This window comes from Coloeus monedula (genome assembly GCF_965178545.1).
Source record: "Coloeus monedula genome assembly, chromosome: 32".
Classification (NCBI taxonomy): Eukaryota; Metazoa; Chordata; class Aves; order Passeriformes; family Corvidae; genus Coloeus; species Coloeus monedula.
Window position 1 is genome coordinate 2,868,060 of NC_138812.1, and position 70,418 is coordinate 2,938,477.

Here is a 70,418-nt window from a genome sequence, read left to right on the forward strand (position 1 = left end):
CCTTGCAGCTGCTGCCCATCCCTCTGCCCTCTGCAGCCCAGGCTGTCCCACGGTGTCCCTGCCCTGCGCCTCTGTCCCTGCAGGCTGTCCTCATCCCCCCGGCTGCCCCACCTGGCTGGCCCCTTCCTTTGCTGGCAGCTCTGCGTCCTGCCTGCCTCTGCCTGGGCACACAAAGCCTTGGGCTGCTCCAGACTCCTTCTGGGGGACGTGTTGCAGCCCAGCCCTGCCTGGGAGGGAAATTCCTTTCTCCTGGTGTCCACTCTGGGCCTCCCCAGCTGCCCTGTCACAAAGGCCCCTTGGTTCTTTGGGGCCAGCAGTGCCACAGTGGCCCCTTGGTTCCATGGAACGCCACAGGGTCACAATGGTCCCCTTGGTGCCACCAGCCCTGCAGGGTCACAACGGCCCCTGGGTTCCACGAGGCCACGCAGGGTCACAGTGGTCTCCAGAGGAAGGGCAGCACCGAGCCCCAGGGTTTCAGGGGCAGATGAGACACAGCCACCAGAGGCCAAGGCCAGCCACATCTGTCTGTCCTGGCAGGTTTGTCTGGGAGCAGCCCTTGGATATTGGGAATTTGGGAGGTGGAATCCCAATTTTGGCCATGGACACCTTGTTGAGAAGGATGGGTTTATTCCACATGAAAGAAAAGCACAAAGTCCAAGAGTTTGGAAAGAAGATGAGAGGTGGCCACCATGGGCGAGGGCAGCCAGACCTGTCTCTCATGGCAGCTTTTGTCTGGGAGCAATCCTTGGATAGACAGAATTTGGGAGGTAGAATCTCAGTTTTGGCCATGGGAGCCTGGATGGGAAGGATGGTTCTCTTCTTCAGGAAGGAAAGCATGGAGCCCCAGGAGCCCCAGGGCTCCTGAGCCAGCCCCTGCTGCCCCGGGAGGGAATTTGGGGAGGGGGCAGAGGGGGTGCGCAGCCCCCGCCGGGGGATGACCCCGGCCCAGCGCCCTTCGTTCAGCACCGAGCTGGGCTTGGGGCCGCAGGAGGAAGAGGCCGATGGGAAGCAGATCCTGCAGGGGGGACAGGGCTTGGGCTCAGGGCAAGGTCCTGCCCTGCACACCTGGCTCAGGTGTGAGCCTGCCCCGGGAAGGGAGCGGGACATTGCCATCCCCACGGATCAGGGCTGGGAGCAGTGCTGGGAGCACGGACATGGAAATCCTGGGATCCACTGGGACTGCCCTGGGGGGTGAATGATCCCCCCCAGCACCTTTCCAGGCCGCCCTGCGAGCTGAGAAATGCTCGCTGGGCCTCGGCCTTGGCCAAGAGCCCCCGGGCTCAGCTGCTCTGAGCTCAGGCGCTGCCGGCTCCCGCAGCCCGCCCAGGGCCGCCCTGCCCGTGCCGGGGCTGTGCTGGAATTCTCTGCTGCTGCTGGGCCACTCGGGGGCTCTGGCCCAGCAGGAAAGGTGACCCTGAGCCAGGAGCTTTCCTTGGCCGCAGCAAAGCCTCGGCACGGAAAGACCTTCCCAGCGCTGGGCCCTGGGCCGGGAGGGATTGTGCCACCACAGCTGTCCCTCCATTTCTTCTGCCAGGCAGTTTTAGCACAGGAGAAGTGGAGAAGCCAGAGCTGCCTCTCAGCTTTCCGCAGTCCTGCAGAGCAATCCTGTGTGGGAAGCAGCCTGGGAACAGGGTTGAGGTGCCAGGGCAGGGGAATTGAGAGCCCTTTCCTCCGCCGTGGGCCCAGGCTCTGGCCCTTGCCCTTTGCAATGGCCCTGCAGCTGCCAGAGGGGCCTTTTTGGCTCAGCTGAGAGCAGTCCTGCTGCAAGGCTGTCCTCGAGCTGCTTGGGCTGCACATGTGCCCAGGGAATGCTCATTGCTTGCAGTCTCAGGCGCTGTGGGTGTGCAGGTGTAACTACTGCAGGAGGGAACAGCTCTGCTGGGGGCAGTTCTCTTTGTCTTGGTGGTTTTTCTGTTGAATGAACGTTCCCTGCCAGCTGTGGGCAGAGCTGTGTAGCTGTATGTGCCACTTGTGTGTGGCACTGTGGCTCAGGAGGTGGCCAAGGGGAGCTTGGCCGAGGTGTGGGCAGAGGAATGGCCATCAGGCCAGGCTGGGGGGTCAGCGGCCGGTCAGTTGCGTTGCGTGGCCGCGGCTCTGGAGGCTTGTGTGGGAGCGTGTGCAGGGCTGGAAGGCTGGGGCTGCCGCCGCTGTGTCCCAGAGCCGGGAAGGCCGGGGCTGGCCCGGCCCTGGCCCGGCCCCGCCAGCTCTGGCAGCTGCCGGCGGGGACACAAAGGGCAGCTCCGAGCTGCGGCCGCTGCGCTGCGGCCGCACAAAGGCAGCGCCCGCAGAGCTCCAGGGCAAGGTCCTGGCCCTGGCTCGGGGCTGGGCCGGGGCCAGCGGCAGAAAATCAACTTGCAGCTTGGGCCCCGCAGCAGGGAGGAGCAGCAATTGCTGGCTGAGAGAGACTCTTGCCAAGGGCCTGCGGGGCCGGGCCCCAGGGAACGGCTTCCCGCTGCCCGAGGGCAGGCTGAGATGGGATGTGGGGCAGCAATGGTTCCCTGGCAGGGCGCTCAGGGCCTGGCCCAGGCTGGCCCCAGAAGCTGCGGCTGCCCCCGCATCCCTGCAAGTGTCCCAGGCCGGCTCGGCCATTGGGGCTTCCTGCCCAGGAGGGCTGGGCTGGGCTGGGCTGGGGCTGCTGAGGGCGGGATGGGCTCTGCCTGAGACAGCTGAAGGCTGCGCATGATGAGGCCGGGGGGACCCCGTTCCTCAGTGGGTTCTGGGGTATCCCACATTCCTGAAGGGATCTCAGGGTATGTCCCGTTCCTGAGGCAGTTTTGGGGTCCCCCCAATGTTTTGGGAGAGGTTGTGAGAGGGGGGCTCTGTTCCTTGGAAGAGGGACCTATGGTCAGGGATGCAGGGAGCCCATTTTGGGAAGGATGCTGCTGTTTGTGGCAATGTTGAGAGGTTCTGAATGGGCTGTGGGGCCCTGGCTCTCATTTTGGGACTTGAGGTGAGCCCATGGGCACAGCAAGGCCTGAGGAGAGGTTCCAAGCTCCCATTTGGGATGGAGGGATTGAGCGGGTGCCTCCAATCAACTCAATGCCAGCCCCAGTGTGTCGATGGCAGCCCCAAATGGCTCGATCCGTCAGCCCCAAGGCCCGGCTGTGGGGAGTCAGGAAGCACAGAAGGGGAACTGGTGTCCAGGAGGGGTGGGATGGGATGGGATGGGATGGGATGGGATGGGGTGGGATGGGGTGGGGTGGGGATGGGGTGGGGTGGGGATGGGGTGGGGATGGGGTGGGGATGGGGGTGGCATTGTGGGGGTGGGATGAAGTTTGGGATTGATGGGGTGGTTTGGGCACTTGGAGTGGGGCATTTCAGGAAGGGAAAGAAGGAGCTGCTTTTGGGGAGGCTCCTGCTGCTTTTTGACAATTTTGGGGCCTCTAGGTGGCTTCTGGGAGGTTGCAGTGAATTTGGGGAAGGTGCCGAAACCACCTGCAATTTGGGGGGCTGAGGTGAAGTCCCCACATTTTGGGAGGGTGAGGGGATCCCAATTGGGAGGGGGTCCTGCTGCTTTGCACCCCTTAAGTGGGGTGAGAATTGGGCAAGGAAGGAAGGAAGGAACAAGGAAAGGAAGGAAGAAAAGAAAAATAGAAGAAAGAAAAAAAGAAAGAAGGAAAGAGAGCAACAAGAAATAATCAAAAAGAAAAAAAAAGAAAAAAATTAAAAATGAAGGAAGGAAGCAAGAAAGATATAATAAAAATGAAAAAAAAGAAAAGAAGAAAGGAAGAAGATCAAAAGACATATAAAAAAGGAAATGAAAGTGATTAAAAATGAAAAGAATTAGAAAGAAAGCAAGACTAAATAACATGAAACCAACAAGGAAAAATTATTTAAAAAGAAAAGAAAAATCATTAAAAAATGAAGCAAGGAAGCAAAAAGATAATAAAAATGAAAGAAAGGAAGAAAAGAGGAAAGAAAGAAAGTGAAAGAAAAGAAAAATGAACAAGAAAATGAAAAAAGTGAAGAAATTAGAAAAGAAGAAAGAAACAAAGAAATAAACAAAGAAAGCAAGAGTACATAACATGAAACCAACAGAAAAATAAAAGGAAAAGAAAAAAAAAGAAGAAAGAAAGAAGCAAGGAAGAAAGAAAAAAAGAACAGAAAGACACAAGAAAAAAACAAAAGAAGAACAGAAAGAAAGCCAAAAGAGAATGAAGGAAAACACAAAGCAACAAAAAAAAATTTAAAAGAAAGAAAAAAAGATAAAAGAGTGAAGAATGAAGAAAGCAAGCTAAAAGAAATCAACACGAAAATTTAAAAAGCAAAGGAAAGTAAAAGATAAAGGAAAGACTCAATAATGTGAGACCAAGAAGAAAAATGAAAAAATAAGATGAAGAAAGCAGCAAGAAACAATTAAAGAACCAAGAGAAATATTGAAAAATGAAGAAATAAAGAAAAAAGCAAGAAGGTAATAAAAATGAAAGAAGGAAAGGAAGAAAAAAAGAAAGACTGAAAACATGAAACCAGCAATAAAATAAATGTTAAGAAAAGTCAAAAAAAGAAGAAAGAAACAAGGAAGAAAGAAAATGACAGAAAGAAAGACACGAGAAAAAATAAAAGAACAAGAGAACCAAAGAAAGCAGAAGAAGAAAGAAAGATGAAAAACAGAAAGCAACAAAGACAAGAAAAAGAAAAAAGGTAAAAAAATGAAGGAAAGAAAAAAGAAGGAAAGAAAATGAAAAGAAATCCACAAGAAAATTTTAAAAGTGAAGAAAAAGAGAAGAAGAAAGAAAGACTAAGTAATGTGAAACAAAAAAACTTTAAAAAAAAAAGAGGAAAGAACCAAAAAAGAAGGAGAAAAGAAAAAAAAGAAAGACACAAGATAAAATAAAAGAAAGAATGAAGAAAGAAAGAAGAAAGCAACGAAAAAATAGGAAAAAGAAAGAAAAAAGATGAAAGAATGAAGAAAGAAAGCAAGCTAAAAGAAATCCAGGAGAAAATGAAACCCTTGTGCCACTGCGGGACCTTGTGCAGCCAAGGAGAGCATTGTGAGAGTGCGGGGCCATGGAACCAAGGGACCATTGGGACCTTGTGGGGCCTCCTGGACTCAAGGGACCATTGCCACACTGTGGGGCCTCATGGAATGAAGGGTCCATTGTGCCACTGCAGAGCCAAGGACACCATGGTTACACTGCGGGGCCATGGAACCAAGGCACCATTGGGACACCCCGTGGCCTCATCCTCTGGAATTCCAACACATCTGAGGGATGGCAGCACCTGCAGGCAGCACGGAAGGATTCTGGGGAGAGCCTTTGATCCCTGCTCCAAAGGAAATCAGAGAAAGAGCCCTGCTCAGATCAAGGCACCTTTTCCTTTTCCTCTCCCTTTCCCTTTTCCTTTCCTGGTGTAAACTGTTGACCTGCCTGTAAGGTGCAGCAAAAGCTTTGCAGGGTTTGGTTCAAGGTCCCCAAGGTGGGAAGAGGGAAGTGTTGGAGTCCCTTCTAAGAGAAGGCTTGGAGTCTTTGTGCCATGACTGCCTGGGATGCATGGAACAAGTGTGTTCTGGCAGACTCTGGGACCTCGAGAGCAATCCCATGCAGGAGCCAGCACTGGCCCTGCACCCTGGTGGGAGCAGCGTGGTGCGGATGGGAAACGGGCAGCTGGGTGTGCAGTGGGAACCTCGAGCCAGGTCCTAGAAGGCCAGGCTTTAGCTTTGAACAGAGCAGCACAAAAAGCAGAATGAATGACCTTGCCTAGAAATCCCTGAAGGACAAAGGGTGACCATATGGACTGATTTGAACTCTGGGTTTGCAATAATACACGCCCAGGGAGCCACATGGAAGGAAAGGGCACAGAGGTCTCCAGTGAGCACAAAAAGAAATCAGTCCCCTACTGCAGAGTGTGCCAAAGCCAAAAGAAGTGGCCCTGGTGCCCTTGTAAAGCCCATGGGTTTGGAGACTCCCCAGGTAATCCAGGGAATCCATTGGCTGACCAAGCAGCTCAAGAGGGTGCTGCAAAAGCTCTCCTTGCACTAATACCTAGCAAAAACTGGAATGTTCTGCAACAACAACCAGATTCCAGTGATCAGGACAGGCAGTCAGCCCCAGCAGCAGCAGCAGCTACGGAAAATCCCAGCAGGTGATTGGTAACCCCGTGTGGGCAGGTAATTGTAGCTCCACAATTCATGTAGAACGGAACTAAAACATCAGCAAACACAGGAGGAAATGGAGAATCTGGTGGCCAGTTTACAAAGGCATCTAGTAAGCACCAAAATGGCAAAAAATGATAGATCAGTTGTTGAGAAAGATGGGATTGGTTTTGAAGGAAGAAGGCTGCCTCCAGGGCTCGTTAAATGGGAATCACCAGGTGATTTTGGCCAACTGATTTTGCAGAAGTGCCCAGGCAGAAGGGGACTGACACATTTTGGCATTGTTGGATCCTTTTTCTGGATGGCCAGAAGCTTTCCCATGTGGCACCAACAAGACAAGGGAAGGCTCAGAAGTTTTGCAGAAATGAATATTTAATAGCACTGGGACTAACTCTTGTAAGCCTTAAAAGGTGCATGGTTCTCAACAGATCATTGGGGCTGGACTCGCCTGTACATCCTTTCCAACCAGGAGATGCGGTGTGCACCAGAACCTGGAATTCTGGAACAATCCAGCCAAAGTGGAAGGGACCATCTCAAGTCCTCCTGGTAACCTACCCTGCACTCAAGGTAGAAGGAATCCAACTTGGGGTTCATCACATGTGGGTAAAACCAGCGAGCACACATTAAACACAGCAGAAACAAGACTGACTGACACCGTGGGGTTTGGGGTTTTACATAAATCCTATTGTTTGAGGTATTGAATATGATTTTCTAAGGGGATACTATTTATTGGATCTAGATGGAGATGATCAATCATTGTGTATCTAGAATAATAATAGAAACGATGCTCCCGACTTCTGGGAAGGGAAATGCGGTTTTCAAAGTCACTGCAAGATGTTGGCAGATGACAGAATGTAACCCCTGTAACAGCTTGTTTGCCAGCACCAACCTCTGCAGAAAATCCAGTTCCACAGGGAGCTTCAGTCAGCAATTTGACAAAAATCTGGGAACACGTGTGGGAAGGAAATAGCACCCAGGGCACCTGGACAGGGATGGAAGGAGAATATTCCTTACCATGGACACATCAGAACAATAGTGCTAAGAATTGTAACATCTCCAAAGCGGATCTGGAAATTACCTCAGGAAATATTGATCAGCTGACAGATTGCACTGATACCCCCTGGGGCTGTCAAATTCCAGCAGTATGGAATGGCCCTCAGACAGGACACTGGGAATGTTTCCAGCCAGTTCAGGGGTGTCTGGGCTGGGCAGGGAGCCCAGGCCTCCCACAGGACCCCTTAGAGGTGGGTATAAAATATCCAGATTTAACAAGGTCAAGGCCAAAGGATCCCAGGACCAAGGAAAAGTGGGATTGCCCTGGGACAGACACTTGAGCTGTTTGGAATGCTGAGGTCCAGCGGCTCCTGGCTGTGGCCCAGGCTCTGAGGCTGGGCTGTGTTTGTAGAAATGATTCTGCCTTTCTCAGGGACACGTGGGCTGAGCCAACAAACAAGGAGCCTTGGAGAGGCACAGAGTGTCAGCAGGACACGGTCAGATCCTTAGGAGCCCCAGGATGGGTGGGAAGGGATGGAATTTGGAGCACACGTTTGCCCCTGGGAGAATCAGGAGCACCACGGACACTGGGGGTATGAACGTTCCGTCCCTCGTGCAAGGAGTCACCACCGGGAACCCGACTGTGGGGAAAGGTTAAAGGGGATGGAACTGGGAAACATCCCAGTGCGGAAACTCCAGCAGGATGGATTTTAGAATCCATCTCTGCTCCGCAAAGATCTGCCTTTAGGAACAGACCAGCCCCACACCATTGGGCTCTGCAAATGGGAACTTCAGTGAATGCAGCTCCTTTGGGGTTTGCTGAAATAAAGGAACAATTGCCAGCCCCAGCTAAAATGACCTTCCAGAGCAGATTGGCTTTAGCCCCATTGCTGCTACATGGACAGGGAGTGTGTGGATTCTTGAACTGAAACAGTGTACTAGTTTGAAAACAAACTAGTGGGAGACACCAAGTCAGAATAACAATTTAATAGGGAAATAAAAGGAGGAGGAAAGAAAAACAAAAAAACAATAAAAGCAGATAACACTGGGTTAAACTGACAGAGTTAAGATACAACCTGGCACCCTGTTAGTCAGGGTGGTGGTGGTGGTCTGGTAGAATGGTGGCTGCAGTCCTCCTGAAGTGGCAATCCTGTAGAAAAAAAGAAGGGTCTGCTCCTCCTCAGAAGGTCCAGTGGTGGCTGTGTAGCTCCTGTCCTCTGAAAATCCAGTGGAAAGGTCCCCTCTCTGGTGTTCAGCCTCAGCTTATATCCACGCTGGGATGCTTGGTCCCTCCCTCTGGGTGGAGCATCTCACAATGGGGTAATGAGTCATAAGGCCAGGTGTTGATTGGGCTCATTAACAGATGATAGTCCAGAGGGAGTTATCTCTGAGTCATGCGGCAGGACAATGATGGGCCATTAACAGCAAGATAGTCTGGGGGGAGGAGGCAAGGAAACACTGCCCCACCTGATTTCAACGGCTGATGGGGATGGTAATAGAATACACTGCAACCCAGGACAAACAGCAACACTTGTTGTGTGCACATTCCAAATGTGATGCTGGATTGGATGATCAGGTAGAGAGGATAAAATCGGCTGCTGCATCCAGCAGGGAATTAAGTGGAAGGTTAGACTGTAACTGTTTGGATAAAATATTTAGAGGACTTGGATTTTCCCTGACTGATGGTTGGCCTCACTTTTGCAAAGTCTAACTGGGATCACGGCACTACTTGTGCTTATTACACTTGCTTTGAGCTGTGTAAAGAACATGGCTGTGAAAGCAGCTGAGGAACTCGTGGGATGTGAGTAAAGGAGCAGAGTGAGGCTTCTGAAGGCTTGAAGGGAAGAGAAGCTTCACAGCCCTCCAAGGGGGGGAGATTTGCCAGATGAAAAACCGTTTGCACCTGGTGGGTTCATACAATGCTTCTTCTCCAAAAGCCACTGGCCATGGACCCGCCCAAGGCTGATTCTGTGGGCAGCAACCAGCCCAGGTGTGCCAACTTTCACCAGTTCACCGGGCAGTAAGGGCTGGCTTTGGGGTCAGCGACCACCAGGGACCCCCAGGGCAGAAGAAGGGATGTGCAAAGGGGTGGGGGAAATCTGCAATGATTTTGGGGCAATGATGATCGTGTGTGTGTTTCTGGTGGGACAATCTGGGAATGTGTCTGTGAAGCACAGTCTGCAAACAGGAACATTCCTGAACTCAGCACCCACGGCTTTGGGAGGGGCTCTCCCCTCGTGCATCCGGCCCAATAAAGAATGCTGCTGCTTCGTGCTGCGCTGGTGCTGAGGAGGTTTTGTTTCACTGAAGTTTTGGTAACACCTCTGTGCCTGTGTCACAGACCCCCAGAGCAGCTGTGATGTCAGGAAGGGGCTGTGTGACATCACAGAGTGGGCTGCGACATCACAGGGTGGCTGTATGACATCATAGAGTCTACTGTGACATCATGGAACAGCTACGTGACATCACAGAGTGGTGCTGTGACATAACAGCTTGGGCTGTGACATCACTGGGCAGACTATGACATCACAGAGATGGCTGTGACATCACAGGGTGCTGGTGTGACAGCACAGTGCAGAGTTGTGACATCACAGATACGACTGTGACATCACAGGGCGCTTGTGTTACATCACAGAGTGGTCGTGTGACATCACAGGGTGGCTGTGTGACATCGTAGTCAGCTGTGACATCACAGAGCTATCACAGTGATATCACAGAGAGCACTGTGACATCACAGATGGGTGGTGTGACATCACAGAGTGGCTATGACATCATAGGGTGGCTATGTGACATCACAGAGTGGTTGTGACATCCCACTGTGGCTGTGTGACATCCCAGGGGGTTGGATGCCATGGCAACCCTCAGCAGTTCCAGTGCCCTTGGAAACCCCCCCAGGCCCCATTGCTGCAGTCAGGCTCTGTGGCCACTTGCCCGCAGAGCTGTGGCTGCCCTCGGCTGCCATGGCAGCCCTCAGGACAGAGCGGTGCCGGGCTGGTGCCAGCTACAATTGCAGTGACACTCGCTGATGCCCTCAGGTGCCACGGCAGCGGCCACAGGGACCCGTTCCTCACTTTGGTGCCACGGACACCAACGCTTGGCCCCGCTGCCATGGGCATTGGCACGGTCACCTGCACTCAGGGCCCGTGGCCGGGCACTGCTGCCATGGACACGGGCACGCAGCCCTGGGCCACAGGCGGCTGCCGTGGCCACCAGCCCAAGGTCCCGTGGCCAGGGCCGGGGCCATGGAAAGGAACCCGTGGAGCTGTGGTGATGCTGGGTGGCCATGGGGTGCTGCTGTGGGCTGGGCCACAGGGAATTTCCTTGCCAGCCCTTTCTCTGGGGCTGTGTTTGGCTCTGTGCTGAGCACAGTGTTGCTCACACTGAGATGGTTTTGTTCTTGCTCAGCTTGCACAGAGCCAAGGCCTTTCCTGCCCCTCGTCCGGCCATGCTGGCGAGGGGCTGGGGGTGTGGGGCAGCTTGGCAGGGGTCACAGCCAGGACAGCTGACCCCAACTGACCCCAGGCATATCCCAGACCACAGGACATCATGGCCAGTGCCTAAAGTGGGGGGAACAAGGAGGAAGGGGGGACATTTGGAGTGAGGGGTTTTCTCTTCCCAGGTAACACTCAGGCAGGATGGGGCCCTGATTTGCTGGTGGGCAGGGTCAGCACCAAAGACACAGACACCAACTGAAGGGGTTGTGCCATTTATAAAATGCAAATCTGCAAAAAGTCACAAAAGCATAAGCTCAGCAAAGCACATAATCATTAGCAAAGAATCACAGCAGGAGCAGCTCAGCAATGCCCCCAATCATCCCTGCCAAAGATTGCCTGCAGTGATTAACCAAGATGCAGCCCCAGTTCCCCTCAGACTTTAGCATCACCCAGAGCCACCCATCAGCTGGGGGAAGCTGTCCCAGCCAAGGACTGGAGAGCCACTCGCGGACACTGGGAATTCCTGCAGCTGCCTCCAGCCACAGCTGAGGCTCCAACCCCGCTGGGAGAGGGCCCAGCTTTGACAGTGCTGGAGAAACAAACTGACAGCACTTCTAGTGCAGGAACATCTGCTTTCATCCTCCTCTTGCCTTCCTCCTAAGCCTGGCCAGGGCTCAAGGAGGAGCCAAGGCAGCTGCCTTTGACCATACAGCCCCAAACAAGGCCAGATGTGGGATTTCATGTCCGGTTTCTAAATACAGAAAGGTAAATCTGTGTTTCACCAATGCCTGGTTACATAGAACATATTGTTAAAAGTACTTTGTTAATGAGTTAATGAGTGGGATACAAATATAACATTTGGTTCGAATGTTCATCAGGAGGTCAGCTGTGGCCCAGGGCCTGTTGTTCAGGCCTCACTCAGGGCCTGGTGTTCAGGCCTTGGAATTTCAATCAGTGCTTTGACCTAGACATGAACTGCAACCTTCATAACAATTCTTCTAATAATGGAGTCTTAGATTTAGGTGTCAGGCATAAAGGCATCACCTCTTGTTCTCTAATTAAGTGCTGCTCAAGGTCATCACTCAGAGCTATAATTCACATTCCTTTTAAAACATGCCTCATTAGTTGCTATTCTCTGTTCTTTATCAAATCCCCCTTTTTCGTGAGACTGTGTCTCTTTTTAGACAAGTCTCAGTGCTCCATTTCCCAGCACAAAGTGTCACAACAGCTCTAACATGGAATCATAACACACCAAGTGCTCACACTGCAGTGATTACAGTGACTGCCACAAATGCATTTCGCAGCAGCCTCCAGTTTGGCAGCCCCAAAGCCAATCCCAGCAAGGAGAATTTTCTTCTTTCTGCCACTCTTCCACTGCTCTTTCCATCGAGGTGATTCCTGACTGTTGGACTTCAAACCCATCACTGATAACAGTGCAGCATTCCTGTCCTAGAATAGCCCAGGCTCCTCCTTGGCCAGCAGGCAGATAATCCAAGGCCATGCGGGTCTGCAGAGCCCCCGTTCGTGTTTGTTGGCGCTCACAGGATGTGCTGTTGGATATTTTAACAGTATCATTTGCTGCTTCTTCTAATAATCGATTCAGCTCGTTAATGTGAACTCCACAGGACGAGGCAGCGCATGTGGGGCACAGGGTGAACCAGAATCTTTGGCTTTCTGAAATCCAAGGCACTCTTTGGGTGGAAAATGTTCTCTTAACATATAACTCTTCCTTGCAGTTGTTGCTGAAGCACCCTAAAGGGAGGCATCACTCTTTTTCCTCAGTCTCACTGGGGTTAGGAACAATAATTCCATTGTCCATGGAGCTGGCACCTTTTTAATTCCAGAATAATGCCCCCAAGGTCCTTTGCTGTTCAGCTTTACTGCCGTGTCGGGGGTAACAAGGCTTGGTGGGGCCCTTTCCCCTTCGGCTGGAGAGGTGCCGGGTCCCAGTCCCTGAGGGGCACCCAGGCTCCTGGCTGGAATCCGTGTGGAAGTCACTCAGAGTCACATCAGCCTTCACATGGAGCCCCGTGGATCAGAGCATTTTCCAGAGGGGCCGTGGGGGCAAACAGGGAGATTGGGTCTGGCAGGATCTGTGAAACAATATCCTGTAACATCTCCTTGTTCTCACACAGAACACTTGGCTGCAGGGACACATTCCCATCGTTCCTGCCCGGGTTCCAGGGTTCAAACAGTGCTGTCTTTCCCTGGAGCTGTTCCTTCAGCTGCCTCGGGAGGGCCATTGGGCCTCTGGACCCACACTCGGGCTCCATTATTAGGACTGCTGGATCCAAACCCTTTCTCTCCACCAACAGTGGTCATTTGAGGTGGATCTCCTTTTTTCACAATTGTTTATAAACCTGCAGTATCAGTAATTGTGCTGGCCTGTCATGGAGTTAAATAATCCAATCTTGTTCACTATTGTTTACCAGAATTCCTTTGATTTCTCCTTGATAATCTGCATCAATTCCTCCTCCCATGACATGAACACTTGTCAAGGCCAAGCTCCGGCAAGCAGTTATCAAACCAAAGTGTCCCGGAGGAATCTGAATTCCTATTCCTGCATTGATAACTCTCCCTTGCTCCTGATTTATCCCAATTAATCCTAATGCAGGAAGGCCCAGCCCTGCAGCCTCTGGGGTGGCCCTGTCAGGGCCCATCGCACCCAGAACGATTTCCCAGGAAGTCCAAGTCTCCCTGTCCATGGGTGGATTTGCAGACTGGGTGCAGCCGGGCACACCCAGGGGTTTCCATTTCCCCAGCGGGCCCATTGTTAAGGCTATGGAGCACATCTGGGAGATGGGTTCTCCATCAGGACGGGTTCCCATCTCCGCATTTTTTCAGCTGCTCTTTTAACAACCCCTTCATCTGCTCAACCAATCCTGCAGCTTGTGCATAGCCTGGGATATGAAAAACCCAGCAGTCTTCATCACTCTCTTTTTCACAGGAACAGACAAAGCATTCCAGATCACAGTATCAGCAAACCCTATAAAAACAGCCAATTCCATCCCTTCCTCCTTTATTCATTGTATGCAATCTCACAGAGTTTACCAGTAACCTTTGGGTCCTGGCCAACCATTTTCTGGAGGGTATTTAGTGTTACATCTAATTATATAGTAGTATTATATAATAATAATAGTGTTACATCTAAAGAATTCGTATTGTCAGCACTATTTCACATTATTATTTATATACAATATAAATATTCTTTTATATATATATCAACTAGGATATTATTATTAGTTCACTTGCACAAAGACATTTGAGCTCAAGATTAAAAACTTCTTCTATTGCTCCATGTGGGAGCATTCCAACAACAATTGTTCCTTCTGTTGGTGCTGTTTCCAATACGCTGTTAACAAAATCCATCCTCCTCTTCCCAAACCCACAAGCTCTTTTCCTTTTTCCATATCCAATTTTGGGATGCATTTTAAGGCATCCAGCGCTTCAGCTCCTTTTAACCAACTGCCCCACTGCTCGCACGGTGCTCCGACCGCAGCCCACTCCAGAGCCAGCGAACTCCAGGGAAGCTCTTCCCATCTGGGATTTCGGACAGGACTGATTCCTTACATTTACATTTAAAAAGTGACATTTTGGTGCGATCCGGCCAGACTACGCCAGTTTTGTTGTACCAGTGGGCAGGGCCAGCACCAAAGACACAGACACCAACTGAAGGAACTGTGTCATTTGCTACAGCTCAAAGCAGCAAAGAATCACAGCAGGAGCAGCTCAGCAATGCCCCCAATCATCCCTGCCAAAGATTGCCTGCAGTGATTAACCAAGATGCAGCCTCAGTTCCCCTCAGACTTTACCAGCACCCAGAGCCACCCATCAGCTGGGGGAAGCTGTCCCAGCCAAGGACTGGAGAGCCACTCGCGGACACTGGGAATTCGTGCAGCTGCCTCCAGCCACAGCTGAGGCTCCAACCCCGCTGGGAGAGGGCCCAGCTTTGACAGTGCTGGAGAAACAAACTGACAGCACTTCTAGTGCAGGAACATCTGCTTTCATCCTCCTCTTGGCTTCCTCCTAAGCCTGGCCAGGGCTCAAGGAGGAGCCAAGGCAGCTGCCTTTGACCATACAGCCCCAAACAAGGCCAGATGTGGGATTTCATGGCCTTGTCTGGTGTCTAAACACAGAAAGGTCAATACATGTTTCACTAATGAGAGGATACATCAATCACAACGCTAATGATCATGCATATTTCGGTAATGAGCAGATACAAAGATAACCTTTGGTTGGAAGGTTCATCCAGAGGTCACTTTTGGCTCAGGGCCTCTTGTCCAGGCCTTGGCACTTCAGGGATGTGGTTTAGTGCTGGGCTTGACAGTGCTGGGTTAATGGTTGGACTCGATGAGCTCAGAGGTCTTTTCCAACAGGAAGGATTCTGTCATTCCAGGATTCTGTCTGCTGCATTCAGCCAGGTCCATGGCACCAGCATTACTTTGGTCAAAAGTCTCCTCTTGCTCAGCTCTTGTGGCCTAAGGCTTCAGCTCCTTCAGCTCCTGGTGCTGAGCTGCTCATGCTGAACGAGATGACTCGGAGAGAAGAATACAGTTCATCCAATTCCTTCTGGCACACGGAGAGGGGAGGCTGTGAAAACAGGAGCATTGTTTGCTGTGGCCTCCTCTGTGCCCTTCACGCCTTTCAGCGCTTTGAAACAGCCAAGAGCTTTCTCCAAGAGTGCAATGGAGCAGCTGTTCCTGCTCCCAGCTCTCGCCCTTCCCAGTCTCTGCCCTTGGCTGCTTTTGTCCTTCTTGCTGTGCCCTCTGTGCCCCCGGGGCTCGGTGGCTGCTGCCCAGGGCTGTGGCACTGGCACAGATCCAGTGCTCGAGACCCTCCTTTCTCTGCCCTCGGAGCTGCCTGCTCACAGCAGCCTTTTCCACCTGGAAGCTCCACATGGACAGGGAGTGCCCACCTCTGCTCCTTGCACACCCTCCAGGAGCCCAGGGCTGCCATCTGCAGTCCCTGCTGGCACTGAGGGCTCCCAGGTGCCCCAGGCTGCTGTGACACCGCTGCCAACGGGAGGGAACAGCGGCAGGGGCTGTGCTGAAAGTCAGCTCCATTTGCTGCTGCTGCTGCTGCTGTGGGGGTCATTTGTCCAGCCCTGCCCCAGAGTCAGGGATCAGATCCAGGCCCTGCTGCTGCTCCCTCGGGATCAGGCACAGTTTGGGTGTTGCTGTCAGTGCCAGCAGGAGCGGGCGCTGGAGCAGCGGGTGCTGACAGTGCCCCGAGCCCCGGGGCCCGAGGGGTGCCTGGGCTGCGGGGCTGGCAGGGAGCTGCCCCTTGTTCTCCCTGTGCCTCACGCAGAGCTGGGCCGCTCACAAGTGGGGCAGCACAGCAAACAGGGAGCCTGCGAGTCTCTGCCAGCCCTGTCTGCTCAGAGATTGGGCCTTGGAGCTGCAGGGGGACAAAGGCAGCTGCTTCTGCTCCCTCTGCATGTCCCCATGTTCAGCAGTGCTGCTCCATCATTCAGGATATGTTTTCTGTTTAAATAATTAGAAAAACAAAAAAGAAAAAACCCAGAAAATATTATGAAACATAAAACCAAAACCCAAATGTGGAGTGAAAAGTCTTTTGTAACTCTAAATTAAGAGGTAACTGATCTTTTCAAAAAGACAACTCAGGTATTTGTAAATATGCTGAGGGCATTGATCCATCTTACTGACCTCAGCAGTCCTTTGTTAAAGATTTTGGGCTTTGTTTCCAACATTGTTATTTTAAATTGTGGTTGAAGCAATAGGAAATTGCTTGTGCCCTGCCAGCTCTGAGCAGGACTGGCAATCTAAACTCTGTCCCACCCCAACTCATGGAGAAGATGCCCTTCCTTCTCACCCTGCAATGAGCTGCACATTCCCTTGGAAATTGTCAGGGGGTTCTTAAAGACACCAAGTCCCACTCAGGGCTTTTTGCTCTGCTTTGGTTGTGGAGAAGGGCGATTCTTCATCCATCAGCTCCAGACTGCACTGCCTCAGGAACACGGCCCACTCGCCAGGTTGGGCCCACTCGTGGCACTTCCAGAGGAGGAAGAAAGTGCAATGGCACAATTCCAGCCCAAAAGGAAGGAAGAGTGGGACAGACAGAACACCCTGTGCAGATCCAGGCGTTCAGCTGGGACTGTGCAGAGTTTGGGTTCTTGCCAGTGGGATGTGTGTCCCTGACTGCAATCTCTTGGCCTGCACCAGAGTCTCACTCACCTGCAAAAGCAGAAAGCTCCGTCGCTGTGCTCGCAAGGGGCTCGTCTGATGCAAAGCTGTCAGAGCCCTGTGAGGGGAGAGCGGGCCCAGCCGTGCCCGGGGCTGAGCCCCAGCAGAGCCCTGGCAGAGCCCGGAGCAGCCTCAGCATCGGCAGAGCCCGGCTGTGAGGAGAGAAAGCAGAACCCGCCCGTCAGCTGAAGCCTCCTGTCCCCTTGTCCCAGCCGCCCACAGTGCCCAGGCCGTGCTGGCCGTGCTCAGAGCTGGGCCCAAAGCTGCCCAGCATTGCTGCCTTTGGGAGCAGAGCAGCAGGGCAGGACATGTGCCCAGCCTGCAGCCAGCCATGGCACAGCCACCTCCTCAGCAGCTGCCCAGAGCCCAAAAGCAGCTTGGCAGCCACTGAAGAATTCCCTGCAGCCGCCCCAGCAAAGGGGGAACCTTTGGTGCCCGGCCAGGCCGTGCCATGCCCAGCTCTGGCAGCATCCCCCTGGCTCTGGACTCACCTGCACACTGGCCGTGGAGCGTGTCTTTGGAGAAGGTGCCACAATCAAAGGCCATCATCTTCAGCTGCCACTGGCCAGCTCCAGGAAGAGGTTGTCGGCCTTGAGCTCGGCCTTGGTGGCTCCAGCAGCAGCAGCCCCACCTGCTACAGCTTCTCCAGGGGCTCCTTCTCCTTCCCCGGGGCCACACCAGGCTCTCAGCGTTCTGCCCAGGGCCCCAGCAGACAATCAATGAACCAGACAAGCAAAACCAGAGGGGATGGTGGCCACCAGGGCTTGCCAGAGCAGGCCTCCAGCTCAGCTGCAGCCCAAGAGCTGCATGTTCCCTTCTGATGCTCCCTGCTCACAGCTACAGGCAGGACAAAAGAGTCTGCTTTGCTTTGCCACTGATTGCCAAGAGATGGGTGGGGCTGTTCCCTGCCAGGCCCCTGGATCACACTGTGCCCGTGGCTCTCTGCCATCCTCTAGGGCACATGAACACCCTGCAGCCAAGGGTCACGGAAGAGCTCTTCCAAGGACGGCCTGGCCAAGGGCTGCATGGATAAGCACCTCTTCAGAACATCCTGGCACTCTGGGCACAGAAAGCAGAAACCACCAGTCAGCTGCAGAAGGATCCCGCCCGCTTTGCCCCCCGTTCCCGTGCCCAGGCCATGCTGGCTGTGACCAGAGCTGTGCCTAAACTTGCCCATGCATTCTGTGCTTTGGAGGCAGCAGGAGAGCAGGACATGTGCCACCTGCTCAGAGCTGCCAGAGCAGGATGCTCCTGAGCCCGCTGCTGCCTCCCAGCACTGCTATTCCCCCCGTGCCGCAGAGATGAGTTAGCCACCTGGAGAGAGCCGTCGTGGGAACAGGATCCGCCCCCAGATGATCTCCTGGCCCCTCCTGAACGGGTGCTTCCCCACCACCAGGTGGTACAGCAGGAGGCCCAGGGACCAGATCGTCGCTGCCTCGCCGTGGTAGCGTTGGTGGTGGATCCACTCGGGTGGGCTGTACAACAGGGTTCCTGTGGAACACAGACCGAGTCCATCAGGGGATGCTGCTGCTCCCAGAGCCTCGCCCCAGCATCCCTGGGCACGCAGGGGCTGCACCAGTGGCACATGGGGTGACCCGCTGCCCTCCTGCCAGCACCTGTGACTTGTGTACAAACTTGGGGTTGGAAAAGAGGCCGCTGGTGTTGGAAAAGGGCAGTGGAAGCCCTGGGGAGGCCCAACCATGACATGCAAATGAAAAACCCACCCAGTGGTGGCGAAACCCCACTCTCCTCCCTGCCTCCAGCGCCCCAAGAAACATCAAGAAGCCAAGGCAAACCAGGGCAGCAGAATAGTCCAGGCCCTTCCTCGCCTGCACACCAAACCGGCCGGTGCACGGGGTCTGAGCCCCCTCTCTGCTACCCCCACGGGAGATTTTGTTGGGCTGGCTGCCCCCGCTCCAGCCCCAGCCCAGGGCAGAGTGGGTGCTGAAGGCTGGCAGCAGGGCTGGGAACTGCCCCCTCCCAGCCCCACCCAAAAGCAACTTGGCTTAAGAATTAATCCCATCCCGGCAACAATGAGGGGAAGCCCCGGTGCCACACCCAGGCTGGGCCATGAGATGCCCAGGAGCATCCCCTGGGAGGGCTCACCTGCAAACTGAGTGTAGGCTGTGTCCTGGAGGAAGGCGCCGCAGCCAAAGTCGATCAGTTTCACCAGCCCGGTGGCCAGGTCGAGCACGATGTTCTCGGGCTTGATGTCCCGGTGCAGGACCCCGCAGCTGGTGCAGTGCCGCACGGCCTCCAGCACCTGGCCGAACAGCCCCCGCGCCTCCTCCTCGGGCAGGAACCTCCGCTCCGCCAGCAAACCCGACAGGTCCTGACACCGCTCCGGACGCTCCAGCACCAGCAAGAAGCTGCTGGGCAGCTCAACCCACTCCAGGAGCCGGATGACACCACGGAACCCAGTGGACACCTTGTCCAGCAGCACGATCTCCAGGGGCGCACGGGCGCCGTCGGGCTGCGGGAGGAGCACGGTGCCGTCAGCGGGGCTGAGGCCGTGCCAGGGCTCTGGGACCCCTCACCCAGCCCGGGACGCTCTGCGCCCCCCGCTCAGCCCCCGCCCGCTCTCCCTCCGGGGCTCCCGGCGGCTCCCACCCCGCCGGGCCCCGGCTCCTCGCCGCCCGGCACGCCCCGGCTCTGCCGCTGGCCCCGCTCACTCACCAGCTCGCCCCAGTGCCGGACGCGGTCCCGCGGCACGCATTTGATGGCCACCTGCGAGCAAGGGGCAGCAGCGGGCTGAGCTCACCGCCCGCCCCGCCGCACCCCGGCCTTCTCCTCCTCCTCCCTCCTCCTGCACCCTCCTTCTCCTCCTCCTCCGCCCTCCTCCTCCTGCACCCTCCTTCTCCTCCTGCACCCTCCTTCTCCTCCTGCACCCTCCTCCTCCTCCGCCGGCCCCGCCACTCACCGGGGCGCCGTCCGCGAGCCGCGTGCCCGAGAAGACGCTGCCGAAGCCGCCGCTGCCCAGCAGCGAACCCACCCGGTACCGCTCCTGCAGGGCCTCCTGCGCCTTCCCTGCGGGCGACACGCGGCCGTCAGCGCTCGGCCCGGGGCCAGACACGGCTCCCGACCGCCCCCCGACCGCCCCGGCCCGGGCATCCCCATCCGAACGGAACACCGGCGGCTCGGGGCCGGCGGCCGCGCTGCCGAGCGGCGGAGCTCGGGCCGGGGAAGCCGCAGCGGAGGCGGCGGGAGCGGCCGCGCCCCGTGTGTCCTCCGCGGGCCCCGGGAGGAGCCGGGGCCGGCGCCGAGGGCGGAGCCGAGGGCGGAGCCGGACTCCGCGTCGGGGCCGGGGCCGGGGCCGGGCTCGGGACAGGCGGAGCCAAAGGGTGGCGATGCCGCCCCAGCCCCGGGCACCGATGCCCGCCCGGCAGCGCCACAGCCACAGCGAGAGCCGGGCGGAGGCGAGACCGCGGCGGGACGCCCGGGGCCGGGGAGGGGGCGGCCCCGCCCGGGGCCTGGGGCGGGCCTGGGCCATGGCCCGGCCCGGCAGGGGGAGGGGGAGAGACCGGGAGAGGAGGGGGACACCGGGAATGGGACACCGAGAGAGGAGGGGGACACCGGGAACGGGAGGCGCGGGGAAGGTGCGGAACAGAGGGAGAGGAGGAGCAAGAGCAAGAAACGGAGAGAGTGTAGAGTCGCTTGTGATCGCTGCTGCCGCTGCTGCCGCTGCTGCCGCTGCTGCCGCTGCAACTGAAGCGCCGGGGCCGTTTGTCCGAGTGTCCGCGTGTCCGAGTGTCCGCGTGTCCGAGTGTCCGCGTGTCCGTTCCCCGCTCGCCCCACGCTCCCCACGGCCGAGCCCCGCTCGCCCCGGGGGCAGCCCCTGAGTCTGTGCAAACACGGGAACTTTGCCGTGTCCAGCCCGGATCCAGAGTCCTGGCTCCTGCACGGTGGCAGAGGAATCCCCTCGGCTGCTGCTGTGCCTTGTCCCTGCTGAGGGTCAGACACTGCCGGGCCACATTCCCTGCCTGTAGAATTCGTGCCCCACCCAAGCTCTGCACTTTTGTCTCCAGCATTGCTTTCCAATAAAAACAGGGGAAGGCAAACTGTGTGCAGCTCACGGTACTTCAGAGTGTCTAAAACTTGCTAAGGCACAGATCTTAGAGGTGAGATCCATTTGGAATGCATGGGATGGAGAAGCAGTGCAACATGAAAAAGGGGAGCACAGAAATAGAGAGGAAAACACCTCGGATTGTTTCTTTCCATTTTCATTTCACTTCTGGAAAGCTGTTTCAGTTTTCTGGGAATCTTCTCTGCAGTCCTGTCTGCTCTTTTCAAGAATCTTTCTGGGAGAATGAGGTGCAGCTCCTGTCACAAGATGTGCCACCAACTGCAGCTTCTCTTGGCTTCCCACACTGTGAGTGCAGCACGAGTGCTGCAGCAAAGCAGGACAAATGTTGGGAGAAGTTTACAAATTGTCCTTTCTTTTCCCTGTGGGCTGGGCAGTTGTGCCATTGGTGAGGTTTTCATCGTGGCTGTTCTAACCTAAGAAATCAGGAGGTGGAACCAGGAATTGTTAGGCACTGCAACCCTGGCTGAACTCAGAGAAAGAATCCCCAGAGCCTGCAGCCAGAAATGGAGAGCTGTGTGATAATCATTCCCACATCTCCGTGGACATCTGGAAAGTGATCTAGAACATGAAAATGGGCTGACAGAGGTACTTTGTTTCTGTGTTCAGTTTAGATCAGTCTACATCTCTTGCACTGCTATAAATCAAGAGCACAATCAGTTCATGCAAGCTGGACCTCTCAGACACTGAAATAATCTGAAAAGGAGAAATGCAGGGAATGATTTTGTGAACTTTGTCTGGAAGAAGGGTGATTTTTTTCTAATAATTTCTAATCCATTTCCTCTGCTTTTATCCTTCCTAACAAGGCCATTTGCATCCCAGATCAAATGAGAACCCTGAGCTTGTGGAAGTGCCTGAAAGATGCCCTGTTCTTCTGCAGGGACACTCAGGCTGTAACAGGAGCCGAGCCCTTTCTTGGGAAGCCTCCTCCCAGCTGGAATTTGTGCCGTGCTGGGAGAGCAGGAGGGGGAGAGCGATGGGATGGGCGCTGTGTGGGAGGAGCAGGAGGTTTGGGCCGCAGGACGTTCCCTCTGCGCCGCTGCCCCGCAATTGGCGGCCGTGCCCAGGGCTCCAGGCTTCTGAGCATTTCAATCTCTGCTAATCATGATGCCTGTGACAAAAATACTGAGTTCACTGTCACGAAAGCACCGTGGGTAGCGCTGATCGAAAGAGGCAATTGCGGTTTTCTGATAAAATTCAGGTGGCAACCAGAAGAGGGGCAAGAGCAGCCGCGATCTCCAGTTCCCAAGGCAAAGGCAACAACAGCCCCGTGCTGTCAGCTCAGGGGGAGTAAAACCGTGCTGAGAGCAGCGCTGGAAGCCGATCCTTCCTTTTTTCTCTGAAGGCTGGCTCAGGGCAGCACAGCCGGGCCCTGAGGAATCGGGGCTGTTTGGGGGTGATGGTTGCTCTGCTCCAGAACTCCCCTGGAAAAAGCCTTTGGGAAGCCGAGGCGGGAGCGGGCGGGAAGGGCCGGCGCTGCTGCTGCTCGTGCCCGGCAGCCCCGGCCGGGCCGGGCCGGCGCCCGCTGCGCTGCGGCTCCTGCTGCTGCCAGAGCCGGGCGGGACTCGGGGACAGGGAACGGGCCCGGGGGACAGCAAAGGCTCGGGGGCTGCAGGGATGTTCGCGCTCGGGCCAGCGCCGGCACAGAGCTTCGGCCTCGGCATTAACCCCGAGGGAAACGCTGCGGAAAGGCTCCGGTTCAGCCTTTCTGTGCTCGTTGCTGTGAAGTGCCCGAAATAAAAGGAGAACAAGCAGGGCCTGACCCCTTCTCCTTGGGAGGAGCCCCGTGCCTGGGGCTGTGAGGGGCTGAGAGGGGCCGTGAGGGGCTGAGAGGGGCCGTGAGGAGCGTCAGCCCTGGCAGGAGGATGTCCTGCCATGTCCCTCCCTTCCTCCCTCCTTTTCTCTTGTTGCCTTTTTTTTTTTCTTTTCTCTTTCTCTCTCTTTTTCTCTTGTTGGAGAGGATCAAAGTTTGGTAAGAAAGTTTCACAGGTATGTAGGCTTGGCAGAAGGATCTCTGAATGTAGAAACTGAGGATGAGATAGAAATGAAAGCAAGTTTTGATATAGAGTAAAAGATGTTTTGCTGAAACAGTGATCACTGAATAGCTGAGAAGGCAAAGGTTGGAGATGAGTTGGAAGGAGATTTTTAAAAATAGGACAAAGGTATGTGACTACAAACAAAGACATGTTTTTCACCAAGTAAATGAGTCTCAAGAAGAGCATAAGTAAATAGAAAACAGGTTTTTACCAAAAAGAAAGATATGGCAGGCAAACAAGAAATGTTGATGTAGCAAGAAGAGAGGTCTGAGAATTTTCCACTGTAAGCTTAAATTGTAACTTACTTATTCTTGTGATTGGATAATAATGACTATAATATGGTGATGGTAGTAGCTATGATAGGCTATAGGCAAATGTAAAGGTATTGTGTGTGGTGCTTATGGGTTGTTATGTATTAAGATACTCAGCAAAGAAAAGTATCTGGTGCTTTGTAACTTGAGCAGCAAGCGGCTTCAGGTATGCCTACAGCTGGAGCTGGCAGCTGTAGGGCTGGCTCTGGATACCCACTCCCTGAGCTGCTGTAACTTCACCTAGGCAATAAACAGCTTTCAAGAGAGCTGCCTGAAGTCCAGACATCCTTTGTGAACCCTTCTCCTATAGGACAGATTTATTGTAGCACTGTGATTAAGCCTGCAAGCTGTAGCTAAAATTAGCCTTTAGGTTTAGAGGTATATACACTGAGTGCTTCCGAATAAAATCCTAGATTAACCCGCATTTTTGTTGGTGGTGTCCCTGATCTCTTCATGTGTCACAACGAGCAGCCAGCCTGAACAGGTCAGCTGGAGGACAGAATGACAAAGATGAAGATAATGAAGAAGTGAAGAGACTCCCTACACAGAATTACCTGAAAAGGACAGCCCTGCTCCATGAAAGAGTAGCGCTGTGAAGCAAGATATTGACTTCAGAGATGTGACATGTAGGACAGGCTGTTGGGGGGATATGAGAAATTTCTGGATGTTGAAGTGTATATAAACTGTTCCGGTTTGGCCAAATTTAGAAATATATCCTCTGAGAGAAGGCACAACCACTCCTCCCCCACCAGGTTCGGGAAAAAAATAAATTTTCCTTGAAGAAAAGTGAAGAAGATAAAACTATTTATTTAACAAACACACGGGAAAGGAAAACAATGTTAACTGGTAAAATCTTTCGCTGTAGAGGAAAAACCTGGGAAAGTGTTTGAGTCCTCCCTTTGGTCTCCTCGGAGCTGGGGCTTGGGCCGGGGCCAGGCCCTCTGTGCCTGGTGGAAAGTCCTCCTGATGTGCTCTGATGTTAAAGCAATCAAGCAGTCCAGTAGAAAAGGGAGAAAATCCAAAATTCCAGGGAAGGAAAAATTCAACTCTCAGTCTCTCTCCGGAGAACAAAGCAGCTGAACCACTGGCCAAAAAAAACTGTCCTGGGAGCAGCAAGCCGGGTGCTTCCTCCCTCCCCTGCCGCAGTGGGGAAAACCAATTGCTGTCTGTGTGTGACCTTGAACAAGCAAAAACTGCTTTGAGAAAGTTTTGCTCAGTTTTTCCTTCCCCCTCTCAGGCTCAGTTTAGAGGCACAGAAAAGCACAAAAATTAATTTCTGGGCATAGGCAGCGATATGGGATACACATCATAAGGTCACCCCAAGACATTCCACCCCTTATCCCATATCATTGGCTCAATGCCCAAACTAAGATATTCTAACTCTACACACACACATCAATACATATACATATACATATACATATATATATACAGCTATGTACGAACAGTGACAGTGACCCTCAGCAAGCAGGGGTACCCAGGCATTCCACATTACAGATGGTTTTCACCCAACAATCAGATCTCCCTGTGGTACACAACGTGTTCTTCCATCTTTCTGCATTACCCACCATGTGCAACCAGGTCCCTGAGCAAAGACAACCCCACGGATGGGTTGGTCTGTACTCGAGGCAGAATTCATCCCCACAGTCTTTCCTAACAGACCTCTGACATGCACTACTGGGGCCTTATCTCCATCTGCTGTATGCAGGGATTCAGACTGGGCTGGACCAGCTCTATTGGTGGAACCTCAGGTTTTAACTAACCAGGTGGCCTTTGCCAGATTCTGTTCCCAATTTTTGAAAGTTCCTCCACCCAGTGCCTTCAAGGTGGTTTTCAACAATCCATGGCACCGTTCCACTTTGCCTGCAGCTGGTGCATGGTAAGGGATGTGGTACACCCACTCAGTGCCATGTTCTCTAGCCCAGGTGTTTATAAGGCTGTCTTAAAATGAGTCCCATTGTCAGACTCGATTCTCTCAGGGGTGCCATGCCTCCAAAGGACTTGCTTTTCCAGGCCCAGGATGGTGTTCCGGGCAGTAGCGTGAGGCACAGGGTAGGTCTCCAGCCATCCTGTGGTGCCTTCTACCATTGTGAGCACACAGCGCTTGCCTTGGCGGGTTTGAGGCAGTGTGATGTAATCAATCTGCCAGGCCTCCCCATACTTGTATTTGGACCATCGCCCACCGTACCACAGAGGCTTCACCTGCTTGGCCTGCTTGATCGCAGTGCATGTCTCACAGTCATGGATCACCTGGGAGGTACTGTCCATGGTCAGATCCACCCCTCGGTCTCGTGCCCACTTATAGGTGGCATCTCTGCCCTGATGGCCTGAGGCATCATGGGCCCATCGAGCTAGGAACAACTCTCCCTTGTGTTTCCAGTCCAAGTCTACCTGTGACACTTCTATCTTTGCAGCCTGATCTACCTGCTTGTTGTTTTGGTGTTCTTCATTAGCCCTCCTCTTGGGGACATGGGCATCTACATGGCAGACTTTCACAACCAGCTTTCTGACTCGGGCAGCGATGTTTTTCCACTCTTCAGCAGCCCAGATTGGTTTTCCCCTATGCTGCCAATTAGCTTTTTCCCACTTTTCTAACCATCCCCACAGAGCATTGGCTACCATCCATGAATCAGTGTAGAGGTAGAGCTTTGGCCACTTCTCTCTTTCAGCAATGTCCAGGGCTAGTTGAACAGCTTTGAGTTCAGCGAGTTGGCTTGATCCACCTTCTCCTTCAGTAGCTTCTGCAACCCATCGTGTGGGACTCCATATGGCTGCTTTCCACTTTCGTTTCATCCCTACGATGCGACAAGAGCCGTCGGTGAAAAGAGCGTAGCGTGTGTCTTCTGATGGCAGTTGGTTGTACGGTGGAGCTTCTTCAGCATGTATCACTTGTTCTTCTTCATCAGTGAGACCAAAGTTTTCACCTTCAGGCCAGTTTGTAATTATTTCCAAAATCCCAGGGCGATTCAGTTTTCCGATACGGGCACGCTGTGTGATGAGAGCGATCCATTTGCTCCATGTGGCATTGGTGGCGTGGTGGGTAGAGGGAACCTCTGCTTTGAACATCCACCCCAGCACTGGTAGTCGGGGTGCCAGGAGGAGTTGTGCCTCAGTGCCAATTACCTCTGAGACGGCTTGGATTCCTTCATAGGCTGCCAAGATTTCCTTCTCTGTTGGGGTGTAGTTGGCTTCAGACCCTCTGTAGCTTCAGCTCCAAAATCCCAGTGGTCGACCTCGAGTCTCACCAGACATCTTCTGCCAAAGGTTCCAGGACAGGCCATGGCTCCCGGCTGCAGAGTAGAGCACGTTCTTCACTTCGGGTCCTGTCCTAACTGGGCCAAGGGCTACGGCGTGAGCGATTTCCTGCTTGATTTGGGCTAAGGCTTGTTGCTGTTCAGGGCCCCAATGGAAATCGTTCTTCTTGTGGGTAACCAGGTAGAGAGGACTCACGATCTGGCTGTACTCAGGAATATGCATCCTCCAAAAGCCTATGGTGCCTAGGAAAGCTTGTGTTTCCTTCTTGTTGGTTGGTGGAGACATTGCTGTGATCTTATTGATGACCTCAGTGGGAATCTGACACTGTCCATCTTGCCATTTCACTCCCAGGAACTGGATCTCTCGGGCAGGTCCCTTGACTTTGCTCTTCTTGATGGTGAAACCAGCTTCCAGGAGAATCCGGATAACTTTCTCTCCTTTCTCAAACACTTCTGTTGCCATGTTCCCCCACACAATGATGTCATCAATGTACTGCAAATGTTCTGGAGCCTCACCCTTTTCTAGTGCAGTCTGGATCAGTCCATGACAGATGGTGGGACTGTGCTTCCACCCCTGGGGCAGTCGGTTCCAGGTGTACTGCACGCCCCTCCAGGTGAAAGCAAACTGGGGCCTGCACTCTGCTGCCAGAGGGATGGAGAAAAATGCATTGGCAATGTCAATAGTGGCGTAGCACTTCGCTGCTTTGGACTCCAGCTCGTACTGGAGCTCCAACATGTCCGGCACGGCAGCGCTCAGCGGTGGAGTCACTTCATTCAGGGCACGATAGTCCACAGTCAATCTCCATTCTCCTTCAGATTTGCGCACTGGCCAGATGGGGCTGTTGAAGGGTGAGTGGGTCTTGCTGACCACCCCTTGGCTCTCCAGCTCACGGATCATCTTGTGGATGGGAATCACAGCATCTCGAGTTGTCCGGTACTGTCGGCGATGCACTGTCGAGGTGGCAATTGGTCCTCTTTGTTCTTCCACCTTCAGAAGGCCGACTGCAGACGGGTTCTCTGATAGCCCAGGCAAAGTGTTCAATTGCTTAATGCCCTCTGTCCCCACGGCAGCTATTCCAAAAGCCCACCTGAATCCCTTTGGGTCTCTAAAATACCCTTTCCGGAGGAAGTCTATGACCAAAATGCACGGGGCCTCTGGGCCAGTCACAATGAGATGTCTCTTCCACTCATTTCCAGTCAGGCTCACCTCAGCTTCCACCAAGGTCAAATTTTGTGATCCACCTGTTACACCAGAAATAGAAACAGATTCTACCCCCACATGCTGCGATGGGATTATTGTACACTGTGCACCAGTGTCAACCAAGGCATCATATCTTTGTGGTTCTGATGTACCAGGCCAACGAATCCACACAGTCCAAAAAACACGGTTTTCCCTGACCTCTATCTGGTTAGAGGCAGGGCCCCTCTATGCCTGGTTATCCTTCTTTCCCTGGGCCTGTATCTTAGAGGTTCCTTCATGGGAATTGGACATGCCATCGTCTTTTCCATCATTTCCGGCAGTTTGGCTACAGGCAACTGGAGCTACTTCCTTTTTGGTAGATCCTCCTTTCTGAGACTTGCGCTCCTTCAATTCACTCACTCATGCTGCCAGAGCAGAAGTGGGTTGTCCACCCCACTTCCTCATGTTTTCCCCACTGTCACACAGGAAATTCCACAGCTCACTTCGTGGGATGTACCTTCTCTCTGGGGAACGTCCGCAGAGAAGGCACTCTTTAATCTCCTGGTGATTCCTTTCCATCTTATCTTCCATTTTCTGCATATGTGTTTCCACAGCTGCGATTCTTGCATGTGTTGGGCCATGCACAGAGTCTGCATATGCTCGGAGCTTCACTGCCATATCCTGCACGGTCTCATTTGCACCGCAGTCCGGTTTCATTATTGCTAAAGCAGAAGCGTATTCTGGTGGCCCAAGCTGTATGAGTTTTCGCCACATGTATGGAATAACTCTGGCCCGGTCTGGACTTCTCAATCCTGGGTCATTTGTGAAGACAACCTCTACCACCCCTAGTTCTCTCAGGCGCTGGATCCCTTGTTCTATGGTCTTCCACTGGGTTTGCTGCATGTAGAGATCATCTCCGCACATATATCTTTCAGTTACGCCTGTCCAAAGACTGGTAGAGTCAGCCCCCCTTTTCATCACTTGGTCGATCACTGGATCATGTGACAGGGATCCCAAATGCCTCACTTCAGCACCGTCCAGCATCACATCATCACCTGCAGCATCCCAAATACGGACCATCCAACTGATTATGGATTCATCGGACCGTTGGGTGTAATCCTTTCTTAGGCTGTGAAGGTCCTTTATGGACATGGACTCAGTAATGGTTTCTGTGCCTGAGTCCATTGGTGGTTTTGAGGTTCCTTCCCCTGCATCTTTTGAGGTCCCTTCCCCTGCATCATCATCATCTTTCACTGGGCAATCAGTTTTGGTTGTGTGCTTTTTCCTTGTGACAGGAGCCACTGTCATTGGCTTTGACTCTCCATCTAGTTTGGGCTTGCTGTCTGGTTTATCTGCAGCCTGAGTGACTGGGTGTCATAGGTTAGCAAGCATAGTCCCGGAAGGGACGTCCTTGCTAAGGGGTGCTTACAGTTTCCTCTGGGAACTGACAGAACCTATCAGCGGCCAGTTTGAATATGGACAATTCTCTAAACCACTTAAAGTTGTGAACACCTCTGTGATCCACATTTAAGAATAGGCAAACTCCCCCTCCAAGCTCTCTCTTGTTTCCGGCGCTGGGACAGGTGGCTGCGGGCCCCGTGTGGGGGCCAGCGGGCCCAGCCAGGCCCTGCTTGGGCCAGGCTGGGCCGGGCCACGGCCATCCTGAAGCCATGGACCTGTTCCAGCCGTGGAACCCCCCCCACTGCCTTGCCGTGGGCAGCCTGAGCAGCTCGGCTCTCCCCCCTCTCCACTGCGATAAGAAAAATTCAACATTCCAGCTGCAAAGCTGCAAGGCCGAGGTGAGATTAACCCTTTTATTGCTGTGAAGAGCTGAAAACCTGAGGGAAGAGAGAGAGGAGATGCTTAAAGCTGAAATTCTGTTGTGAAGCTATGATATATAAGAGTATCCTGTTGTAATTTCATGAAGATATGGGGGGTGGAGTGTTCAACTCGTAAGCAAAAGCACCTGCGCTGAGATAGGCAGATGCTGACGTGGCTGTAATTTCATGAGAAGTTTGCACAGGGAGAGATGAACCAGATGAGGACTTTTGCTCCAAACGGGAAAGGAGAAACCTCAGTTCCTAGAAATGCTCCCAGAGACAGTCCTAACGATGAAGATGAGGAAGACCCTTTGCTCCCAGGGAAGGAGAAGGGCCTCTGTTTTTTGTTTCTGAATGGCTCAACCTTAAAATTGTACCCCAAAAACTTCAAGAGTGGACCCTTGAAAGCAGTTGCAGGAAAAGCTGCAAGTCAGGGGAAGGGACTCACATGCGAGCAGAGAGACTCCTCTTCCTAAATGGACTGAACAATATTTGGAAGTGGGCGGCTGGCTCGTTGTGATAATGTTTTCATAGCACGAGCAAGAAGAGACTTCTCTTTGTAAATGGACTGAACAAGGTTATTATGGAAGTGGTAACAGACTGAACATCTCAAGGGTTGTCTTTTTACATTGTCAGTGGGAGAAGGGAGGAAGGTGGGGGGAGGAGGAGAGTTCTGAAGGTATGGTGTAATTTTTTTTCCCTCTTTTAGGTCTGTTAATAAACTTCTTTATATTCTTTCAAGTTTGGGGCCTGCTTTGCGTTTCCCCTAATTCTTATCTCACAGCAGATAAACAGTAATGAGTATTTTGGACCAAACCACTACACTAAATTGGTGTTTCCGCCCGGTTACAAACCCAACCAGCGACACCAGGGCTCTGCCAAACGTGGCTCCTCTGATGGGAGATGGAGTTGGAGCAGAGGACAAAGCTCTTGCCACAGTCGGGGCACTCGCAGGGCTTCCCTTAGCGGTGCCTCCGTTAGTGTTGGGTCAAGTGAGAGCTCTGTGAGAAGCTCTTCCCACACTGGGGACACTCGTAGGGCCTCTCCCCGGTGTGGATGCGCTGGTGGGTGACGAGGGTGAAGTTTCGGTTGAAGCCCTTCCTGCAGTCGAGGCAGCGGAAGGGCCTCTCATCCGTGTGAATCCACTGGTGCAGGAGGAGACTGGAGCTGGTCTGAAACCTCTTCCCACACTGGGGACACTCATAGGGCCTCTCCCCGGTGTGGATGCGCTGGTGGATGATCAGGTGGGAGCTCCACCTGAAGCTCTTCCCACATTCCCCACACTTGTGGCGCTTCTCCCCATCGTGAAGCTGCTCATGAACCACCAGCTCTGACCTCTGGCTGCATCTCCGGCCGCCTTCCCCGCACAGGGTGGGTCTTTGCTCCTCAGAGCACCCTGGGCTGCGTTTGCAGCCCCTCCTCCTGCGGGATCTCCGGGGCTTTTCCTCCCCGTTGGATTCCTGCGCCGTGGAGCCGCTCAAAACGGCCTCTTCCACCAGGTTCTCCCGCGGGGATTTGTCCTCCCTGGGCTCCGTGCTCAGCTCCTTGTCTGGGGAGGAAGGACAAGGAGAGGATGGGATTTGCCTCCGGGCCACAGGGAAGGGCAAGGAGATCCCCCCAGTCCGTCCCCGGCAGGACGGCGTCGGCAGCGGGGTTGTCCTGCAGCCGGGGGCGATGCTGGGCTGGGAGATGGAGCAGGAGAGAGGGGAAAGGGGCACTGACTTCCTCCTCACCTGCCTGGGGCTCCCGGGGCATCTTCCTCTTCCTCACAGCCTCCTCCTCCATCTGGCCAAGGGTTGGGAATGGGAAATCCTGGTCTGGGGAGAAACTAGGGATGAGCACTTTGACTTTATAGGTCCTTCTGCCAAGTCCATCTCTAGAAGTCACTGGGCACAGTGTGTCCATAAAAATCTGCTCTGAAAAAGCCTCTCAGGAGTTCCCTGTCTCTGGTCTCTCCCCTTTGTCTTTGGGGGTCCCCTCTGTCCCAGCTGCTGGGGTCCCTCTTTCATTGGGAGTCCTCCTCTCTCCTTGGTCTCCACCCTCCCCAGGCTGCTGGGAGTCCCAGGAATCCAAAAGCTCCCCCCTTTGGTCTTCCCACTTAGGGATGCTGGGGGTTATGGGGTCCCCAGGTCCCTTCTCCCCTTATTCTCTGCTTCGGGGTGCAGGGGGTCCAAGGAGTCCCCCCTGCCCCTCTCCAGGCTGTTGAGGGTCCCGCGAATGGCGGCGCTCCCCCCTCTCTGGGCTCCCCACTTTGGGGCCCTGGGGGTCACAGGGGTTCGCTCCTCCAGACTGCCGGGGCTCCCCTGCTCCCGGTACTGCCCCTCTCTGCTCGTCCCACTCTGGGGCTCCCGAGGTTCCCCCTCCGGCTCTCCCAAGGGGTCCCGCAGCCCCCTGGCTCCGGGCTGGAGGTGGCCGTGCCTGACCCGGGCAGACCCAACCCCCACCACGGGGCGTACCCCACATCCCCCTGCCCGCTGCCAGGGCTCTGCTGGCACCGCCACCGGGACCCCCAGAAACACCTCCTGGGGACCCCCAATGTCCTCACAAGGGGCATTTTCTGCTCACCTTTGGAGTTCTTCATTCTCCAAACATCCCCCCAAAAAACCCAACCCAGGGAACCCCCCGGGATATCTGGGCCGAGCTCCCCCTCCCCGGGCACCTGCGGGATGGGGGGCGATGATCCCACGGGTGGGGGGCTGTGAATTCAGGGAGCGCTCAACCTCATGTGGGGAGTGACTGGGTCTGAACTGGGGCAACTGGGTTCAACTGGAACCACACTGGAAGATAATGGGAGCAGCTGTGCCCATGCTGGGGTCATACTGGGATCCTAGTGGAACTGACTGGGCTCATACTGGGAGTATCTGAGAGGGACTGTGATCATACTGGAATCAGACTGCGAGGGACTGGAAAGGTGCTGGACATGACTGGAACCATACTGGAGGTGACTGGGAGCAACAGAGACCATGCTGGGAGCAAATGGGATCGTATTTGGAGGAACTTGGAGTGACTGGATTCATACTGGGAGCAACTGGGTCCACACTGGGAGTGACAGGGAGGCACTCTGGGCATGACTGGAATAATACTGGGAGTTATCTGGGAGTGACTGGGTGCAGCTGGGATCATACTGGGAATGACTGGAAGCAACTCGGAATCATACTGGCATTGAGAGGGAGCAGTTGGGATCACATTTGGGGACACTGGGACCATACAGGAAGTGACTGAAACCATACTGGCAGTGACTATGGGTCCTACTGGGATCATCCTGGGAGCCACTGGGATTACAGTGGGTGTGAATGGAACCTGACTGGGGGTTACTGGGAGCTGCTGGGCCCATGCTGGGAGGAAAATGTGGACACATTGGGAGCAACTGGGATCAACTGGAAGGTACTGGAACCATGCTGAGGGGACTGAGACTACAACTGGCATCATACTGGGAGCAACTGGGACCACACTTTGGGAAACTGACAGAAATTGGGATCATGCTGGAAGACCCTGGAAGTAACTGGGAAAGACTGGGATCATTCTGCGGTAACTGGAACCTTACTGGAGCAACTGGGAGTGCCTGGGTATGACTACAAGCATGCTGAGGGCAACTGGGATATACTGGGAGTGTCTGTAACCATACTGGGGGTGACTGGAACCACACTGGGAACAGCTGGGATCATGCTGGGGGGAAATGAGACCACGCTGGGGGCACCTGGGAGCAACTGGATCTATGCTGGGGGCAACTGGGCGTGACTGGGACTATTCAAGGGGCAACTGGGATCATACTGGGAGGAACTGGGAACAACTGGAACTATGCTGGGGGCAACTGGGATCATACCGGAATCACAGTGGGTCCATGCTGGTTGAGACTGGCATCATACTGAGGGTGACTGGAATCATACTGGGATTGACTGGGAGTGGCTGTGAGCAACTGGAATCGTGCTGAAAGCAGCTGGGAAGAAGTGGGAAGGAGTGGGAGCATGCTGGGGGTGACTGGGATATACTGGGAGAGACAGGGAGTCACGAGGATCATACTGGAGGCTACTGGGCTCATGCTGGCATTGACGGGGAGCAACTGGGATCACACTGGGGGCCACTGGCATCATACTGGGGGTGACTGGGATCATCCTGGGATTATAGTGGGTGTCAATGGGGGTTACTGGGAGCGACCAGGCCCATGCTGAGAGCCTACTGGGGATGCACTGGGAGGAACTGGGAATGATAGGATGCATGCTGGTGACAACTGGGATGTACTGGCAGTGACTGGGATAAATCTGGGGGCAACTGATCCATGCTGAGGTAACTGGGAGTGCCTGGGAATGACCACAAGAATATTCAGGGCAACTGGGATATACTGGGAGTGCCTGAGACCATGTGGGTGGTCACTGGGACCACACTGGGTGTGACTGGGAATGTGCTGGGGAAAACTGGGACCATGCTGGGGGAAACTGGGGGCAATTGTGAGTGACTGGGGCCCTGCTGGGAGAGACTGGCATCATACTGGGAGTGACTGGGACTATCCTGGGGCAACTGGGAGAACTGAGAACACACTGGACAAAAGTGGGAAGAACTGGGAGCAACTGAGACTGTGCTGGGGGCAAATTGCATCCTAATGGGGAGTGACTGGGAGTGACTGGGTTCATACTGGGAGTAACAGGGATTCTGCAGGGAGTGAGGAGAAGTGACCAGGATCATACTGGGCCTGACTGGGCTCATACTGGGACTGATGAGGAAACTAGAACCACTCGGGGAGGGAACTGGGCTCATACTGGGAGCAGCCATTTCCCAGCCCCGGGACCCCCGAGCCCCTTTCCCAGCCCCGGGACCCCCGAGCCCCTTTCCCGGCCCCGGCACCCCCGAGCCCCTTTCCCGGCCCCGGGACCCCCGAGCCCCTTTCCCGGCCGTGCCGCCCCTGCAGCCCCCAGACCCCCCCGCCGGGGTCCCGCCAATCCCAGGGGTCCCCCCTCTCGGGCTCCCCGCTTTGGCCTTCTGGGGCTCTCCTCTCTCCGGGGTCCCGCTTAGGGAAGCCGCGGCTCTCCCGGGGCTCCCCAAAACCGGTGTCCCCCCGCCCCCGCCGGCCCCGCGCCGTCCCCACGGGGCCCCGGCAGAGCTCGGAGGGCCCGGCCCGGGAAGCCCAACCCCCACCGCGGGGGGACCCGCATCCCCCCGCCCCCGCCGGGGCTCTGCCGCCACCGCCACCCCCAAAAACACCTCCCGGGACCCCCCGATATCCGCCCCCGCCGGGGCATCTGCGGCTCGCCTTTGGAGTCCCGCAAGCTCCAAACATCGCGCCGCCCGCCCCGACAGACAGCATGAAACAGCGAGCCCCAAATCGATTCCCTGCGAGCTCCAAATATCCCTCCCCCCTCCAAAAACACCGCCCGGCATGTTTGGGCCGAGCTCCCCCTCCCCGGGCACCTGCGGGATGCGGGGCGGGCGATGCTCCCGGCCCGAGCGGCTGCGGATCCAGAGAGCGCTGCCCGCACCTGGAGCCTCCTCCGCCTGCTCCGGCTCCTCCTTCTTTCCCCCGTGCCTCCTCTTCCTCCTCCTCTGGCCCGCCTCCTCCTCCTCCTGCCCTTCCTCCGTGCCTGCGGCCGCGGCCCGGGAGCTCTCGGGGCAGCGGGGCCGGGCCGGGCCACGATGGGAAAGGGCTGGGTCACCCCAGAGCGAGCTGGGGCAGCGGAGCTTTGGGGCAACAGCGGCAAAGGGGTGCGAGAGGGGGGATCCGGGCAGGTGGGACAGCGGCAAAGGGCTTCCAGTGGGGTCCCCCAGTTAAGCCCAGCACCCCAAAGCCCGTCCCAGCCCTCCCCGTTCCCTCCCCAGCCCCGGCTGAGTGCGGGGCTCAGCCCAGGAGCCGTCGCCGTTCGGGGCTCCCCCGAGTGCAGCAAACGGGAGAGTGCCCCCCGGGTGAAATGTTGGGGTTCGCTCTACCATCGGCGCTTTAAGATGCCCCGGTAAAGTCGGTGCCCACTGTAACTCCCGTTAAAAGGGCAACACCACTCCCGTTGATTCCGGCAGCGGAGCCCCGGGGGGAGTTGGGGGTCCCGGCAGGGTTTGGGGCCCCGGGAGGGTTTGAGGCTCCTGGGAGGGTTTGGGGGTCCCGGGAGGGTTTGGGGGTCCCGGCAGGGTTTGGGAGTACCTGGGTGGTGCCGATGATGGCGATGGGGACCCCGTGCTGGGTGTGAACATTCGCGAGGGGCTCCTGGGGGGGTTTTGTGGGTCCCGGGGGTTTTTGGCGTCCCGGTGTTTTTTGGGGTTCCCGAGGGGAGTTTTCAGGGGTCTCAAAGTGGGGGTTTGGGCGATCACAAGGGGAATATTTGGGTGTCCCAAGGCTGTTTTGGGGTCCCTGCCGGTGATGGAGATGGGGACCCCGTGCCAGGTATAAACTTTCTCAAGAGGGTCCGGGGGGTGTTGGGAGGTCCCGTGGGAATTTTGGTGTCCTGAGAGGGTTTTGGGGGGTCTGCATGGGGCTTTGCGGTCCTGGGGAGTTTTTGGAGGGTCCCGGGGATATTTTCGGGGTCCCAGGAGAGGTTGGGGTTCCCCGGGAGGGTGTTGGGGATTCCCGGGAGGTTTTGGGGTACCTGGGCGATGCCGGTGACAGAGCTGGGGACCCCGTGCCGGGTATGAACCTTCTCGCTGCGCACGGGCAGCGTCAGCGTGTTCAGGGAGATCCTGGGGGGCCCGGGGGGTTCACCCCAAATCCCAGGGGACCCCAAATGCTGAGGGACCCCTGAACTCCCCTCACCGCTGGATCTGCTGCAGGCAGGGGGGCACCAGCACTCGGCCCCCACCCCCCACTCTGACGGGGGGGCTGCAGAAGAAATCTGGGGGGCACAGACGGGTGAATGGGAACACCTGGGACCATGGTGGGATCATAGTGGGATCATCCTGGGAGTGACTGGGATCATACTGAGTGTAACTGAAAGTGACTGGGATCATACTGGGGGTGACTGGGAGCCCCAGGGCCCATGCTGGGAGTGACCTGGGCCCCACCCTGGGTGGAACTGGGGGAACTGGCCCAGCCGGGGCTCAGGGTTGTTCTCCCCCAGGGCTGCTGCCACCCCCGGCCCCAGAGAGCCGAGGGACAGGGGACAGCCGAGGGACAGGGGACAGCCAGGGAACACGGCCTGGCGCAGGGACACTGTGCTCCAGCACTCTGGGCTGTTGTGCCCGGGGCGTTGCCCTTGGGCTCCCAGGACAGGCAGAGGGGGCAGAATCCCCTCCAGGAGCTGGTGTTGGCTCAAAGCTTTGGTGTTGGACATTCTCAACCACTCAGTGATTTCATAGTCTCCTCTATGATGTCAGACCTCTGCCCAGTGATATCACAGCCTTATCTGCGATGTCACAGCTCACTCTATGATGTCACATAGCAACCCTGTGATGTCATAGCCACTCTGTGATGTCACACCACCTGTGATGTCACAGTCCTCTCTGTGATATCACACAGCTGCTCTGTGATGTCACAGCTGACTCTATGATGTCATACAGCCACCCTGTGATGTCACAGCCTGTTCTGGGATGTCACACGACCACTCTGTGATGTCACACCAGCACCACTCTGTGATGTCACAAAGGTGCTCCATGATGTCACAGTAGACTCTATGATGTCATACAGCCACCCTGTGATGTCACAACCCACTCTGTGATGTCGCAGCCAACTCTGTGATGTCACACAGCCCCTTTCTGACATCACAGCTGCTCTGGGGGTCTGTGACACAGGCACAGAGGTGTTACCAAAACTTCAGTGAAACAAAACCTCCTCAGCACCAGCGCAGCACGAAGCAGCAGCATTCTTTATTGGGCTGGATGCACGAGGGGAGAGCCCCTCCCAAAGCCGTGGGTGCCGAGTTCAGGAATGTTCCTGTTTGCAGACTGTGCTTCACAGACACATTCCCAGATTGTCCCACCAGAAACACACACATGATCATCATTGCCCCAAAATCATTGCAGATTTCCCCCACCCCTTTGCATATCCCTTCTTCTGCCCTGGGGGTCTCTTTGGGGGTCCCTGGTGGTCGCTGACCCCAAAGCCAGCCCTGACTGCCCGGTGAACTGGTGAAAGTTGGCACACCTGGGCTGGTTGCTGCCCACAGAATCAGCCTTGGGCGGGTCCATGGCCAGTGGCTTTTGGAGAAGAAGCATTGTATGAACCCACCAGGTGCAAACGGTTTTTCAGCTGGCAAATTTCCCCTCCTTGGAGGGCTGTGAAGCTTCTCTTCCCTTCAAGCCTTCAGAAGCCTCGCTCTGCTCCTTTATTCACATCCCACGAGTTCCTCAGCTGCTTTCACAACCATGTTCTTTACACAGCTCAAAGCAAGTGTCATAAGCACAAGTAGTGCTGTGATCCCAGTTAGACTTTGCAAAAGTGAGGCCAACCATCAGTCAGGGAAAATCCAAGTCCTTGAAATATTTTATCCAAACAGTTACTCTCTAACCCTCCCCTTAATTCCCTGCTGGATGCAGCAACTGATTTTATCCTCTCTACCTGATCATCCAATCCAGCATCACATTTGGAATGTGCACACAACAAGTGTTGCTGTTTCAGTTCAAGAATCCACACACTCCCTGTCCATGTAGCAGCAATAGGGCTAAAGCCAATCTGCTCTGGAAGGTCATTTTAGCTGGGGCTGCCAATTGTTCCTTTATTTCAGCAAACCCCAAAGGAGCTGCATTCACTGAAGTTGCCATTTGCAGAGCCCAATGGTGTGGGGCTGGTCTGTTCCTAAAGGCAGATCTTTGCGGAGCAGGGATGGATTCTAAAATCCATCCCGCTGGAGTTCCCGCACTGGGATGTTTCCCAGTTCCATCCCCTTTAACCTTTCCCCACAGTCGGGTTCCCAGTGGTGACTCCTTGCACGAGGGACGGAACGTTCATACCCCCAGTGTCCGTGGTGCTCCTGATTCTCCCAGGGGCAAACGTGTGCTCCAAATTCCATCCCTTCCCACCCATCCTGGGGCTCCTAAGGATCTGACCGTGTCCTGCTGACACTCTGTGCCTCTCCAAGGCTCCTTGTTTGTTGGCTCAGCCCACGTGTCCCTGAGAAAGGCAGAATCATTTCTACAAACACAGCCCAGCCTCAGAGCCTGGGCCACAGCCAGGAGCCGCTGGACCTCAGCATTCCAAACAGCTCAAGTGTCTGTCCCAGGGCAATCCCACTTTTCCTTGGTCCTCGGATCCTTTGGCCTTGACCTTGTTAAATCTGGATATTTTATACCCACCTCTAAGGGGTCCTGTGGGAGGCCTGGGCTCCCTGCCCAGCCCAGACACCCCTGAACTGGCTGGAAACATTCCCAGTGTCCTGTCTGAGGGCCATTCCAGACTGCTGGAATTTGACAGCCCCAGGGGGTATCAGTGCAATCTGTCAGCTGATCAATATTTCCTGATGTAATTTCCAGATCCGCTTTGGAATGTTACAATTCTCAGCACTATTGTTCTGATGTGTCCATGGGAAGGAATATTCTCCTTCCATCCCTGTCCAGGTGCCCTGGGTGCTATTTCCTTCCCACACGTGTTCCCAGATTTTTGTCAAATTGTTGACTGAAGCTCCCCATGGCACTGGATTTTCTGCAGAGGTTGGTGTTGGCAAACAAGCTGTTACAGGGGTTACATTCTGTCATCTGCCAACACCTTGAACTGACTTTGAAAACCGCATTTCCCTTCCCAGAAGTCAGGAACATTGTTTCTATTATTATTATAGATACACAATTATTGATCATCTTTATCCAGATCCAATAAATAGTATCCCCTTAGAAAATCATATTCAATACCTAAAACAATAGGATTTATGTAAAACCCCAAACCCCACAGTGTCAGTCAGTCTTGTTTCTGCTGTGTTTAATGTGTGCTCGCTGGTTTTACCCACATGTGATGAACCCCGAGTTGGATTCCTTCTACCTTGAGTGCAGGGTAGGTTACCAGGAGGACTTGAGATGGTCCCTTCCACTTTGGCTGGATTGTTCCAAAATTCCAGGTTCTGGTGCACACTGCATCTCCTGGTTGGAAAGGATGTACAGGCGAGTCCAGCCCCAATGATCTGTTGAGAACCATGCACCTTTTAAGGCTTACAAGAGTTAGTCCCAGGGCTATTAAATATTCATTTCTGCAAAACTTCTGAGCCTTTCCTTGTCTTGTTGGTGCCACATGGGAAAGCTTCTGGCCATCCAGAAAAAGGATCCACCAAATGCCAAAATGTGTCAGTCCCCTTCTGCCTGGGCACTTCTGCAAAATCAGTTGGCCAAAATCACCTGGTGATGCCCATTTAACGAGCCCTGCAGGCAGCCTTCTTCCTTCAAAACCAATCCCATCTTTCTCAACAACTGATCTATCATTTTTTGCCATTTTGGTGCTTACTAGATGCCTTTGTAAACTGGCCACCAGATTCTCCATTTCCTCATGTGGTTCCTGATGTTTTAGTTCCGTTCTACATTAATTGTGGAGCTACAATTACCTGCCCACACGGGGTTACCAATCACCTGCTGGGATTTTCCGTAGCTGCTGCTGCTGCTGGGGCTGACTGCCTGTCCTGATCACTGGAATCTGGTTGTTGTTGCAGAACATTCCAGTTTTTGCTAGGTATTAGTGCAAGGAGAGCTTTTGCAGCCCCCTCTTGAGCTGCTTGGTCAGCCAATGGATTCCCTGGATTACCTGGGGAGTCTCCAAACCCATGGGCTTTACAAGGGCACCAGGGCCACTTCTTTTGGCTTTGGCACACTCTGCAGTAGGTGACTGATTTCTTTTTGTACTCACTGGAGACCTCTGTGCCCTTTCCTTCCATGTGGCTCCCTGGGCGTGTATTATTGCAAACCCAGAGTTCAAATCAGTCCATATGGTCACCCTTTGTCCTTCAGGGATTTCTAGGCAAGGTCATTCATTCTGCTTTTTGTGCTGCTCTGTTCAAAGCTAAAGCCTGGCCTTCTAGGACCTGGCTCGAGGTTCCCACTGCACACCCAGCTGCCCGTTTCCCATCCGCACCACGCTGCTCCCACCAGGGTGCAGGGCCAGTGCTGGCTCCTGCATGGGATTGCTCTCGAGGTCCCAGAGTCTGCCAGAACACACTTGTTCCATGCATCCCAGGCAGTCATGGCACAAAGACTCCAAGCCTTCTCTTAGAAGGGACTCGAACACTTCCCTCTTCCAACCTTGGGGACCTTGAACCAAACCGTGCAAAGCTTTTGCTGCACCTTACAGGCAGGTCAACAGTTTACACCAGGAAAGGAAAAGGAAAAGGAAAAGGGAAAGGAAAAGGAAAAGGGAAAGGGAAAGCGAAAGGGAAAGGAAAAGGGAAAGGGAAAGGGAAAGGGAAAGGGAAAGGGAAAGGGAAAGGAAAAGGAAAAGGAAAAGGAAAAGGAAAAGGAAAAGGAAAAGGAAAAGGAAAAGGAAAAGGAAAAGGTGCCTTGATCTGAGCAGGGCTCTTTCTCTGATGTCCTTTGGAGCAGGGATCAAAGGCTCTCCCCAGAATCCTTCCGTGCTGCCTGCAGGTGCTGCCATCCCTCAGATGTGTTGGAATTCCAGAGGATGAGGCCACGGGGTGTCCCAATGGTGCCTTGGTTCCATGGCCCCGCAGTGTAACCATGGTGTCCTTGGCTCTGCAGTGGCACAATGGACCCTTCATTCCATGAGGCCCCACAGTGTGGCAATGGTCCCTTGAGTCCAGGAGGCCCCACAAGGTCCCAATGGTCCCTTGGTTCCATGGCCCCGCACTCTCACAATGCTCTCCTTGGCTGCACAAGGTCCCGCAGTGGCACAAGGGTTTCATTTTCTCCTGGATTTCTTTTAGCTTGCTTTCTTTCTTCATTTTTCCTCTTTTTTCTTTCTTTTTCCTATTTTTTCATTGCTTTCTTCTTTCTTTCTTTCTTCTTTCTTTTATTTTTTCTTGTGTCTTTCTTTCTTTTTTTTCTTTTCTCCTTCTTTTTTGGTTCTTTCCTCTTTTTTTTTTAAAGTTTTTTTGTTTCACATTACTTAGTCTTTCTTTCTTCTTCTCTTTTTCTTCACTTTTTAAATTTTCTTGTGGATTTCTTTTCGTTTTCTTTCCTTCTTTTTTCTTTCCTTCATTTTTTTACCTTTTTTCTTTTTCTTGTCTTTGTTGCTTTCTGTTTTTCATCTTTCTTTCTTTTTCTGCTTTCTTTGGTTCTCTTGTTCTTTTATTTTTTCTCATGTCTTTCTTTCTGTCATTTTCTTTCTTCCTTGTTTCTTTCTTCTTTTTTTGACTTTTCTTAACATTTATTTTCTTGTTGGTTTCATGTTTTCAGTCTTTCTTTTTTTCTTCCTTTCCTTCTTTCATTTTTATTACCTTCTTGCTTTTTTCTTTATTTCTTCATTTTTCAATATTTCTCTTGGTTCTTTAATTGTTTCTTGCTGCTTTCTTCATTTTATTTTTTCATTTTTCTTCTTGGTCTCACATTATTGAGTCTTTCCTTTATCTTTTACTTTCCTTTGCTTTTTAAATTTTCGTGTTGATTTCTTTTAGCTTGCTTTCTTCATACTTCACTCTTTTATCTTTTTTTCTTTCTTTTAAATTTTTTTTGTTGCTTTGTGTTTTCCTTCATTCTCTTTTGGCTTTCTTTCTGTTCTTCTTTTGTTTTTTTCTTGTGTCTTTCTGTTCTTTTTTTCTTTCTTCCTTGCTTCTTTCTTTCTTCTTTTTTTTTCTTTTCCTTTTATTTTTCTGTTGGTTTCATGTTATGTACTCTTGCTTTCTTTGTTTATTTCTTTGTTTCTTTCTTCTTTTCTAATTTCTTCACTTTTTTCATTTTCTTGTTAGTTTTTCTTTTCTTTCACTTTCTTTCTTTCCTCTTTTCTTCCTTTCTTTCATTTTTATTATCTTTTTGCTTCCTTGCTTCATTTTTTTAATGATTTTTCTTTTCTTTTTAAATAATTTTTCCTTGTTGGTTTCATGTTATTTAGTCTTGCTTTCTTTCTAATTCTTTTCATTTTTAATCACTTTCATTTCCTTTTTTATATGTCTTTTGATCTTCTTCCTTTCTTCTTTTCTTTTTTTTCATTTTTATTATATCTTTCTTGCTTCCTTCCTTCATTTTTAATTTTTTTCTTCTTTTTTCTTTTTTATTATTTCTTGTTGCTCTCTTTCCTTCTTTCTTTTTTTCTTTCTTCTATTTTTCTTTTCTTCCTTCCTTTCCTTGTTCCTTCCTTCCTTCCTTCCTTGCCCAATTCTCACCCCAATTAAGGGGTGCAAAGCAGCAGGACCCCCTCCCAATTGGGATCCCCTCACCCTCCCAAAATGTGGGGACTTCACCTCAGCCCCCCAAATTGCAGGGGGTTTACGGCACCTTCCCCAAATTCACTGCAACCTCCCAGAAGCCACCTAGAGGCCCCAAAATTGTCAAAAAGCAGCAGGAGCCTCCCCAAAAGCAGCTCCTTCTTTCCCTTCCTGAAATGCCCCACTGCAAGTGCCCAAACCACCCCATCAATCCCAAACTTCATCCCACCCCCACAATGCCACCCCCATCCCATCCCATCCCATCCCATCCCATCCCATCCCACCCCTCCTGGACACCAATTCCCCTTCTGTGCTTCCTGACTCCCCACAGCCGGGCCTTGGGGCTGACGGATCGAGCCATTTGGGGCTGCCATCAACACATTGGGGCTGGCATTGAGTTGATTGGAGGCACCCGCTCAATCCCTCCATCCCAAATGGGAGCTTGGAACCTCTCCTCAGGCCTTGCTGTGCCCATGGGCTCACCTCAAGTCCCAAAATGAGAGCCAGGGCCCCACAGCCCATTCAGAACCTCCCAACATTGCCAGAAACAGCAGCATCCTTCCCAAAATGGGCTCCCCACATCCCTGACCATAGATCCCCCTTCCAAGTACCAGAGCCCCCCTCTCAGAACCTCTCCCGAAGCATTGGGGGGACCCCAAAACTGCCTCAGGAACGGGACATACCCTGAGATCCCTTCAGGAATGTGGGATACCCCAGAACCCACTGAGGAACGGGGTCCCCCCGGCCTCATCATGCGCAGCCTTCAGCTGTCTCAGGCAGAGCCCATCCCGCCCTCAGCAGCCCCAGCCCAGCCCAGCCCAGCCCTCCTGGGCAGGAAGCCCCAATGGCCGAGCCGGCCTGGGACACTTGCAGGGATGCGGGGGCAGCCGCAGCTTCTGGGGCCAGCCTGGGCCAGGCCCTGAGCGCCCTGCCAGGGAACCATTGCTGCCCCACATCCCATCTCAGCCTGCCCTCGGGCAGCGGGAAGCCGTTCCCTGGGGCCCGGCCCCGCAGGCCCTTGGCAAGAGTCTCTCTCAGCCAGCAATTGCTGCTCCTCCCTGCTGAGGGGCCCAAGCTGCAAGTTGATTTTCTGCCGCTGGCCCCGGCCCAGCCCCGAGTCAGGGCCAGGACCTTGCCCTGGAGCTCTGCGGGCGCTGTGGAAAGCTGAGAGGCAGCTCTGGCTTCTCCACTTCTCCTGTGCTAAAGCTGCCTGGCAGAAGAAATGGAGGGACAGCTCTGGTGGCACAATCCCTCCCGGCCCAGGGCCCAGCGCTGGGAAGGTCTTTCCGTGCCGAGGCTTTGCTGCGGCCAAGGAAAGCTCCTGGCTCAGGGTCACCTTTCCTGCTGGGCCAGAGCCCCCGAGTGGCCCAGCAGCAGCAGAGAATTCCAGCACAGCCCCGGCACGGGCAGGGCGGCCCTGGGCGGGCTGCGGGAGCCGGCAGCGCCTGAGCTCAGAGCAGCTGAGCCCGGGGGCTCTTGGCCAAGGCCGAGGCCCAGCGAGCATTTCTCAGCTCGCAGGGCGGCCTGGAAAGGTGCTGGGGGGGATCATTCACCCCCCAGGGCGGTCCCAGTGGCTCCCAGGATTTCCATGTCCGTGCTCCCAGCGCTGCTCCCAGCCCTGATCCGTGGGGATGGCAATGTCCCGCTCCCTTCCCGGGGCAGGCTCACACCTGAGCCAGGTGTGCAGGGCAGGACCTTGCCCTGAGCCCAAGCCCTGTCCCCCCTGCAGGATCTGCTTCCCATCGGCCTCTTCCTCCTGCGGCCCCAAGCCCAGCTCGGTGCTGAACGAAGGGCGCTGGGCCGGGGTCATCCCCCGGCGGGGGCTGCGCACCCCCTCTGCTCCCTCCCCAAATTCCCTCCCGGGGCAGCAGGGGCTGGCTCAGGAGCCCTGTGGGCAGGGAAAAGGGGGTGACACCGGCATGGGGGAGGTCACACACGCTCTGGGGGGACACACACGGCCCCTGGGGACCCCCCCTCACCTTCTCGTGCAGTGCCAGGAGGGTGAACCCCAACATGGAGCCCCCGACCCATGGCAGCATCTTGGGGGTGGGGTCTGGTGGCAGCTTTGGGGGTCTGCGGGAGAGAGCACAACTGCCCTAAAACCCCCTCCCAGCCCCACAGCCATTCCCAGACCCCTCAAATCACCCCACAGCTCCTGGCCAGGAACCCCCCAACCACTCCCTGCATCATAAATGACCCCAAGAACCACAAAATTCTCTCCAAGCCACACAGCCCAGCCAAGATCACCAAAACTCTCTCAGAGACCACCCCAAAAGGCCCCTCCAAGCACCACCAATGCCCTCAAGAGACACAAAAGCCCATCCCAGTCCCCCAAGGAGCCCCCAGACCCCCTTCCACCCCCCATGGCACTGACCAGGACAGGCTGGGGGACAGGAACATCCACAGCCCAGAGCAGCTCAGGCACTTCAGCAGCGATTTGGGCACTTTGGAGGTCACACCCCAAAGGGGGAGACCCAGGCCAGGGACTGGGACAGACAACCGGAATTCCTGGAGAACAGATGGGCTCAGGTGAACATGTTCTGTCAGCACAACTACGAGACTGTGGCCCCAATCTGCCCAGCTTCAGACCCCACAACACTCAGATCCTCCCGAATATTCCCCTGAACAGCAAAGTCACCCCCAAATTCCGGTAAAATGGTGCCGCTTTAGATCTCTTTGTTTAATTTCTTTATTTTTACCCCAATTTTGGTTGTTTCAGTAGGATTAACACAGAAGTTACTTAGGCTGCAGAAGATCTCCAAGATCATCCAGGGTTGCTTGATACCACCAGAAAAAACAATTGGACAGAGTAGATGAAAATTTAGGGTGTAAAGGTAAAAAATCAGCTCTTCCCAATGAATCTCCAATGTTGATCTGAGTCCCAATGGATGTTCCTGCCCCTGCATTCACCCAGGTGCCTACAGGGATCCAGGAGAACGTGGAGAGCACCAGCCAGGGCTCTTCCCAACCTGGATCACAGGGAATGTGGGTCACCAGGGCTCTGCCAAACGTGGCTCCTCTGATGGGAGATGGAGTTGGAGCAGAGGACAAAGCTCTTGCCACAGTCGGGGCACTCGCAGGGCTTCCCTTAGCGGTGCCTCTGTTGGTGTTGGGTCAAGGTAGAGCTCTGTGAGAAGCTCTTCCCACACTCAGGACACTCGTAGGGCCTCTCCCCGGTGTGGATGCGCTGGTGCCTGACGAGGGCGGAGTTTTGCTTGAAGCCCTTCCTGCATTTGGGGCAGCGGAAGGGCCTCGCATCCGTGTGAATCCGCTGGTGCCGGAGGAGATGGGAGCTGCTCCGAAACCTCTTCCCACACTCGGGACACTCATGGGGCCTCTCCCCGGTGTGGATGCGCCGGTGCTTGATGAGGTCAGAGTTTCGTTTGAATCCCTTCCTGCAGTCGGGGCAGCGGAAGGGCCTCTCATCCGTGTGAATCCGCTGGTGCAGGAGGAGACTGGAGCTGGTCTGAAACCTCTTCCCACATTCCCCACACTCGTAGGGCCTCTCCCCTGTGTGGATGCGCTGGTGGACGATCAGGTGGGAGCTGTACCTGAAGCTCTTCCCACATTCCCCACACTTGTGGGGCTTCTCCCCATCGTGAAGCTGCTCATGAACCACCAGCTCTGACCTCTGGCTGCATCTCCGGCCGCCTTCCCGGCACAGGGTGGGTCTTTCCTCCTCAGAGCACCCTGGGCTGCATTTGCAGCCCCTCCTCCTGCGGGATCTCCGGGGCTTTTCCTCCCCGTTGGATTCCTGCGCTGCGGAGCCGCTCAAAACGGCCTCTTCTACCAGGTTCTGCCACGGGGATTTGTCCTCCCTGGGCTCCATGCTCAGCTCCTTGTCTGGGGAGGAAGGACAAGGATGAGCACTTTGACTTTACAGGTCCTTCTGCCAAGTCCATCTCTAGAAATCACTGGGCACTGTGTGTCCAACCAAAAATCTGCTCTGAAAAAGCCTCTCAGGAGTTCCCCCTCTCTGGCCTCTCTGTTTTGGGGTTCTGGGGCTCCCGCCTGTCCCAGCTGCTGGCGGTCCCTCTTTTATTTGAGTCCCCCTCTCTACTTGGTCCCCGCTCTCCCCAGGCTGCTGGGAGTCCCAGGAATCCAAAAGCTCCCCCCTTTGGTCTCGCCACTTAGGGATGCTGGGGGTTATGGGATCCCCAGGTCCCTTCTCCCCTTATTCTCTGCTTCGGGGTGCAGGGGGTCCAAGGAGTCCCCCCTGCCCCTCTCCAGGCTGTTGAGGGTCCCGCGAATGGCGGCGCTCCCCCCTCTCTGGGCTCCCCACTTTGGGGCCCTGGGGGTCACAGGGGTTCGCTCCTCCAGACTGCCGGGGCTCCCCTGCTCCCGGTACTGCCCCTCTCTGCTCGTCCCACTCTGGGGCTCCCGAGGTTCCCCCTCCGGCTCTCCCAAGGGGTCCCGCAGCCCCCTGGCTCCGGGCTGGAGGTGGCCGTGCCTGACCCACCAGCATGGGGTGGACCTGACATCCCACCACCCCCCACTGAGGCTCTGCCAGCAGCCAGCACAGGGACCCCCCAAAAACACCGCCTGGGGACCCCCCAGTATCCCCTCAAGGGGCACCTACAGCTCAGCTCTGGACTCCTGCAAGATCCAAACATCCCCCCCACAAACACTGGCCCAGGGACTCCCCAGGATATTTGGGCCAAGCTCCCCCTCCCCATCACCTGTGGGATGGGGGGGTCGATGCTCCTTGGGGTGAGGGGCCTGCAAATTCTGGGACCGCTGGACCCACGAGCTCCCTCCTCTTCCTCCACCTTCTTCTCGTCTTCCTTCATCTGTCCTCCTTCTCCCTAATCCCACCTCCTGCTCCTCCTCTCTCCATCCTTTCTCCTGCTTCTTCTTCCCCCCTTCTTGTCTTCCATCCCTCCTCCCCTGTTCCCCAAGCCCCTCACATCCCACGGGAGGAATGGGAATGGAGCCAGGACAGGTCGGGATGGGCAGTGCAGGGCTCTGGGCTGCTCCCACGCCCTGGGGTAACCTGGCCAAGGGAAAAGATGCAAAATTGGTGGGTGGAGATAAAAACTTGGTGTTGTGGTCACCCTGGGTGGGGACTTCCACCCCTCTGGTCTCATGTCAGGATGGAGAGGGGAGCAGGGAATGCAGAGACTGATGGGCAATCCCAAGGGATTTTAGGGGCAGGACGAGGGCTGCTGTGAGTTCTTGTTGGGAGAGGTCAGCCCGGAGACCCCAGAGTGTTCCCAGGGCCCTGGGATGGAGAGTTGTCACCACCTTCTGCTTCAGGTGGTGGTTCTGGAGGGACCTGGGCTCCTTGGGGCTCTTCCTGCAGCCGAGAACTTGTAGGGAACCTCCTCCAGGTGGCTCCTACAGGTGTTCCAGGGGCTTGGGGCTCACGGTGAAGCCCTTCCCAGAGTCTGGGCATCCATAGGGGCTCCCCAGTGTGGATCCCCTGGTGTCTGGGGAGGCTGGAGCTCCTATGAAAGCTTTTCCTGCCCTCCTGGCCCCTGTAGGGTCTCTCTCCTCTGAGATGGCACCTCTGGGCAAAGCTTGGGCAGACACAGGACTTCTCCCCCACTTGGATCCTGTGCTGGGAGATCAGCTCCGTGCTCCAGCCAAAGCTCTTCCCACAGGAGATCAGTCCCCTGCAATGATGGCAACTTTGGGCTTCTCCAGAACCCCTCCCACTCCTCTGGAGGTCCCACCCCCCATCTTTCCCCTCCTCCACCCTTTTCCCATCATCCCCCAATCCTCATCCACCAACGGACCCCACGAAGGGGAAGGGTCCCACTCCCTTTTTCCTCCCTCTCTCCGATATCCCCCTCTCCTTTCTCATCCTCCCCCAAAGCCTCCGTGTCCCACGTACCTGGTTTGGGGCTCTCAGTTCCCTCTCCCACTCAGTCTGGGGAGTCCGATCCGCTTTTCACTGCTCTCCCCCTCTTTAAAACGGGTCTCCCTTCCCCCCCCCCCCTCCCCGCCCCTCACCCCAGAGCTCCTCGCCCGCGGCCGGGGGGCTCCCAGCACCACCAGTGCCACCAGTGCGGCCCCAGCTGCCCCCACACGCCCCATGCCCAGCGCCGGGCGCTGCCCACAGCCCCAAAGCAGCCGCGCTGTGCCCTGGGGGGTCCCCAGAGCGGCCCCGCCCCGCACGGCACTGGGAGCACCAGTCCGGACCAGTGCGGAGCGCGGGCGGGCGGCATCAGCCGTGCCCGGGCAGGGCCGGGCCCACCTCCCCCTCCCCAAATTCCGCTCCGGGGGGCGCTGGCGGCGGGGGGGGCTCAGCTGGGGCCAGAGCTGCCGGAGCCACGTGTCCCCCGCTGCCGGCACCACCCCCTCAGGATTAGGGGTGCCCCAAAACTCCCTCCGAGCTGCCGGATACCCCGCACGCCCCTCAGGAGTGGGGTCCCCCCGGCCTCATCATCCCCAACCTTCGGCTGCCTCAGCCCAGGCCCCATCCCGCCCATCCCCCTCCGCCACACTTCATCCCACCCCCCAATCCACATCCCACCCTTCCCGGGCCCCATCCCGCCCCATCCCATTTCTCCCGGCAGCCGCCACCGGGACCCCAAAAACCCCGCGTGCCGGGGGCTCCCCAATATCCCCCAAGGGGCATTTCCTGCAAGATCCAAACATCCGCCTCCCCCCCCGCCCCACCAAACCCCCTTCCCCCAGGAACCAACAAAGATATTTGGGGCTCGGTGCTGGAGTCCTCCAAGCTCCAAAAATCCCCTCTCCCAAAAATAACCCCAGTGACTGCCCAAGATATTTGGGGCGAGCTGTCCCTACCCGGTCACCTGCGGGATGGGGGGAGCCGAGAGCTGCGGACACAGAGAGCGATGGATGCACGTGGAGGCTCCTCTTCCTGCCTCCTCTGTCCTGCCTCTTCCTCCCGCTCCTCCCCTTTTATCTCTCCTCTTCCTCCCGCTCCTCCCCTTTTATCTCTCCTCTTCCTCCCGCCCCTCCCCTTTTATCTCTCCTCTTCCTGCCGCTCCTCCCCTTTTATCTCTCCTCTTCCTGCCGCTCCTGCTCCTCCATCCGCCCTCCCCCCTCGCTCTTCCTCGTCCTCTCCTGCCCCTCCCCCCCTCCTCCCGTTGTTTGTGGCTCCCATCCCGGCTTTGTCTGGCATCAGCCCTGGGGCCGTCCCGTGCTCAGCAGCAGCAGCAGCAGCAGCAGCAGCATCCTGTGCTCTGGCAGCACTCGCTGCTCCTTAGGGAAGGCTTTGGCATTTCTGCCGGGCACAGACACTGAAGCTCACCCCGACCTGCCCCGCTCCCATTGCTGTCCCCTGGGCGCTGGGCAGCTGCTGTGCCAGGGCAGCCAGAGACACAAAGGAAGCCAAGTCCAGCCCAGCTGCCCGGGCTGATGCAGACGAGCCCCAGGGCCGAGGTCCTGCAGAGCCCCACGGAGCCCTGGGCTCCTCGCTGGGAACGGGCTGTGCTGCGGCTGCCACAGCGGCCACAGCGAGTCCTGGGGCTCCCCCGGCGCCGCTGCAGCAGCACCCAGGTTCCACCTCCTGTGCCAGGCCCTGGCCAGGGGCCATCAGATCCATGGGCTCCGTGCCGAGGGGGAACACAACAACAGTGGATCGGATGCAGCCCCCAAGGACCTCGAGCAAATCGTGCAGGAACATCCAGACCTGGACCTGACGTTTGCAAAGCTGCAGCCGGCAGAGTTCTGTGGCGCAGGAGAGCCGGCACGGGGAGAGGAGACCTGCAAGGAGCTGCAGGAGAAACGCCCTGAGCCTCAAAGGCTGCCACAGCCTGAATCTGTGCTGGGGAAAGTTCTTCCTGTCCGGGAAGAGATCCCGGGATGAGGCAAAAGCCAAGTTCATGGCTGGTGACACGATTGCCGTGCAGGGAGGGCAGAGGAGGGACTGCGGGCGGAGACTGGGAGCCCGGGAAGGAGGGAGGGGTGGGGAAGGTGTTTCTTTAGGATTTGTTTTAGTTCTCCTTGTCCTGGTGTGATTGGTTTGGAAATAAATTCCATTAATTTCCCCCGTTTGGGTCTGTTGTGGCCCTGGCAGTGAGCAGTGAGTGAGCTCTCCCTGCCCCGATCCCAGCCCACGAGCCTTTCCTTCAGTGCTCTGTGTGCTGCAGCTGTGAGCAGAGTGCCAGAGCGGCTTTGGTGGCCCCGGGCACCCGGCCAGGGCCAGCCCAGCGCAGCGGTGCCTGCAATTCATTCCCTCGGCTGCAGCGCTGAGCGGCCGCAGGGCGGGTCCGGCTGCGCGGGCAGGCGGCTCCAGAAGCACCAACTGCGCCCCACGGGACAGGAGGAGGAGGCAGGGGGTGCCGGGGGAATCTCCTTCCTCCGAGCCGGCAGGGCCAGGCAGGAGAGACTGGAGAGAAGGAAACGGAGAGGAGGGACGAGGCTGGAGCTGTGGAGAGCTGCAGGGATCCGGGGCAGCCGGGAATTTTGTTTTCCAAATCTCTGGGGCGAAAGGAAGCGCTGTGAAATCCATCATGGAAAAGAGAGGAGAAATAGCGATTGATGGAAACCGACACCCCTTGGGACTCAGTTTCTCCCTCTGCATTGCAAAAGCTGACAGACCCCGAGTGCCGACGGACACCCACTCCCCGGCGTCACGGCCCAAGGGATCGGAGCTGCGGCTGGCGGGGCTGGAAGCTCCGTCCAGCAGCTCCGCTGCCGCCCCCAACCCTCGGGCTGGACCGTGGGGTCTGGGACACGGCCCCGTGCTGGGGGGCGGCAGCGGGAGCCGCGGGGCCCGGCCCGTGGGGGCGGCCGGGCTGGAAAAGTGCGCGGGGCCCCAGCGCGGTGTCCCGGTCTTGTTCCTCACCTTAACACAATGTCTTCAACTCCCTGCGTGCCCTTCATTTAATCAGCATTTCCTAAATGCTGACCCATCCCATCATCAGCTCTACCCGGAACAGAATTTCCCAGGCCATTCCAAGTCCTTTATAGTTCTGAAAATACTGGGGCCAAGCCCTACCTGTGATTTCCCCCACCCCCGCCTCCATGCAGACCTTGTTGTCTGCCAGCACCAGGATAGTTCCCACTGGCCCAGGTCTGCGTTTAGCAAAGCCAACAGTACTTCTACCACTGCTTTCTGCAAGACCCCAATTGAGTCTTTACATTTCAACATAACCAGATGATGTCTACTTAGTATGAAATGTAGTTCCTGTCCAAGAGTTGCATGTCCCAAGCAATTTCTTAGCAGAATAAATTTTAAATCCTTTGGGTTTCAGTGTTTGGAAATCATCTGCTAGTGTATATAGCAACTTCACTACATTCTTATTTTCATTATCTCTGTAGAGCTAAGGAATTCCGATTATGAAAGGCTCTATTCTGTAAGCTCATTAAAAGTTAATATCCACCACAACACTGTCTATTTTATTGGTTCTTTGCAATTGCTTAGCAAAAATAACAAGCACCAGGCTTTTTAAGAGAGACACACACACACTTTCTTACATAGAAAGACACAATCTTGTTGCCACCAAAGCACTCACACAGGTGAAAGTCACAATTTTCCTGCCTCTTCCTTCCTTTCCAAACCAGTGCAGCATGAGAGAAAGCAGCTGTTTCCCGAGGCCGATGGGTCACAGACAGGTAAGATGACATTGAGGCTTGTTCCTCAGAGGCAGTCAGCAAGCAGCAGATGATGATCTCAAGGATCCAGGTGACACCATCACCCTCTCAAGGGAGGAATCCTTTAAGCAAGCACATTGCTCATCACTTCCATCCTGCTTTGGTTTAATGAACCAGCTCTTCCTGGCAATGAGCAGCAAGGGGATCTAATTTGACTGTTGCTATCCTTTTACATTTTATTCAATCATTCCATCAGAACAGGCATTTTACTTTTGTTTCAGTTACTCCAGAGGACCTTGGCACAAAGCAAAATGAAGTCAAATGAGAAATAGCTCGCTTAAATTTATATACACCAACAAATCATGCTGTGTTTCAACAAGTGTAAGAGAGACGTGGGACTTTCCTTCCCTCTGAGCAGCTGCAAGCATAAAAAAAGCAATGATGCAACGTTCATTAATAAAACTTTCTTAGAAATCTCTTCTTATGGACAGATTCAACATCTGCAGGAGATACCCAAAACACACTCATTGTGCTGCACTTCCCCTTTTCCATTCACGTGTTATATATACTGAAAATATGTTACCGAGTAGCTATGAACACACCATGCTCCCAGATTTTCCCTAAGTAAAACATGTATCTGTGTATGTTATAAACGATCAAACACAAGGGAGAAAAGCCTGGCACAGACACTGCAGCAAAGGAAATTCATCACATTACAGATCTCCCCTTATACAGAGGTTGGCCAGGACTTTCATCAGTGATGGGAAGGAATTTCTCATCTTCCCATTTACAGCACCTGAGGCAAGAGGGACCCAACACCTTAAGCGGTGTCCAAGATAGCACAGAAATTTAAACAGAGCCATTTACAAAGGGCAGCAACTCATCTGGCCAGTTCACACCTCAGATAACTATCTGCAGAACCCAGAGCAACATAATACTCCAAGGAGCAGTGAGATAGCCAGAAGGTTCTCAGCTCAAGAAAATCAAGCAAGAACAGGATGTTCCTTAGCCTGGCTAACCCAGATAACATCTCCCAGCCATTAGCATGAGATGAAACAGAAAGAGAGAGGCTGAATCACTTGCAGTGTACAGATACTGCCCGAGGGAAATGTGACAGGTGACCTACAACATAAAAAATGCACTTAACTGTAAAAACTAGGAAGTGAAGCTAAAAATGAGAAAAATTAGAAGCTGTTCTTGGATATGCAGTAAAAAGCACACTGACATCATAAACGGGAGAAGGAACACAAAAGCACCCAGCTGTTCAAAAGCTGTGCTATTAAGGTACAAAGAAATCAATGTTTTTTTAAAGAAAAAATCCCTCACAAGGTGAATGAGCTCAGTAACGCTCAAACCAATATTATTTGTTAGAAAAATCATCTGCTCCAGTGCCTGAAGCAAAAGGTTTGCCATTTATTGCATCATTCCTTCAAATCCAGGGATTAGTGAGAACTTCTTAACAAATTCCTGCCTTGCCTTATGGTCCTTCAGCTTCACCAGGGCCAAAGCTTGCTGCTCAGAGTCAGTACACGAATCCCTGTGGTGTTACCATCCTCTCTGAGTGAGAAAAGCACTCGAGACGGTGAACAAAGAGATGGGGCAATTTCCTGATGCCTGAGAAGGATGTTCTTAAGATAAACAAAATTGCCCAATCAAAATTTATAAAGAAATGACATTTATTATGCTACCGAAATATCGGTTTTAAAAGCCACGATCGAGAAAAGCAGCTCCGAGCCCGGGGTCGGAGCTGGGTGAACACGCATAGATCTGATCTCTGTCGCACCAGACCTCCCAAGTTCACGGATGCTGCTTTGGTTGGTCCCTTCTTATACATTTTTTGGGCAGAGTCCGAATTAATTCTATTCTTCTCGTCATTTTAGCATATTCATGAAGTTTTCTTGTCCCGGAGTTGGGCTGCACAAAGCCTTTCCTGGATCCCAGGAATTGTCCATCCTGGGTGATGAGTGGGCCATTTCTGCTGATGAATGGGCCATCTCTGCTTCCTGGAACAGTTATTTTTAGTTCCCGGGATGTCCGATTCCTTATCAGATGAGATGTAGATATCAGAAGGTGGCAATCAAGTAGTTATGGTGCAGATGTCCCGGTGATAAGATCTAACCCCACCTGGGTGGAATCCTCACTTATTGTGAGAGAACTTCTTTTAGTGTTGTGAAATTTTTCTCTCAGCCAGGCTGCTGAAGGGATTTTGAAACTCGGTCTCTGTAGGGTCTGATTACACTCCAATTTTATACATAATAGCACGAATCACATACCTTATTTATAACGTTCTCAACTCAGTGGCACAAAGTCTGCTTTTGTTCAGACAGGAATGAAGAGGAAAAATGGCAGAAATTCATAACAGGGACGATGAGGAGAAACATTGGGCTGTGCACACATTCAGTCCAAGCAACATCAATGCCAGGTGTGGTTTAAAATTCACGTTTGTGCTTTATTAAAGCCACGCACTGTATTTATGGCTCTCAGTGAATTCTGTATCCAAAAGGGACACGTTAGCTGATTCAAAATTAGTTGGATTTCTTTCCTTCTCCTGTAGCAGTGCCAGTAGGAGAGGTAACAAAGGCAGTTCCCTGGCCTTCAGACATTGCACAGAAGTGGGATCCATAGATACAAACTCATGCAGCCAAACTGCAGGTATTTCATTCAGGGCCTAAGACATGAAGCTAGGCTTCTTTTAATAAATCACGGACAGGGATGAGCTCCTGACATTAATATTGCACTCCTCCCTCTTTCTGCTGAGACAGTCTGGCCAACACGAATATCCCTAATACAGATCCAGGGCTCTGGTATAACAGCCACCCCAAAAAGCCATAGTTCCAGCTACCTTTCCTTTCTTTGCATCATACCAGGAGGAATCAAAAGGAATGAAACCTATTTCATTTATTATTACAGGTGAGAACCCCTCTAAGTACATAGGAAGAGAAGTTGTAGTTTGTAACCTTGTTCTCCATCTAGAAGTAAAACAGGGGCTGGTGTGAGGCAACGAGGGCAAGAGAGAAAATGCTGAAAAGAAACGGAGGAATGTGAAGCCAAATTTTCAAGCATTCCAGGCAATCACACCACTCAGGGACAGTCTACAGCTCAGCAAATCACATGCTGGAATGCAGTGGAGTATGGAGTAGGGCAATAGGGAACTGCTGAACCAAATAGGTGCTACAGCCTCTTGTGCTCAGGCTCTTAGCCCAAAGTATGTTCCAGCTCCAACTGAAGGGCATTCTGAACCAGAAGAGCACTGACCTTTTGATTTTGGCAGTTCACAGTTCTCAGACAGCAGAACGTCTGTGGCTCCTCTCATCATTATTTTTGCTGTTTTCACTACTGGCCATCAAGTTTCCTGCAGTAGCCATCCATGAACCCCGGATCACTACTACATTAATAACACAGAACATGGCTCTCAGAGTGCATTAGTGAGGTACCAAGAGAAAACCCAAATGATGATCCTCCTCACAGAAAAGGTAACAGACAAAAAAAATAAAAGTGTGAAAATACTTTTTAAAAGATGGCTGAAATGAGGCAATATCTTAAAATTAAGTAAATGTCTGAAATGAAATTTAAGCAAATTTAACTGTTGCAAAGTATTCTGAATACACATACAGTACAATATACTAGAGTCCAAAATTAGAAAAACTTCTGGTCATGGAAATATGGGGTAAGGGATATGTTTATTTGGAACAATCAGTTCAGCAGAGATCTCTTTGCTACAAATATCTTGAATTTAATTCTTCTGCCTTGATACAATCTCCTGAGAAAATAAAAAAATAAAATAAAAATCCTACAGGAAAAACTTGTGTTGGATGCAATCTATTCACTCATACCTGATACAAAAGTCTAATTTATTCTCTTGATTTATTGTCTTAAGGAGAATGAATTAATTATTCTTCCACTCAGAAGTCTATGGCATCAATCCTGGAGTTGAATCAGAGAAAATTCAATCTCTCATGAGTTCCCACTCCATTTACTTTTCTTGTAAGTGTTCTGTTTTGTTGAAGTGAAAGCTCCTCTGGACTCAGGCCCAGAGGGAAGCCAAAGCACAGGGGTTGAATTAAAACCTTTGGACAAGCTGAGATACATGAAGTCACACCAAAGTGAAATAGAAATACAGATTTTTTAACCTTTAGTAGAAATATATGCTAAGTGCCTTAAACATTGAAAAGCTGCAGCAGAGACCTTAAACACAGTTCTTACTGCAGCAGTGTTACCTTTTCACAGAATTCTTTACTTTAGACAAAATATGGATAGAATGACACTGTTCACATTTTTTAGATAGAGCGTTCAAATAAACAATAAGAGTTGATAGAAACTGCATCCGCAAATCTGTGTAATACCTGTGTAACACTGGTGTGAGGCTTACGACTGTTAGAATTAGACCAGGATCGGTTAAGAAAAGGAAAACTAGAATCGTGTGTTAATCTTATTGGTCAATTAACAAATCTAATCCACACTTCTGTAAGAAAAAATATAGAGTCTAGAGCATATAGAGCATATAGAGCATATAGAGCATATAGAAGAAGAAGAAGAAGCTGTTTTTGCCTGTTGTTGCTGTTGCTGCTTGCCTTTATCATGTAACCCCCTTTGAACTCTGCCTTCAAGAAAGCTGTGAGACTATGAAATACAGAACTCAGCAGAACAGCAGCCTCCTCTGCTCTCTCACCCTGGTCCGGGAAGGAAGGGTACCCCGTCCAAAGCTCAACAGCGCAGAGCCCCAAGGCTGCTGTGGGCAGCAGGGCCCAGGGGCCGTTCCCACCCGCAGCGCTCCTGTCCTGGGCTGGGCCTGCACAGGGGCTGGGGCACCATGGCTGGGGCAGCGGGGCACAGAGGGGCCACGGAGCCGCTGCCGGGGCTGACAGCAAGGCCAGGGACACACAGGGAATTTCTGGGCATTGCCTGCGCTGGGCAGGGCTGAGTGTGGGGAAGGCAGAGCTCAGCTGCCCTCGGTGGCTGCAGGAAAAGCCGAGAGCCCGAAGAGCCCCCGTGGCTGTGCTGGAGAGCAAGGCTGGAGGAGGGAAATGCGGGGCTGCTGCGGGATGGGGAGGGGGATTGAATTCCAGCAGGCACCGACGGGGGGCTGAGAGACTCAAGGGCTCCTTGGCCTGAGCCTGTCCTGGAAAGGTCTCTCAGCCCTCTGTGCCCATGAAGGGCTCCAAGGAGGAGCAGAGCTCATCTTGGCAGGACCCTCATGGAATCCCTGAGGGACAAATGCCAGTGCCTGCCCAGCCTTCCCAACATCCCTGACACCAAAGGCCTTTTCCACATCCCTCGGTTCCAGGTCAGTGCCCAGAACACAGCACAGGCCTGTCCAGGTCCTGGGGGCGATTCCCAAGGGAGGCAGCTGTGATTTCTCCCCACAGACCCACCACTCCGGTGTCTCTCTGTGCAGCCCTTGGCTGTCCTGAGCACTTTCCCTGGAGCCTCCCTGCCCTGGACGTTTGTCTCCATGCAGTTCTCAGCACAGCCCAGCAAAGAATTCAGGTGCTTTCCCAGAGGACATTACTCTGGCAGTAAAGTGGCCTCAGGGCACAGTTTGTGCCCCTGGAATTGTGCCAGCCCCGAGTGCTGCTGATGGTGTTTGTGCTCACTCGGGTTCATCTCCCCACACCCACTCGATGCACTGCTGAAGGCTCCTCAGGACACAGCAAACACGGACTGCTGGCCTGGTCACTTGGTGTCCCTCCGTGCAGGGACAAACAACCTCCTGCAGGGGAGGGCAGAGGCCAGTGCTGGGATTGCTGGTGGCAGGGGCTGGTGTGGGACACTTGCCCTGGGCACCTTCCCAGGCTGTGCCCGGAACAAAGGCACAGCCCAGGCCCTGCTCTGCTGCTCCCTCAGGTCCATCCCAGGAGCTCTGGCAGTGCCAGGACACTGCTGCCTGCCCCCCCTGCACACTCCCCCCTGCCCCTGGGCACTGGGGTTTGCTTTGCCAGGGCATTCCTGGGGCACATTCCTGACAGCAGCTCTGGAGGAGAGCGAAGCCTTCCTGCCCTGGCCCCAGGAGATGCCCTTTGCTGATGGAGCTGCTGTGCTGGAGCCCGGCTGTGTCCCAGCAGTGCCCGTGGCCTGTCCCTGCCTGTGCTCACAGCACAGACACGCAGCAGGACAGTGACCGAGCTGCCCGAGCACTCCGGCCTTGCACCCTCAGAAGGGCTGGGAAAGGGAGTGTGGAGCTGGGAAGAGCAGAGGTGGGAAGAGGCTGGGCCATTGTCCCTGGCCGTGCTGCTGTGCTGGGAGTCTCTTCCCTCCAGCTCTGCCCACAGGCACTGCCCCTGCAGAGCCAGAGAAGGGCTGAGGAACAAACCTTGGACACAAAGGTCAGGACAGCCCCTTGTTTTGATTCAAATGCACAGGGAAGAAGCCTCCTGAAAGTCTTTGTGTTTCAAAAGAAAGGTAGATGTTCATGCAGAAATGCAAGGAGTAGTACTACAGTACTTTATAAAAAGCAGAATAACACCAGAAAAAGAATAAGAAAAAGCACCAATGAAAATATGGACAAAGAGGAAAAAGAGGCCAAGATTGTAAAGAGTTACATTCTGAAGGTTCTGGAGCAGAAAAGAGAGAGTTTATTGCTTCTGAGAAGCATCCTAGTCATAATTTTCCTCGCATGGCAGAAGGAAATAGAAAGATTTTAACTTGTGAAAAGTATCCAGTCCTCACTTTCCTCAGGGCATCCCTGAGCTCCTGGTTCCTCAGGCTGTAGATGAGGGGGTTCAGGGCTGGAGGCACCACCGAGTACAGAACTGACAGGGCCACATCCAGGGATGGGAGGAGATGGAGGGGGGCTTCAGGTGGGCAAACATAACAGTGCTGAGGAACAGAGAGAGCACGGCCAGGTGAGGGAGGCACGTGGAAAAGGCTTTGTGCCGGCCCTGCTCAGAGGGGATCCTCAGCACAGCCCTGAAGATCTGCACATAGGAGAAAACAATGAACACAAAACAGCCAAAGAGCAAACAGGCACTGACAGTGATGAGCCCAAGTTCCCTGAGGTGGGATTTGGAGCAGGAGAGCTTGAGGATGTGTGGGATTTCACAGAAGAACTGGCCCAGGGCATTGCCCTGGCCCAGGGGCAGGGAAAATGTATTGGCCGTGTGCAGGAGAGCGTAGAGAAAGGCACTGGCCCAGGCAGCTGCTGCCATGTGGGCACAAGCTCTGCTGCCCAGGAGGGTCCCGTAGTGCAGGGCTTTGCAGATGGACACGTAGCGCTCGTAGCACATGATGGTGAGGAGGAAATCCTCTGCTGAGAGGAAGAAGAGAAAGAAAAACACGTGAGCAGCTGTCTCGGTTTTGAAAGACAGGTGTCTGCTAAGGAAGGCAGAAGCCCCCCTTGAAGTGGCAGATATAACCCTTTTTCCCTCCAAGTTATTATATTTTGAAATCAAGGGCCTTTAGGCAGAGATGTGGGAAATAGGAATAACAGTTCTTTACTATATATATATATATATATATGTATATGTATATAACCAGTCAAACAAAACAACAACAACTATGGCAGTAACAGCACACACAAACCCAGTGCCAGCCTTCTCGGCTGTCAGGCTATTTCCCCTCGGGTGCAGTTCCGCTCGCAGCCGGCAGGGGCGCTGGCGGCTCCCGGTGAGCAGGGCAGGTGCGATGGTTCCCCCGCGGCTGCAGGGGGCGCTCCGGAGCGAGCTCGGGAAACACGCGGGCAATGGCGGCCTGGGATCCCGGGAAGGGAAGGAACAAAGGCTTCACAAACCCCTGGGCAGCCGATCCCGGGATCCCGGGAAGGGATGGAACAAAGGCTTCACAAACCCCTGGGCAGCCGATCCCGGACTCTCAGGAACAGCAGGCTGGGAACGGCAGGCAGGAGCGGCAGGCTAGAGCGGCAGGCTAGAGCGGCAGGGACGAACGCAAATCCCGGGTGGCAGGCGAGATGTATCCAGATGGGAGAACCCCACGGGTGCCCAGGCAGGCAGGGCGAGCAGGGCTACAGCGTAGCAAAAGCTCGAAGCAGCAGCAGCGGGGCAGGGCAGCCACAGCTCGGCCTCCAGCAGGGCAGGGAAAGCGGCTTTTGGGGTCCCGGCGTTGTTTCCAGCAGGAAGAGAAGAACGGCCAAAAAGAAAGAAGCAGCAGCTCCTTTCTCTGCAGCTTCTCTCTCCGGACGCTCAGAGCGAACTGCCCCCACACCCAGGTGTAGACAAGAAAGTAGCCAGGCCCGCCCCACTCCCTTTTTGTCTTTCTTAAGTACAGCTATTTGTCCCCTAGCAACATGCATATGGGAGAAAATTCCTTTAACAGAAAAAAAAAAAAAAAACCCTAAGACTAAACTAAAACCCCAACATTATCCACCCCGAATTTTTTCCCATACTAACATGTTACATGAAACTTAACTTTTTTTCTTAACCATATAAATCTATGCATTACCCAAATTATATAGAAATATACATGCTGATAGTGATACAAGTACAGAGCCATGGGTAGTTCACCCTAAAACAAGGTCCCCTTGAGGTAAGCATCGGGTCTCTCCATCCTTTTGCATCACCCACCAGGTGCAACCTGGTCCCTGAGCAAAAACGACCCCACGGATGGGTTTGTCTTTGCTCAAGGCAGACTTTACCCAAACAGTTTTTCCAAGCATACCTCTCATGTGCACCACTGGAACCTTATCTCCGTCTGTTGTTTGTAGGGGTTCGGATTGGGCAGGGCCTGCTCGGCTGGTGGAGCCTCGGGTGTTAACTAACCAGGTGGCTCTTGCTAAATGCATCTCCCAGTTTTTGAAAGTCCCCCCACCCAGTGCCTTCAAGGTGGTTTTAAGCAATCCATTACACCGCTCAACCTTCCCAGCTGCTGGTGCATGGTAAGGGATGTGGTACACCCACTCTATGCCATGTTCTCTAGCCCAGGTGTTTATAAGGCTGTTCTTGAAATGAGTCCCATTGTCAGACTCGATTCTCTCAGGGGTGCCATGCCTCCAAAGGACTTGCTTTTCCAGGCCCAGGATGGTGTTCCGGGCAGTAGCGTGAGGCACAGGGTAGGTCTCCAGCCATCCTGTGGTGGCTTCTACCATTGTGAGCACACAGCGCTTGCCTTGGCGGGTTTGAGGCAGTGTGATGTAATCAATCTGCCAGGCCTCCCCATACTTGTATTTGGACCATCGCCCACCATACCACAGAGGCTTCACCCGCTTGGCCTGCTTGATCGCAGCGCATGTCTCACAATCATGGATCACCTGGGAGATACTGTCCATGGTTAGATCCACCCCTCGGTCTCGTGCCCACTTATAGGTGGCATCTCTGCCCTGATGACCTGAGGCATCATGGGCCCATCGAGCTAGGAACAGTTCTCCTTTATGTTGCCAATCTAAGTCTATCTGGGACACCTCTATTTTCGCAGCCTGATCTACCTGTTTGTTGTTACGATGTTCTTCATTAGCCCGGCTCTTGGGGATGTGAGCATCTACATGACGGACCTTCACGGATAGCTTCTCTACCCGAGTGGCAATGTCTTTCCACTCTTCAGCAGCCCAGATTGGTTTTCCTCTGCGCTGCCAGTTTGCCTTATTCCACCTTTCCAGCCAACCCCACAGAGCATTGGCTACCATCCATGAATCAGTGTAGAGGTAGAGCTTTGGCCACTTCTCTCTTTCAGCTATGTCCAGAGCTAATTGAACAGCTTTGAGCTCAGCAAATTGGCTTGATCCACCTTCTCCTTCAGTAGCCTGTGCAACTTGTCGTGTGGGGCTCCATACAGCGGCTTTCCATTTCCGGCTAGCGCCTACAATTCGGCAGGAACCATCAGTGAAGAGGGCGTATTGTCTTTCACTCTCTGGTAGCTCATTATATGGTGGGGCTTCTTCAGCACGTGTCACCTGCTCCTCTTCTTCTTCAGAAGATAACCCAAAAGTCTCACCTTCCGGCCAGTTCGTAATTATTTCCAAGATCCCAGGGCGACTTGGGTTTCCAATTCGGGCGCGCTGCGTGATGAGGGCAATCCATTTGCTCCAAGTAGCGTCGGTGGCGTGATGCGTGGAGGGAACCTTTCCTTTGAACATCCACCCCAGCACCGGTAGTCGGGGTGCCAGGAGGAGTTGTGCCTCTGTGCCAATTACTTCTGAGGCAGCCTGGACTCCTTCATAAGCTGCCAGGATTTCCTTCTCTGTGGGAGTGTAGTTGGCTTCAGACCCTCTGTAGCTTCGGCTCCAGAATCCCAGTGGTCGGCCCCGAGTCTCACCAGGCACCTTCTGCCAGAGGCTCCAGGACAGACCATTGTTCCCGGCTGCAGAGTAGAGCACGTTCTTCACCTCTGGTCCTGTCCTGACTGGGCCAAGGGCTACGGCGTGAGCAATTTCCTGTTTGATCTGGGCGAAGGCTTGCTGCTGTTCAGGGCCCCAGTGGAAATCGTTCTTCTTGCGGGTAACCAGGTAGAGAGGACTCACGATCTGGCTGTACTCGGGAATGTGCATCCTCCAGAAACCTATAGCGCCTAGGAAAGCTTGTGTTTCCTTCTTGTTGGTCGGTGGAGACATTGCTGTGATCTTATTGATGACCTCAGTAGGAATCTGACGCCGTCCATCTTGCCACTTTACTCCCAGGAACTGGATCTCTCGGGCAGGTCCCTTGACCTTGCTCTTCTTGATGGCAAAACCAGCTTGCAGGAGAATTTGAATTATTCTCTCTCCTTTCTCAAACACTTCGGTCGCGGTGTTCCCCCACACAATGATGTCATCAATGTACTGCAGATGTTCTGGAGCCCCACCCTTTTCTAGTGCAGTCTGGATCAGTCCATGACAGATGGTGGGACTGTGCTTCCACCCCTGGGGCAGTCGGTTCCAGGTGTACTGCACGCCCCTCCATGTGAAGGCAAACTGAGGCCTGCACTCTGCTGCCAGAGGAATAGAGAAGAATGCATTGGCAATGTCAATAGTGGCGTACCACTTTGCTGCTTTGGACTCCAGCTCGTACTGGAGCTCCAACATGTCCAGCACGGCAGCACTCAGCGGTGGAGTCACTTCATTCAGGGCACGATAGTCCACAGTCAGTCTCCATTCTCCTTCAGATTTGCGCACTGGCCAGATGGGGCTGTTGAAGGGTGAGTGGGTCTTGCTGACCACCCCTTGGCTCTCCAGCTCACGGATCATCTTGTGGATGGGGATCACAGCATCTCGATTTGTCCAATACTGCCGGCGGTGCACTGTCGAGGTGGCAATTGGCACTCGTTGCTCTTCCACTTTCAGGAGCCCAACTGCAGAAGGATTCTCAGATAGTCCAGACAGGGTGTTCAATTGCCTAATGCCCTCTGCCTCCACAGCAGCAATACCAAATGCCCACCTGAGTCCTTTTGGGTCTTTGTAATAGCCATTCCGGAGGAAGTCTATGCCCAGAATACACGGGGCCTCTGGGCCGGTCACAATCGGATGCTTTTGCCACTCCTTCCCAGTCAGGCTCACCTCAGCTTCCAAAAGGGTCAACTGCTGTGATCCCCCGGTCACCCCAGCGATGGATACAGGTTCTGCCCCCACATGTCCCGATGGCATTAAAGTACACTGTGCCCCAGTATCAACCAATGCATCATATTTTTGTGGCTCTGATGTGCCAGGCCATCGGATCCACACCGTCCAGAAAACTCGGTTCTCCCGTGCCTCTTCCTGGCTAGAGGCAGGGCCCCTCTAGCCCTGGTTATCATTCTTTCCCTGGGTGTACATGCTCGAGGTACCTTCAAGGGGATCCGACATATCATCCTCCCTTCTGAAATACCTGGCAGCTCGATCGCGGGAGGCTGAGGCTACCTTCACCTTAGCGGAACCCCCTCGGTTAGTGCCTCCCTCCTTGAGTTCACGCACCCGCGCTGCCAGGACAGAGGTGGGTTTCCCATCCCACCTCCTCATGTCTTCCCCATGCTCACACAGGAAAAACCACAGCTCAGCTCGTGGGGTGTACCCTCTCTCTCTAGCAGGGGGACGACGGGCTCTGACTTGGGGGCCTGTGACTCGCACTGGTGCCACACTGACCCTCCTCATCTCCTCCCTCATCTCCTCCCTCATCTCCTCCCTCATTTCCTTCCTCATCTCCTTCATCTCCTCTTTGAGGTCCTGGACCACAGCAGAGACATGAGCTTTCAGCGGGCCATTGATCATGCTGTCATAATGCCTGAGCTTGCTGGCAACAGAGCCCACGGTTTCTCGGGTATTGTCAGCATCAATCGTCGCAATGAAGGTGGTGTATTGCGATGGCCCTAGCCTTGCCAGGTTCCACATCATCTGTCCTGTGCACCTGACCTTATCGGGGTCATTATCATGCTGTCCATCCCTCCCAAAGAGTACCTCTAATATTGCCACCTCTCTTAGCTGTTGAATCCCTTGCTCGAGTGTCTTCCACTGCATTCTATGATGGTACTCCTGCATTCTTTCTTTGTGAATGAACCTTTCTCTCACACTCATTAAGAGCCGCTCCCAGAGAGAAAGGGGCCCTGGCTCCCTCACAAATACCTGGTCCACACCTGGGTCCTGGGTCAATGATCCCAGCTACCTTGCCTCACCACTATCCAGTTGCACACTTGTGCCCATTAAGGTCCCAAACCCGAAGCAGCCAGGTGGTATAAGGCTCACGCCCCCTTCGCGCAATGTCGTTTCGCATAGTGCGGAGACTGTCGTACGACAGGGACTCAGTGATGATTTCTGGCTCTGGCTCTCCTGCTGGTTGTGAGGGCCCTGGTTGTCCATCATCATTAACTGGTCGTACTGATTTGGTCTTACACTTCCTCCTTTGCACAGGGGCGACTGCTGCTGGCTGTGGTTGTCCTTGTGGTTCAGCTGAAGCCTGGACGGTTGTAACATCCGTGGGTTCTACTGCTGCACCATCGGACTCACCCTCTTTGGGGCAGGGAGAGGGCTTTTCACTAGCTGAGGAGGTGTATTCCCTTAGCAATTGGCATATCTCCTGGCGCACCTGGCCCATCTCCTGGCACATCTCCTTGCGCACCTGGCCCATCTCCTGGCACATCTCCTGGCGCACCTGGCCCATCTCTTGGCACATCTCTTGCATCCCTTTTGCCAGTACCCCCACCCAGTTTGGGTAGTCCATTTCTGAGGTGGACTGTTGGGCGGTATCAGTCTGTGGGGCGGGGTCTCTAGTGTCTGGGGCTACGTCAGGCTCTGGGGTAGGATCTCTAGTGTCTGGGGCTGTGCCAGGTTCTGGGGCAGGATAGGGCTCTGGGGTAGGATCTCTTGTGTCTGGGGCCATGTCAGGTTCTGGGGCAGGATCAGGCTCTGGGGTAGGAACTCTACTCTCTGGGGCCATGTCAGGTTCTGGGGCAGGATCTCTAGTCTCTGGGGCTGGTGTCCGGGTAGATATCCAAGCCAATCTCAACTTATCCTTGAGTGCTAAATAGAGTAGACCTATCAGCAGCAGATGGTTAATATTCAGAGGGAATTTAAACCCTTCGAAAATTGATGGGGTGGGCCCGAAGAACTGGTTGAGGGGTTGGGGGAAAACTTCCCCTGGTGTCATTTCCTCACAGAAGGTACCATTGTTAACATAACCCCAAAAACATGTGCTCAGTGTGTGATAGCCGTTTATCCATGTGCCCACATTCCGGAGGAAGCTAAAAACCCATGAATTCCTCACCTTCTCAACCCATAACGCAAGCTGGATAACAGCAATGGTAGCCTTAGTCAGAGGACCCATATTCAAGTAAGGAGCTGCAAAGGGGAAGAATATAGCTACGGCCACATGCCACCCGAACCAGGGTAAACTAGACCACATAGTGCAGCCTAACAAGGTTCCTATATCTGGCACACAAAATAAAGTTCCAAGAACTGTTATTCCTTTTTTTTTTACCTCTCTCTCTTAATGCCCTCAGGCCCCACGTTGGGCGCCAAGATCTGTCTCGGTTTTGAAAGACAGGTGTCTGCTAAGGAAGGCAGAAGCCCCCCTTGAAGTGGCAGATATAACCCTTTTTCCCTCCAAGTTATTATATTTTGAAATCAAGGGCCTTTAGGCAGAGATGTGGGAAATAGGAATAACAGTTCTTTACTATATATATATATATATATATGTATATGTATATAACCAGTCAAACAAAACAACAACAACTATGGCAGTAACAGCACACACAAACCCAGTGCCAGCCTTCTCGGCTGTCAGGCCCTTTCCCCTCGGGTGCAGTTCCGCTCGCAGCCGGCAGGGGCGCTGGCGGCTCCCGGTGAGCAGGGCAGGTGCGATGGTTCCCCCGCGGCTGCAGGGGGCGCTCCGGAGCGAGCTCGGGAAACACGCGGGCAATGGCGGCCTGGGATCCCGGGAAGGGAAGGAACAAAGGCTTCACAAACCCCTGGGCAGCCGATCCCGGACTCTCAGGAACAGCAGGCTGGAACGGCAGGCAGGAGCGGCAGGCTAGAGCGGCAGGCTAGAGCGGCAGGGACGAACGCAAATCCCGGGTGGCAGGCGAGATGTATCCAGATGGGAGAACCCCACGGATGCCCAGGCAGGCAGGGCGAGCAGGGCTACAGCGTAGCAAAAGCTCGAAGCAGCAGCAGCGGGGCAGGGCAGCCACAGCTCGGCCTCCAGCAGGGCAGGGAAAGCGGCTTTTGGGGTCCCGGCGTTGTTTCCAGCAGGAAGAGAAGAACGGCCAAAAAGAAAGAAGCAGCAGCTCCTTTCTCTGCAGCTTCTCTCTCCGGACGCTCAGAGCGAACTGCCCCCACACCCAGGTGTAGACAAGAAAGTAGCCAGGCCCGCCCCACTCCCTTTTTGTCTTTCTTAAGTACAGCTATTTGTCCCCTAGCAACATGCATATGGGAGAAAATTCCTTTAACAGAAAAAAAAAAAAACAAACCCTAAGACTAAACTAAAACCCCAACAGCAGCACATGCTGAGGAGATGTGGCTGGTGCCCCAGAGGGAATTGTGCATGGCCTTGGGGACAGTGGTGCAGATGGAGCCCAGGTCGGTGAGGGCCAGGCTGAGCAGGAAGAAGAACATGGGGCTGTGCAGGTGCTGGCCGCAGGCTCCGGCGCTGATGATGAGGCCGCTGCCCAGGAGGGCAGCCAGGGAGATGCCCAGGAAGAGGCAGAAGTGCAGGAGCTGCAGCTGCCGCGTGTCTGCCAATGCCAGCAGGAGGAAGGGGCTGATGGAGCTGCTGTTGCACATTTTGAGCCTCTGGCCATGGAGTGCTGTTGAAGGACGAGACAGTGAGGAGTCAGGGGAGACTTTGCTGAGCAATGTCCAAGCCCTTTCTCCTGGCCCTGCCCCCCAGTTTTCCTTTTCTCAGAGCCCTTCCCTCAGCCCCGTGCCTGGAGCTCTGCTGGGATCTGGCCCCGTTGCTGTGACGAGCAGGGGCTGTGCCCATGGACAGCGAGGAATCAGCTCTGCTCTGCTTCAGCGGGGACATGGGAATGGGGACAGGGGCCGGTCCTGGGGCTGGACTCCATCAGCCCAAAGTGCTCCTGAGGCAGAGGAGCTGGGCAGCATCTCCTGTGCCAGGGCTAAGGAACGGTGACGGCCAAAGGCACTTTGAGAGGGTTTCCTGCTGTGCCCAGGGAGAGCAGAGAGAGCTGTGCAAGGCAAGAGCATTGGCTGTAACTCAGAGAAGGGTGAGGGGAGCTGCTCTGTCCCTCCATCTGTCCCCAGCTGCCCCTCCTGAGATCGAGGGCAGTCACTGTGTTCCCCTGAAAATCAGCCTGGCAATCAGCCTGGCACAGCTGAGAGCAGAGGGACCCACAGCAGAGCAAAGTGGCTCAGCCTTTCTCAGAGTCTCAGCCCCACTGCTGGCCAAGGACACTCCCGGCCCCAGTGTCCCCTGGAAGGCAGCTCACAGCTGGGATGGCATCCCGAGGGCACAGCGAGGGTCCTGTCCATGGCCCTGCTGGAGGAGAGCCGGCTCATTGCCAGCCTCCCAGCCCGGCGTGCCCAGAGCTCCCGGGGCACAGGGAGCTGGGACACCCCATTGCTGTGCTCAGCCTGCACAGGAGGAGCCCCAGGGCTGGGCCTGAGCCTGCAGCTGGAGCTGCCATTCCCAGAGAGCCCCTGAGCAGCGCCAGGAGCAGCTGAGCAGGGCAAGGAGAGAGAGCCGGGCCCTGAGGAAAAGCCTTTCCCTGCGCAGCGCTGCCCAGCCCCTCCCGGGCAGCACCAGGGCAGGACAGTCGCCCTCAGGCCCCGGGCAGCAGGAACGGGCCCGCGGCCGCAGAGATGCCCTTCATCTCTGGTGCTGCTCTGCCGGCCCAGGAGGGCACCGAGGGCCCCGAGCCCCCGGGCTGAGGGCCCCGAGCCCCCGGGCTGAGGGCTGTGCTGGCTGCGAGGGGACACCGGGGCTGCGCTGCTCAGGGCGGTGTCTGCACTGCAGGGCAGGCCCGGCAGCTGCCACAGCTCCCCTCAGCAGGGCTGCCCTCAGCGCTGCCTCCCTCCCTCCCTGCCCACGGCTCTGCTGCTGGAGCTGTCCCAGCCGGGAGCTGCTCCTGCGGCCCGGGCTCCGTCCCTGCCGCTGCTGCCGGAGCCCAGCCCAGCCCCTGGGCCAGCCCTGCCCGGCAGCCGCTCGGGGCTGCGGGGATTAAAGAGCAGCTCCCCCGGGCCTGGGCACCATGGAAAGGTGATGCTGGCTGGATCTGGAGGCCGCGGAGGTGCAGGCACTTGCTGAGGCTCCCAGGAATCCTCAGTGGGATGGTTTAAGAGCCTCAGCCCCTGCTCCACCTGCACAGCTGAGTTTCCATTCCCACCAAGCTGAGCCGGGGAAAAGTGGGAGCACAGACTGAGGAAAGCAGAGACTCAAGCAGGAATCTCCTGCCCTGAATGTGCTCATGAAAAACCCCCTCAGAAATGAGCTGGGCATGAGCTGGAGCTCTGAGCAGCCCTGGCCCCCACAGCAGCCTCTCCACAGCAGCAGGACCTGCCCTGCAGGAGTCACTCCTTGCAGCCACAGCTCCCCTGCACCGCCCATGGGGAGCTGCCAGGCAGGCTGAGAGCTGCCCCTGGCAGGTGGCAGATGCCCTGGCCTGGCAAAGAGCCCTCAGGGCTGCAGGAGCTGCTCTGCAGGACAGCCCTGGGCACCCCTGGCTGCTGCCCACCTTCACAGCCTGCAGCCGGCCCTGGCAGCAGGAGCCGTCCTGCCCTGTCCCTCTGACGGTGCCCAGGGCAGCCCCGCTCTGCAGCACATCCTCCCCCAAGGCAGGAACGGCAGCAGAGCCATCCTCACAGCCATGGCAGCCGTGCCATGGGCCAGCTCTAGAGGATCCCTGCAGCCAGAGACTCACTGTGTCCCACGCTGGGAAGGTTTCTCCAGGAATGAGTTCAGAGCTGCCCTCCCAGCTGCTTTAGCCAGCTCTCTGCTCACTCCTGCCAGGTACCTGCAGGCAGTGCCCTCAGCCCTGCTGGGCTGGCAGAGGAGCTGCTCCTCAGCAGAGCTGCCTCTTTGAAGCTCTCCTTGGTTGCCAGGAGCTTGAGAGTTCCCTCTGTGCCAGGAGCCCAGCCCAGCTCAGCAGCACAGCAGCAGCACAAGGATTTTAATGACCCTCTCGGGCCTTTGGTGTTGTTCACATCAGACTCAGTCCCTCAGAGTGTCTTCAAAAAACTTCCCAAGAACTCAAAGTCAGATTCGAAGTCCAAAGTTTCTTTAACTTTTAATGGGTCCCAGTGAGGGACACGACTCACGTGAAAGTGTCCCCAGGTTCCAGTGAGAGCAGAACTCTGGAGGCAGCGATGGCAGGGGGGGACAAGCAAGGGAAAGGTGTCTCTGGTGCTGAGCAAAGCTGGCTGTGTTCCATGAGTGCAAAGGGCCAAGGCCTGAGCCCCAGCCCCTGGCAAGGCAGATCCTGTCCCTCCCTCAGTGCTCAGGGCTCTTGCCGGGGCACTGGGATGTGGGGATGGGCAGTGCCCAGGGCAGCACCATGGGGCGGCCCCTGCCAGGCTGCTGAGCAGGGACAAGGAGGCCCTGAGGCCCCAGGGCTGCAGGGGTCACTTGTCCCCTCCTGGCCTCAGGGCCAGGGCCAGCAGCCATGGCCAAAGGGCTGCACAAGTTGGCTCTGTCAGGGCCTTGCAGCTGCTGCCCATCCTTCTGCCCTCTGCAGCCCAGGCTGTCCCACGGTGTCCCTGCCCTGCGCCTCTGTCCCTGCAGGCTGTCCTCATCCCCCCGGCTGCCCCACCTGGCTGGCCCCTTCCTTTGCTGGCAGCTCTGCGTCCTGCCTGCCTCTGCCTGGGCACACAAAGCCTTGGGCTGCTCCAGACTCCTTCTGGGGGACGTGTTGCAGCCCAGCCCTGCCTGGGAGGGAAATTCCTTTCTCCTGGTGTCCACTCTGGGCCTCCCCAGCTGCCCTGTCACAAAGGCCCCTTGGTTCTTTGGGGCCAGCAGTGCC

The 70,418-nt window shown here is 54.5% G+C and overlaps 1 pseudogene across 1 annotated transcript; it reads right to left on the reverse strand.

The window, feature by feature from the left end:
- Positions 1 to 16,394: 16,394 nt before the first annotated feature.
- On the reverse strand, positions 16,395 to 59,338 carry LOC309583711 (olfactory receptor 14J1-like; annotated as a pseudogene). Its single transcript has 5 exons — positions 58,782 to 59,338; positions 19,852 to 20,039; positions 19,642 to 19,693; positions 19,332 to 19,448; positions 16,395 to 16,529 (listed from the first exon to the last, which is right to left on the reverse strand). The product of its transcript is annotated as an olfactory receptor 14J1-like (transcript).
- Between the last annotated feature and the right edge of the window lie 11,080 nt (positions 59,339 to 70,418).